General features: G+C 44.9%; 1 protein-coding gene and 1 long non-coding RNA gene across 2 annotated transcripts in view; one reads left to right on the top strand and one right to left on the bottom strand.

Moving 5' to 3' along the window:
- Positions 1–10029, bottom strand: part of LOC116900715 (nuclear factor 1 B-type) — a 10300-nt gene extending 271 nt beyond the window's left edge. Inside the window, exons 1-2 of the mRNA XM_032902423.1 lie at positions 8880–10029; positions 1–2938 (exon numbers count right to left, since the gene is read on the bottom strand). The exon at positions 1–2938 is cut by the window's left edge and continues 271 nt beyond it. Of these exons, the coding sequence (XP_032758314.1) occupies positions 2372–2938; positions 8880–8909 (597 nt within the window). The 5' untranslated portion in view covers positions 8910–10029 and the 3' untranslated portion in view covers positions 1–2371. The remainder of the gene's footprint in view (positions 2939–8879) is intronic.
- A 1968-nt stretch (positions 10030–11997) lies between these two features.
- LOC116900725 lies at positions 11998–50263 on the top strand. Its single transcript, XR_004387945.1, has 2 exons — positions 11998–12373; positions 49165–50263. It is a non-coding gene; the product is annotated as an uncharacterized LOC116900725 (long non-coding RNA).
- The last annotated feature ends 21826 nt before the right edge of the window (positions 50264–72089 follow it).

The raw sequence follows: 72089 nt of genomic DNA, 5'->3' as shown, positions 1-72089 counted from the left end.
ATCCTGAGCTAAACAAAGAGGGTCTGATGCCAATCCCGGTGCCAGTGGCAACCAGTGTTGGCATTCGCTCTGCTCTTCCTCCTGTTTTCTCTCCCAGTCCCTTAGAACGGAGAGGAAGGATAGGGGGAAGTCATTTTGTTGCTCATTCTGTTATAAGTATTTTTTTTCCCGTGTTAATTCTTCCTTCATGTTTTCCTCTCTGCTTTATCTAATTTCTAAAGTGCAGTACGTATGATTTCATGTACTCAGAGGAGAAATGAAAAGTTACGGCGTGAGGTGAGGCCCCGGGGCGTTGGCAGACTTATCTTTGAGAGCCTTCTTTCTCTGACCAGTTATGGTGCAAAGGGACAGTCAACTCACAGTTCATATATAAGAAAGATACAAATCTCGAAAAAGAGAAAACAGAAAAGCGCTGGGCTGTGACTCCTGTAACGAGTCACCAGATGTTAAGAGGGGATGATGTGAAGGCAGGTGGCAGAGGGGACAGGTGACTGGATGTACAGAGAAAATACCAAAAGGGTTTGCATACTGCATCAATGTCTTATCTGAAAACACAGTTTCTAAGACTTGGCTCAAAACTTCATGATTATCATGCCCACTAGTGTCACGCAAAAAAAAAAAAAGAATATATTTATGGTTTTGTCTTTCTTTTCTTTTTTTCAATCTATCTTCCTAAATCCAAAGGATAACCTCTATTGTCAGTTCAACAAAACGAAGAACTCTGGTTGCCTGCCCGGGGTTAAATCGACAAGTATGTCCACTTAGTGACCAACCACCAAGCGTTAAAGGGGAGCACGGCTCAGATCTTCCCTACTGACTAAAGAGTTGTGTGACCCACTTTGCAAAACTTTTCCTTCTAACCAGAGACTTCCGCAACACTTACAACACGTAGTCAATCCACACACGCATGTAGCCCACCTTAAAATGCCACCTCTTAGGCAGCTGCCAATCAAATTGCCATGTGTTAATAAGCTTTTATTTTAGGACATCAGGGATGAAAATATGTATTTCCCCACTCGTCATTACTTGAACTTTAGTTCTAAACCCAGGGAGATAACAAATGTGGTGTTCTGTTTGTTAAGAGACACATTTCCAAATGGCGAGGTCCAACATGGTTATTTAAAAATCAAAGAAATTGGAAATGACACGTAAGCATCTCTCAAGAACTAATTTGAGGGAAAATCAAGGCACAGGGCACACAGTAAGTTCTACAGCAAGGTCTGAGTCATAAGATTAGTTTTCTTATCTCACTTTTCTGGATCAGAGTAACGCACCTCACTTTATTAAACCCCCACATGTATATAATGAGCATCGGACTGCCTGACACCTGGCTATCTGCACGTCACCCTCCCTCCCACCAGGCCAACTGCAGAAATGACCCACCATCTGTGGTAGCCCAAAGTCAAGCCCACTTTCAGTATGGTGCTCTCCTGTGTGGACTGTATCCTGACACGCTGATTTGAAGACAAAGTCAAAAGTCTCACCTTCTTAAGAAAAACAGCAACAACAAAGAAACAGCTCATTAACTCGAAACTCCCTTGCACCCCCCCCCACTGCCTCTTTTGCACTGTCCAGGCGACATTTGCAGCACTCTTTATCGAGGACTGTAAACATGGTCCAGCATGCGGTTTCTGCATTCTTTTGAGATTTATTTTAAACCAGTGTAACCAGTTCGCTTTCTGGTTTGCTCTGGGATGCTCTGTAAAGAAAGCTGTGACTCCTTCATTGGGAAGCTTTTATGAATTTGCATTCGAGTAGACTGATAACAGAAAGTGTTCCCTGGTCACTCTGGGAAAGTATTACAACTGGTTTAAACAAGAGCTGTGTCACTTTAAATCTATAGTGAACACTGCACGATCAAAAGGACGTGTTGATAGAAATACGAAAACTACATAAATCCAGGCCTCTGTCAGATATGTATTTTGATAATGACCAGCTTAGATATTCTGTAATAGTAAATGCTAATTTGATTTTTGGTGCAGCCACCACTGGACTCCTGAACAAAGTTCATCTACCTCGTTAGGTAAGAGACTCGTACAAAGATTATCAAACAGCACTTCGGCTGCCATCAGTCAGGTTGTCTTGTCAGGGGGTCGTGGAGAGCAGCCTAGTAGAGAAAGTGGAGTGCAATAAACCTTATGGCTTAGACTGCTCCTGCGTCTGTTTGGCCTTTTGACCTTTCTTCGAACGCAGAAGCCTATCCAGGTAAGAAAGGCCCATGTCCAATTTCATGGCTCCCACATGACCGTGGACATGGAGTACAACTGGGCACACCAAGGTTCCCAGAAGGGGCAGAGGACATCTGGAGGCCTCCAGGACACTCGAGTCCAAGCCAGAGACCTCCCGTGTCTGTGAGGTGTGTGTGCAGTGTTTACCGTGCTAGAAGAAAGAACAATCTGCTCCTACCTTGCTCCTGCACGTAGTATGCCAGAAACAGGTCAAGCTCCTTAACGGATACTGTGATATGGTGCGGCTGCACACAAAGTGCTGGGTTTGTGCAGTGTGGGGACTTCATAAGTCGCTCTCCATCGGTACTCTCCAAAGGGATGCCTTTGAACAGGATCACCATGACTAGATCCAGACGCCAGACTTTGTCTGCCTGTCGCAGGCAGTCGATCCTCCTAATCTTACCCTTCTGGTCTGGATTGGATAAGACACAGCACGGGTGCTTCTTGCCAGTCACGGTAAGCACAAAGTCCTCGCGGTACTCCTGGCGGATATCTTTGCGCAGCTTGGCCAGGAGCCTGGATGCCCACTTCTGTTTGATTTCGGGCTTTTCACTGAGCAGCTCATCTTTGACTGCTCTTTCTTCATCCTTCGACATCCGCTTCTCGTGCTTTTTAAAGTACTTGCGTTTTCGAGCCTGCAGGTTGAACCACGTATAGGCGATGGCACGGACGTGCGGAAGAAGCGCCTCAATAAAAGGGTGGAATTCATCCTGCGGAAGAGGGGGAGGAAGCAGTGGACAGTCAGTTTAATTTCCAATGCTCAGCAAAACCAAAACAAAACAACGACAACAAAACAACAACAAAAAATCTCCAAACTCAGCACGAAAACTTATTTTAAAGGAAAGAACATTATTTTCTAATTTAGAACAAACAAAAGAGCAGATCAAGAAGAAAATAAAGTATACCCCCTCTCCACCAAAATTCATAAACTGGTTCTCTCTCCTATAGAGAAAATAGAAGGTTTTATTTTGTATTTCAGCTCTGGTCCTATCCCCCTGGTTCCCACCTCCATGGCACGCATCCACATCCTTTAAAGTAAGGCGCATGGCACCAAATTTAATATTTGAGTATTTGATTGACCAAGGAGCACTATGCAGTACCATTTTACAAGGAACACAGTGGGTTGTTTGTTTGTTTGTTGCTCTTTGTTTTTTAAGCCGGAGCAGAGCTTCTAAGCAGGCAGGAGCGGTGGCACGGTCCACTCCTCTTGTCTGTGGCACAGAAGCACAAAGCATGGAGATGCTCACTGCAATGCTCACAGTTCCCGCTCTGGAGCATGCTCTCAGCAAGAGGCTGCTGGGGGCACAAAGAGCATGCGCCATTAAACTTGATCCATTTTCTTATCAAACGTCCAACATTCCAACACTGAAACAGCACCATTCCAAGAGTGGTAACTAGAGAAACCAGTATACAGTGAGGGAAAGTGGGCAAAGGACACGGCTTGTCTATCAGTGTTCTGAACAAGGTTTCCATACTTTGAACAGTGCATTCTCTCCCTGCACCACCAACATTAGCTTCCAGCAGCACAAACACACATACACATTCTCTCTCTCTCTCTCTCTCTTTCTCTCTCTCTCTCTCTCTCTCTCTCTCTCTCTCTCTCTCTCTCTCTCTCTCTCATTTCAAATAGTTTTCAAAGTTAAAAACAAAAGGACATAAATGTCCTTGTGGCGGCTTTCCTATAGACTATGAAGCCCCACAGAGTCAGTTAATTTGTTACCCGATCGCATGAGTGTGGCAATTATTCAAACCCCTTAAAAAAAATCAATCTGAGGTGAACAATGAAAAAATGGCAACTTGGCACCAACTTTCCATCCTTTGTTTCTCCGCATGCTGTGGCACGGTGACACCAGGAGTGTACCCTGGTCGGTTACTGCTTTTGTGGAATCCCTACAAGTCGTGTGCTACACAGAGGGTACTTGGGGCAGGACTATTGGTTCACACATTGTTTTTAACTTGGGAGACCGCAAGTGCTCCGGTCTTATAGTTCCTAACTACATGGCTGGGAATAAAGTGGTTTACCTTGAGGCCCGGTATTTTTTTCTGCCTGTTTTATCTGAGCCTTTTAAAGGGATGGGGCTGTCAGGCCTTGCGTGCAGACCACCTCTACCTGCAAATATTTCAGGCTACTTCCAAATGGAGTCAGTGTTCCACTCCTTCCTGACCTAGGTAAAGCTGGTCATATAAGCTTAGGCCTATTGCTGTTCAGAGAAAAAGACAGCATCCCACGCATGCACTGTAATAAACCAAGCACAGAGGGGCAAAGGAGAACTCTATCACGACCATTTTTCCTCGTCATGTTGACTGTTCTGACATCCTAACCACAAAATAAGTTTCCCTAATAGGTTATATCCCTAGCCAGAATTTTCTTGCTTGGGTTAGTTACTCTGAAGTATGTGGAGTAAAGAACCTAGAAGAGTGACTAATTTTATAAGATAAAGGTGTTTAAAGTAAACTAATGACATTCCAACAAAGAAGCAGCCCCAGAATTCGGATCTCCACAAAAGCCTTTGTAAGATAAAACTCAAGCTTTGCGTGCAGAGGACCACAACATATTTAGCAGTTTGCGGCTCAGACCCAGAACAGGTGTATGTCTCCCCTAATCAATAACATGGTTATCAAGTACTCTGACATATTGCCGACTAAGAATGATTCAAATTTTTATACTACAGAATGTAGCTGATCGCATCGCAGCATGAGGCATAGCCAAATGCCATGGAGGAAATTAAACCGATCAGTACTTTCTTTCCAGCAGAGATTTGAACAATTCGGTTACTATGTGGGCACATTAAAGGAGGCCATGGAAAGAGTTAAACCACAATCTGTTCTTTGTGTGGGAAAGCAGCCCTGCTCACAGCAACCACAGCCCATGAGAAGACATCCCATCCCCACACACTTTCCGATGCCATGCTTTTAGCTCCCACTGTAACTGTAAAAACTTTGTTCATCCCCTCCCCTCAAAATATATGCAAAAGGGAAGGCTGCCCGCTCAAGGAACTGTGGACTGAAATGTACTTTATGAACTCACTTCCTATGACCTGACTTTTACTGTGATTTACTGATATGATTTAAAAACATGCATCCTCACTTCTGTAAGTGAGAAATGGGTGAGAGTGCTTTGTCCTGCTCCTTTTACCCTTACCACACTTCGTAAAATGCACCATTATTTAATGGCTATTAAGCAATCCAGGAACATTGAAGTGTTTTGAGACTTAAATACTATGTTCAGTGACATTTCATTTTCTTATATGCTCATCAAACATAACTTCTGATTAAATGGTTTTCAGATTTAGTATTTGACAATAAGCATCATCCATCATATAACAAATTTTAAATTTTAAACAATTGCGTCACACCACGAGGATGCCGATTTGTAAGCTGATTTGGAAACTCGTCACCAGCTTGGGAAAAAAAAAGCAAAAAAGATACTGTCTTACTGTTGTCTTGAGTTTGCTGTTATTGATGGCAAATATTGTTTTAAAATATAACTTCATTTATTGATTAAAAAGAAGTGACAAACTTTCTCAGCCCATCAGTTTGCCCTAGTATCTTTTGGAGCCTCCTTACTATGCAGACTCAACTTTACGTAGAGCATTTACTTGAGAAGAAGATGTACCATCCCAACATGATAAGAAGTAGATATAAGCAATATGCCATGCCGTGTATATTTTTGCATTCCATGTCTAAATGTCACTGCCTATGTGTGACTGTCTTCTAAAGCTGCATCACCACACAGTCTTAATAATTTTAAGGGGCATGAATTCAGAATGTGGCTGTCCTCATATGGAAAAAAGCAAACAGGATTAAGGCATTCAAACATCCTAACTGATAGATCATCACGATCATACTAAGAAATTATCAAAATTGTTTTTCCAAAATCAAAGCACGGGGGTGATTTAGCATGTAAAGTCTCTACACTAAAATATATAGACAAGTTGATTCAGAATTTTCCTTAAAACACATGGATGTCCAGTGAGATACTTTTTCTTATAAAATTTTCCTGTATTGAAGTAAATTGATAAAATAAATAGGCGAGTTAAAGTTCCAGATATAAACATAAAAATATCTTGCTTAACTGGACTTATTTATTCTGCTTCACGGGAACAATAGTTTCCAGGAAAGGGTTGAAAAACTGGTCCAACGTAGCAATGGGAGAGTAAGTACTGTGTGCTCTTGCAGCCTCATCACTACATAACAATAAACGCTGAAAAAACGCTGAAGGAAGTTGAATGACAATGAAAGAAAAGCATCATCATGCAAACTGAGGGTTGCACCAAATGCTTATGTGCGGAGGAAAATGAAATATTAAAACAGAGAGACGTTCCTTAATTTTTCTCTTTACTCATACTGACCTACGAGTGCTGATTTATGATGATGCCACACCAACCCATTTTGCTAAATATCAAGATTAGTGGCAGCATCATTTAAATTAGGATTTAAAACAACCTAAATGTATCTATGTAAAACCTGGGGTACTTCTTAAAGTTTCTAACCAATTAACATTGTAGTTTACTTTGTATCCGTAGACTTCAAAATAGGTTGTGAGGCAGCAAGCATGTGCCTGTAACATGAGACTAAAGTACCCATCTGATACAAAAGTAACACTTTAGTATACTCTCACTTCAGCTACCTACAAAGTGGTGAAGGGATTGTTAATTGAGAGTTCTAAAACTGTAACTCCTTCTCTGGTAGGCCTTAAGCCCCAGAAACGGCACTAATACACCAACCCAGATTTATACTGCTGAAATAACAAAGAATACGTAGTCATCATCCTGAATTACAGTTGGTAAGGATGTGTCCTGGAATAGCAACGTGATAGTTGGACGATTGTGTAGTCTAGGCCCCTAACACTCCATGTGTCAGGATTCTGCAACAGTAGTTCTAACATCCACAAATTAAGATGGAGCTGGTGACTTTTTAAATGCTTATTTTGGAGATTTTTTTTTAAATGCAATGCATTTGCTAGTAGTTCCCCCAAAAGCAAGCGTTGGAAATACAAACATGGAGTCACACACGGATCATCCAGTCCTTCCCAGGTAAGAACAAGCTAGGCCATCTTTGTGAAGGAAAAGCTTACTTCAGTCTGCTTCCTTTGATCACAATGTAGAAAGAATAGAAATGTTCCTGGTTTACCAGAAAGAGATGGGAAAAAGAGAAAAGCCTGCGGATGGATAAATAAAAGAAACTTTTACCACTACAGGCCGATTGTTATACCTGAGTTAATCCTTCGTGGGTTACTATCATTCATCGCTTTTAAAATGCAGATAACTCAGACAACCCATGTTTCCAGTTTTGTTAAATTAAAGTGCACGTTTACTTGCTTAAAATAGCCATATCTAAGTTAATCGTACTCAGATGCCAAACAAAATATAAACAATAAAAAATGTGTCAGCCAAAAAGCTACAGGGCTGTGTCCAATCACTGAATGCCCCTTATCACTGTTTTCATCTTCATTCACGATTTATGAATGCCGCAGTCCTTTTGAATCACAATGGTTTCTAATTGTCATACAATTGAAATCTTAATTATTTGTTCATTATAAAAAATGCATCGTCATAATGTAGATTTTTTTAAACTTTAAGACAACCAAAACTAGACGACAATTCTGTTTCGTTTTTATGACAATGTCAATGAAATTTTTCAATGACCAATCTAGACTCATACTCTTGAAAGTTGGAAGTAAGCTGTCCCATAACTTTCAAGGTTGAATTAACTGCTGTAAATTAACAGTTCGGGACTAAGCTAGTTAAGCTATCATCAGTTGGTGAGTTCATCCGGCACCCATGAAAGGAGGAAAATGCGGCCAGGTAAGTCGCTCCCTCAATCTGACCACTTTTTCATTTTACCAACTGATTGAAGGGATAGAAGCTGGTTTAGGTTTTTGGTATAAAAAGAGTGTTTTACCTCCTAACATTGTTCCTTAGGGCAAATTTCCAAGTTGTTTTTTTTTTTTAAAAAGACCTCACTTTTCCGATACTTCTTTATGCCTTGCGAGCTATGTTCAAATATCATCAAATGAACAAGTCCCACTTTTAAAACAAACGTGTCCTAAAAGTCCTAAAAATGCACCACAAACAACCCAACTCTTGTCAGCATAAAGATCTCCTCTAAAGTGAGGTCTCTACAAAGTATGGGTCACTGTAGAACAGGGCTTTAGGTCCCCAAATATGCAAAGTAATAGGTCCTCTGGACCACCACCTAGACTGGTCATGTCACCCGCCCACTGCGGGCAGCGGAGTCCAAAGGCGCTCAAGCCAAGCTCTCAGCCCCTTGCCCAAGAGTCCCTCTACAGCTGCTCCCAAGCCGGAGTCCGCCCCACGCGCACCGGCCAGGGAGTAAGGGTGCTGCCACAGCCACCGCCGTCGCCTCAGGCTCCTGCGGGGCTCACGGCCACAGGTCTCGGCCCGGCCCACCCTAGCAACCTCACCCGCCCGTTGCCGGATCTCCCCGCTTGGGCGCTGGGATGGGCGTATAAGGTAGCCGTGGTCCCATGCCGCCCGCACAGCCCACCGCAACTCCGCACTACTTCTCGGGGAAGACCAGGGTGTGCCAAGGTTAGGCAAAGCCTTAGAGGGTCTGCAGCACAAGAGCAAGATACAACAAAGGCGTCTGGGGCCAGAGAAAGCTCGAGAAAGCGACCAAGATAAGTACCTGAGTGAGACAGATGGGAGAATACATCATGACTTCGCCTTAAAACGCACTTTCCCGGAGATGCCCAAGAAAATCTTCGAGAAGCAAGGATTTCATCTATTCATTTTACAGTCATCTGAGCCCAGCGATGCGATCAATCAGGACGGGGCTCTGCGCCGGATCACCGCAACTTCGCAACAAACCCAGTCCTCCTTAAATAGCCAAAGATTCAAGTTCACTCGGCGAGCTAGATTTCCCGGGGTGAAATCCAATCTACACTTTTAACCCTCTTGCGGTCCGCGCGCGCCGGCCGAGCTCTCCGAGGCCGCCGCCGGTGCAGGCTGCTGGTCGCCCGGTTTAGGGGATTTGTTTTCTGTTTTGCAGTTGTTGTTGTTGTTGTTGTTGTTGTTGTTGTTGTTGTTGGGGGCTTGGGGTGCGCGAGAGTTCGGCGTGTGTTGGATTGGGGTGGTGGTGGGTGGTGAAATGCTTTTTTTAAAAAAAGGCGGGGAGGGGGGCGCAGGAGGCCGGGCGGTGGGGAAAGCGAGGAGAATGTGTCACCGCGCTGGGAAAGTTCAAGGTTACCGCCGCCAATACTGCAGCAGGATCCGGGAGTGGCGATCGCAGGCGAAACTTTGCCGCGAGCCGACCATGTGTGTGCGCGAGGGGGAGCGCAAGCGAGTGCGCGCGGGTGGCGGGGCGCGCGCCGGAGAGGGCCGGGTGGGGGTGGGGAGGGGGGAGCAGGGAGAGGCCGGGGTGAGGGAGGGGGCGCAGGCGCGGAGCTCCGGGGCGGAAAAGCCTTTGCTGCGCTCCTGCCCCGCCGCACCGCCGCCCGCCCGCCTCGCCCCGCGTCTGACCCGCCGAGCGTGGACTCCGCTGCCGGTGCCGATGCCCACAGCCCACGGAAGGGATCGGAAGGACCTCCTGAAAAAATCCCAAACGATCGATCCCGCTTGGCTGCAAACTCCTCTTTTCTGTTCTGGGCGCTTTCCCCCTCCCTCTCTCGCTTTCTTTCCTTGAAAAACTTGCAAGTTGAAAGATTCACCGGTTCCACCCTCTGGACCCCGCTCGAGCTCTCTCCAAATCAGACTTAAGGATTGTTTTATTATTTAATTACACAATCACCGCTTTACTCCTCCTCCTCCAGCAAACGCGCGTTCCTTTTGCACCAGCCTCTCCACACCCCCCGCCCCCCACCTTCCTCCTCCTCCCGCGCGCCTCCCCCAGCCCTCGCGTCTCTCCCCCTCATTTGTTAAAGGTATCAGACCGGTGCCACAGTACTGGGACTTTTTTTTTTTTTTTTCAAAAATAGCTCTTCTCTCTGCCACTCTTCTTGCACCCCCCGAAAACCCGCCCAGGGAGAGGTTATTTCACTGCTCGCTGCAGACGCTCAAGCCTCAAGAACATCCTAAGTGGAGAAGCCCTGAACCGGCCTGGGCCCAAGAAAGAAACGAATGGAAAATTCCCTCACACCCAGGCCGCCCGGAGCTGGGGCTAGGGCGCCGACTCTAGCACCCCAGGCGGCTGGAGGGAGTGAGAGGGCGGAGGCTGGGGCCACAGTGAACTTGGCCTCCTGGAGTTGGAGCGAACCGGCGCGAAGCCGGGGGCGCGGCGGGCAGCCCAGCCCGGAGCCCTCACTGGCGAGCGGAGAGGGGCGCCGGGATCCCTGGGGTCCCCCGAGCCTCGCCGCCGCGGCTCGCCCTCCCCCGGCGCCCGGTGCACGTGGCCGCGCTCGGAGCGGGAAGGCCCCGCCAGCACCACCGCTCGCCCCTCCTCTCCTCCTCCTGCCGCGCTGGCCGCGTCCCAATCCCCACCCCCAGGGCCCGGGGCGCCGGCGGAAAGCGGCTCCCTTCCCGCGGGGGTGCAAGGCAGGGCGGGGCCGCGGCGCGCCGAGGCTGCAGGGCAGGGAGCGCGCAGGGTGCGTGTGCGGCTGCAGTTCTCCCCGGCCGCTCCGCCGGCGCCCGCCCCGCCCCCGCCGAGTGAATGAACTTGATTCCCGGGACCAGGGAGGCGGCCGGCCCGCACCCCTATTCGCGCGGGCACTCTCTCCCACACACACCGCCCCCCAAATTCCGGGTTTCCGCTAGGGGTGGGTGGGGAAATGGAGGAATCAAAGGCTGCCCAGACAATGGAGAAAGAAAAGTGAGCGCCCGGGGCTCCGTGTCGCCCTAGCTTGGGGCCGCCGAGCGTTTCCAGGCCCCCCGCGGCCTCCCGCTCCCACCCTGCGCCCCGGACTTTCCCCCCTCAACTTTCTCCAGTCCTCGCACTCCTGACCACCGTGCCCTCCCCCAGCGGACCTGAAAGAACCAGTGACTTTTTCCTTCCCCAAGTGGAAGTTACCCACATCAAGCATTTCACAACGACACATCAAGAAAAGTAGGCAGGTTCAAGTCAACCATGAAATGGTCACTTTTTAACCCCGTCCTGTCCTCATTAGGGAAATGCTCAAACACAGTCCGTTTTCAAAAAAAGCGCTCTTAATGAGGCGAGCTTGCCAAGTCTACCAGCTGCAGCCCCTGTAAACCAAGAGCCCGGTGAAGAAAGGCGCAGGGGGTGTGGAGGCGGGGAGGGCGGCGGGTCTAGGAGGACAGGTAAAGTCGGGGAAACTGTGAGAACCAGGGCGAGTTAACCCTTTAGGGCACGCGCCACGGGGAGCGGTCCCCTACCCCTGCTAGGCAAATCCTCTAGTTAGCGTTCTGACAACGTTAATTTCCTTTGTACCGGTCATTTCTTCTTCTTGAAAAGCTGGGATAAAGTTGACAGTCTTTATAGATGAAAGGAGGTGACAGTCGGGGTTAATCCAAATAAATACTCACTTCTCTCATAATTTTTAGGCAACCTCATCTTAACTTTTAAAAGAAAGAAGGGAAGGGAAGGAGAAAAAAAAAACAAACCGAACAATCCCAAAGCATCACTTTGTACTGAGCTGCATCCCTTTTCTCACCCTCACCAGAATCTGCGGGAGGGGGGCGGGGACGCTCCACTGATAATACCAGCTTTAACTACTGGAGTTTCCCTTTGAACAAATATTCAATTTAACTGGAGTTAATTTACCATAAAAGACATTCCCCTTGGCACGAATGCACTCATGTCCTTGAACACACCTCTTTGAATGCCTGGACTCTTATAGAAGCCATTATTTCGGGGTCTCTTTAAAAATCCAGCGCCCATCTCTGTGCTTCCCTCCCTTTCCTCCCTCCCTCCCTCCTCACTACGCCACCCCCAGCGAAATCCTGGCACCCAGAGAGCACTCGTTTTCAACCAGAGCCCAGAAACAGCCGTTGTCCCCTGGCAAAAGAGGCCCAGTGCTGAGCCCTGGGCAAGTGTCTCCAGACATCCCTACCTTTCTCTCCCTTTATTAAGTCTTCTTTCCCAACAGAACCCATTTCCTTTGCCACTAAAACTAGGTTGCATCCAAAAGTTTCTCACAAGCTTAAAAAAGAAAAATTGACACCATTATGCAGAAGAATTCACAAAAGCTGCAGAGCGCCAGGGCAGAGAAGCAGCGTCAGACACAGGTAAGAACCCAGAGAGCCCAAGATTCCTGGCCTCCCAGGCCCATCCCTGAGAGGCCCGGCTCTCTCAGGTGTCCCGTGTCTGTATTTGTACAGTGCTGAGGATGGCTGTGGTACATGCTGATAGCCATAGGGGATGCTTTGTAGTTTGGGGTTTTGATTTGTTTCCAAGGGGGGGAAAAAGAAACGAAACGGAAGAAGCAATAACAGTGTGGTGAGGAAAACCAAAAAGGAGTAAAGACTGAACAATAGATAGCTGGGGAAAAAGGGCTTGGGGTGCTGGGTGTGGAAGGCTTTGACTTACAGACCTCAGAGTCAGAGTCAAGAAGGCTGACACTCCATGGGCCTCAAGCTCTGCTGCCTGCCCAAAGTTCTGGTCACTGTAGGCCTTCCCAGGAAGAACCCTAAGGGAATCCTCCTGGGAAATCTGACCTCCTGGGATCTCTGCTTTCTCTGGCTTCCCTCAGCACTTGTCAGCCACCTTTGCTTTGAGAAACACCCTTCTTTTTAAATACAAGAAGGATAGAAAGTATCTATGTTTTTTTAAAAGTAGGTTTCAAGTTGCTCTGCAGAAAAGTTTCTGATGCTGTCAAAATGGACCCAAAAGACTTTGGTCCTTTCTCTCCTAAACCCTCTGTTTTTCCTTTCTTGCATGGGGGGCCATAAAAGGCCACCTACCTTAATCTCAAAACCTGCTTGTGAAGTGCTCTCAACTACAGGGAGCTCTGTTGCCATATTCCCAGTGATCCCTTTGCACTATTCTCTGCTGCCACATTAGGGGAAATTGCCTTTTCTGAAAGTTTATTGAATTCTAAAAGAAAAGTCAGGGCTTCTAGTGGGTTTTCAAACATCTAACTGTATACTAAAAAATTCACATTGCCACCCAGTCTGGGTCTTTCTCTGATCTCTAGAGAGGAGTTTGAGATCTCAAGTATCTCCTGATACTGGTTTGTTTTGTTTTGTTTTGTTTCTTTAATCTTTTTAAAGAAGAAACTGCAGAGACAGATTGCAAAGCCTGGGCAAATTCAAATAAGGTTTCTCCCAGCTTAACAAAGCTGTCATTCCCAGTGTGCACCACTACTTTTATTTTTTATCTCTTGCCCATGATTTACAAGGAGGTTCAACAGTCCCATCCCTGCATGGCCAGTATCAATGTTTAAAAACTAAATACAAAAGAGACAAGTGACCTTCTGACCCCAGGAAGCAAGCTTGCAGAACTGCAGGTGTCCACTGTGTCATACCCAGGGACCTTTCTTTCTTCCAAGTATAGCCTGGAAAACCTAGATTTATATCCACCAGTCACAACACCAAAACCCTCCCCCCCAAAAAATGCATATATAAACAGGCAGCAAGTGCTAAGACAGCCTGTGCATGATAGGAACTGCAGAATCATGCCCAGCTCTATGAGCCCTTAAACTACTACTGTCAAATTAGGGGAGCAATTTCTCCCCACTGGAGAATTCACAACTAGTTGGTTTCCCCACCTACTGCCAGTCCTTTGCTTTTCAACTGAAATGAATAAATAACCTTGGACTTTTCTTCCCTCCTCTGGGAGCTGTTTGGTCTCCCCCGAGGACAAAACTAAATGAGAAAAAATGACGCTGTTAATAATGCCGCTGCTGAGATGCCTGTACTTAACTATTAAAAAGAAATCCCACTAAGCATGTCTGCAGCCAGGACACAGTTGCAGGCTACCACTGTGAATGTGAACGAGGACCAGCCCAAAGGCCTCCATGAAGGTTCACTGGTCACGATTTCTCTACAGAGATGAATTCAATACAACAAGAGATTCCCAAGTTTGAAATCATTTGGTCCCGGGCTACAGCGTTAGCAACTGGACTGAAACTTAAGTCTGATTTATTTTGAAGTTTCAAAATTTTCTGTCACAGTTTCCTGGCTCTGTGCACAGCACTACAGAGGTTACATACACAGTGGTGCCTTCTCTGCTGATGCTGCAGTCTTGACCTTTTCAAAATAGATTATCTTTGAAGTAAAATCATACTTCCTTTTGTTTGGATGAGTAAACTGGCCGCTCGTCTACATATATGCTGTGACCTATAAAGACACAGACATTCAGAAGTTTTTACACTGTAGTATTAGAGGTGGCCACAGGCCATCTTAAACCTCTGTAGCCTTTTCTCTAGTTCTCCTTGAAAAGCTGCTGCTGTATTTCAAAATCAAAATAATGCCCAATAAGGGGATTTTACCACTTACATTTGCAAATGGAAATATAAGAAGTAAAAAGAGAACATAAACAACTGGGCCTAAACACAGTATATATTCAGAAAAAAAACAAAGACAAAACCTCTGAATGTATCTGAACCATTTAAGAACACAGCAAGCTAGCAAATTTCAAAGCAATGGATACTGTCAGGCTCTGTGATGCCATGCAAAGTTACAAAGTTACAGATGTGTGTGACATCACATCCACTCAAAATTATGCTGCTGCTCAGTCTGACCATATTAAAACTAAACGGATGTCTATGCTGTCCAAAGAATAGAAGGAATTTATTCTGCACATCAAACAATGAATCTGTCACCATTTATTGTATGAAACACTCAGCTAATCAATTTCCTGTTAAAACAGCTTTCAACAATACTCGGCTTTAAAATTCATCAGGGCCAGTAAAAACCTTTGCCCAGTGCACAAGAATGCAGCCCTGACCACGGACGATAATTACCATTCTAATACTTTTATTGCCCAAGCGGTTTGGTTTTTTTTTTTTTTTTTTCCTGTGCTCCCCATCACTACGCAGGAATCTCCAGTATATTGTATCTGTGAGTTGGAGTGTTTGACCTTTGACCACATATGATTTAATAGGGACTTTTCAGCGCTGGCACTCTCTCCATCCCTCATACCATTAAATAAAAACACTAAACCTCAAATGTAAAACTGGAAACCACAACGTTTTTTGCGTTTCACAACCCTTTGCAGTTTTTACTTAAGCTGCCCAAAGGTCGGCCTCTTAGTCTCACAACAGGCTTCCCAGTACCGTAAATGCACCGGGAAGTCACTCATTCTGATTTTGATTAAATCTCCAGCCCTCCTCACGTGCACACATGCACCCTGCTTATTTACACGTGCATTCTTTCTAACCGCAGAAGCATGCGTGTATGCTTTCTGGACTTATTCCACTTTAGGACTGATTTAAATGTCTGTTCGAATATGGGTTCAAAAGTTAACCCGACCCCCCCCCCCACTCCCGTTGGAAGTTGTAGTTACAAAAGGGTGCTGCTATAAGACCCGTTCAAAGAAAGTCAGTTAATCTTGTGTATTTTGGCGCCTTTTCCCTGCCAGCTACTGTACTTGAGGGGGTAAGGAAAACCTGGAGATCTTGTCTGTCCTGTCTCAAGTTCAATGGCAGTTCTTCCAACCAGGAGGGGAAGATGGCCATGTTCGCAGCCCTAATAATAATTCAGATCACGCCACCTCGGCATCTTGTGTCAAAGTCGAAACTGGCTTCCCCGCCCCCTTCAACCTGAAAGCTGCCAAGTCTTCACACACTCCGCATTCAACCACAACTTAATGGATGGGATATTGTGCATTAAAATGTGTCCCAGACTCACTGTCGAAGAGGACAAGGGAGAAGGCAGACCCACAGACAAGCACACACAGATTTAGGCAGAGGGGGATCTTAGGCTAGGGCAGAAACCAGTGGGGTGGGAAAAAGACGCATTAACGGGAGCAGGAAGAAATCCATCATAATCCTTTTTTTTTTTTTTAAGAGTTGAGGGTGTTGGAGGGAGAAGGGCTAACAATTCCTCGCTCAAACTGGGTGTGGACGAGTGAGCTAAACTTTAGAATGACACCAATTTTTAAAGCCCTTAACACACCAATGGAAGCTACGTAAAACTTTTTGCATTTGAAACCGCATTTTAAATAAGAATATGGAACAAAGTAGTGCCTTAGGGTGAAGTAATACGCTTTCATTAAAAAAAAATAAAAATAAAAACGAAATGGACTTTGTGGGCGGCTAAGTATTATTTATAATTTTCCCCCAACAGTAAAGGGAGAAGAGGAGAAAGTGGAGTCAGATGGATGGGCTGGGGTGGGGGTGGGGGTGGTTTGCCGGATTCCACACTGTTTGGATTTAGTATAATTCGCTGATTCCCGCCATAAGTGTGCTAAAGTTGCCAACGCTTACAAAATACGTATTTACGTTAGTTCGGAAAATTCAACACCATTGTTCAATCTTTAAAACAAAAATACGGCCTCGAGAAAGGAGTAAAAGAATCGCTGTACACACAGGGACAGGAAATAAATTGTGTGCGTGGGGTTAGGCAGGAGGTTGCAAAGGACGAGCATGAAATGCAAACAAGACCGATCATTTTAAAGCCACATACCATCGCACTGCACGAAATAAAACAGATCTGGAGTCTGTACAGAACCCTGGGCCGCTGACTTTGCGTGTCTCAGGTAGGAATTTGTGGTTGTTTTTCTTTTTGTGTTAAGGGTGTTTTGTTTTGTTTTGGGGTGTGTAGGGGTTTTTTTGTTGTTGTTGTTTTCTTTTTAAAGAAATCCCGACGTAGTCTGATACTGTTTAAAATTATTTCTGCACGGCCACACTTCCTGGCCCAAGAAGAAAAGCAGGTTGAGGTAAAGTCTGGAAGCTGGCGAACGCAGCTCCCGTTGCTCGCCTGGGCGGAAGACTCTTGGCCAACTCCCACGCCGTGTAGTGTGAGTGTGTGTGTCCGTGTGAGTATGTATGTGTGTGAGTGTATGTGTGTGTGTGTGTGTGTGTGTGTATATGTGTGTGCGCGCGTACGTGCGTGCGTGCGTGCGTGCTCCAGGGCGCACGGTCTCGCGCGGGCCTCGCCGTGCTGGGATTGGCCTGGCCGCGCCGCCCGGGCCTCCCGCCCCGCAGCCCTGCCCCGCCCCGCCGGCCGGGACGCGGGAAGCGGCGCTTCGCTTCCGCCCGGCGGCGGGAAGGCGCGCTGGGGGGGAGGAGCCACGGGAGGGCGGGGCCTGTACCGCGGTGGGCGTGGCGCCACTGGGTAGTGGAGCCGGGACAGTACCCGGCCTAGCGCCACTGGCTGTGTGGTTCCTTGCGGTTCCCCGCCACGTGGCCAGATCTGCTACTGCCCGGGCCTCGCTGGTTTCGGTGCAGAGACCGAGAGGCCCCTCGCTCCACGGCCTTTGCTTTCGAACTTGTGTGTGCTTAGGCGGTGCGAGACATTGTTAGAGATGGGCAGTAGTAGGTGGGAGAGAAAGCAGAGAACTCTAACCCCGCCCCCAACCCCTGTATCTAGAGGACGTCGGATAGTGTTGAAGTTCACAGATAAACCTGTTTTAATTCATAGTTTTGAAAGTTAAATATATGGAGCGAGGAATGCCTGGATTTAAAATAATCCAATTATTTTCATCTTAAGTATGAATCTGTACTTGCATGGTCAACACTTAAGCAAAGTCGGTATAAAACCGTGCTTGAAAATGTAAGACTTACAAGGTAAAAATATAACATTTGCCCTAAATGCACTTAGTTACTAACCCACGTGTGTTTGGAGATTTTATTACAGGGATCATAATTATGTAATTGCTCAACTGGCAACAATAGCTTCAAATAGCCTCTAAAAACCCTGTTCAATTATATGATTACTAGTGAGACTAAAAACACTCCCAATGAATTGTTCTTTATCTCTAAATGTGAACATGTCGGTGTTAGGATCCCAATTGTGTTTACATCAAAGTTCTGATGAACTTAAACACTGTTAAGGTTTGCAGTCCCTACAATAGACAACTGTAAATTAAGAAGACATTTGGCCTCATTACAAAAAGAGTCCCCTGCCCATAAACATATACGCATATATGGATGGAGTTTGTTCCTGCATGATACCCATACCAATTTTCAGTGCTAAGATTATTGATCCAAAAAAAAGTGTTACCCAATTAAATTTTAGAAAATGCACCATTAAGAATGGTCTGTTAGCTGCAAGCTTAACAGTTCCCAATGTCCACTCCTCAAACACCAACACAGTTGTGTATATGTTTTTTATAGCCACATCGTTTTTAGGAAGAGAGATGAACAACTAGCAAAGAGGACAGGAGGCGTGTTCGTCATCACCAACACACTCAGCTCAAACTTCGGAGGGAAATTTTTCCTTTCAAGGTGTTGGTCCATGATTATAACCACCTAGCAGCCTGGCAATAAACTTGCTCTACACAGGCAGTCAACTTAAGTGAGCTACAAACAAATCGCTGTGCATTCTAGGATTGACTGATGGTAGTTTTATGGTCAGGGGTCTGGTCCGTGGAACACAGACTGGTGCATGAAGCATTGCAGACCAAGTATACAATGAGAAAAATCCAGAGCTAAATGCAAAATTGTAGGAAGCAGGGACGAGACTGTTTTAGACAGGCGGTTTTACCACCACTCTTCCATGTGTATCACAGGAGGTATCTGAGGATCTATCTCGTGCAAAGAAGACACAGTCCAATTTTGTTTAGGAAATATCTTAAGGGACAAAAGGAGGAAACAAATGAAGGGGGAGAGATGCTCCCCACTCTCATTATGACACAGTAGGATCCAGTGCTGGTGTCACTTGTCAGTAGATGTCTTCCTAAGCGTATTCTTTGGTGATAAAATGCCCCCTTGCATGTCATCTTCAGACTTTTGTAGATTATCTTTTTCTGTCAGCATGTCATCCTTTCTCTCCACATTTGACGGTTATAAGAATACTTGTCCCTGTGCCGATCACTCTTCTGCCTGTCAAACATGCACACAGCGTCACGAGTGGATGCTCCAAGTTTGTAAAATAAGGAGATAAATTTTCAAGTGTGTCGTTCAGAAATCTGTCTGACGGATTTGTATTCACCTCAATACAATTGTCGATCCGTCAAATGGCAAGTGATCAGGATCTTTTGATCTCCATCGCTGACTCTCTGGGTTTTATATTTGGCAACATAAATACCAGAAGTGCAAATTAGGAATGTTTTAGTGTAGCTGTTTCTCTTAATAATTTTGACTGAAAAACCTTTCCAAGAATATAATTAGGATTTAATATCTTCTTATATTCATTTTTTAGAAATTATAACTACTGTTTATTTATTTATTTTTTAAAATGACTGTCCAAAGGCCAATGCTTCTTGATCATTTTGGACATAGGGACCATCTCACTAAAATTGCAGACAATTTTTTTCCATAGAACTTACTGGCAAGAACTCCTAGCAAATACTCACTTTAGATTTTTCTGGTTCTTCCTATAGCCAAATAACTGGAAATGCAGTTTCTGTATGTTTTCTTCAAACTAAGAAGTTTTTAATGTGCTAGCAACATCTGTGTGTTTATCCCTGAAAATAATTGCTAATTATTTCCCAAAGCCATGCATTATTTCAGAGCTTTATGTCATAATTGAAGTAATTCCTCTGCCCCATCTAAACCAGTAATTTTCAGTCATTGCTCCGGAGGTGTTTATTTTGTCTTCTCTATTTCCCAAAAATATAGGAAGCATATTTTCATTATATTAGTGAAGGGAACATACTAGTGTATTATATTATTACATTTAGTCTTTTGTTTCACCAGAAATTATTTGAGTTTAATGCATGTAATAAAGTTAGTGGGATATGTAATACTTACATAGAACAACAGCATTTTACAAGTAAGTGGATAACTATTTGGAGTTTATGTAAAAATCTTAAAAATATACAATGTATTTGTTATTGCCTATAGGCAATAGTTTGAATTGCTTCTTTGTTATTTAAAATTATCTAGAGAGACTTAGACCTGGACATTTACAAAGTACCAGACTTGAGCATCTTGTTGGAGATGGTAGGCAGGAGCTGTCTGTTCAGGTCTTACCAAGGAAAAGAGAATGCCTATGGCGAGTACTGCCTTGTGAAAGGAAATCACCAGCCAAGCCTACGTCGAAGTCTCTGTTTACGTTTTATTTTTCATTGTTTATGGCGACCTTTAGCTATAACCTGTTATGCCTCTTCTAAAGACACTGGTTTTAAAACGGTGTCTTTCACATAAGAAATAGTTCCTCACCATTTACAATAATAACCACAAAGATCTTGGGAGATTTCCATAGAGGCTCTTGAAGTGAGGTTGAAACTCCACAATACCCAGGGCACACGGAGTCATTTTGTAGCCCACGGAGAGTGTGGGTACAAAAATAAATATCTACATGCAATATTCTTTCTTCCACTAACTGCATGCTGCACCTGTGCACACATAGATCTGATGACATCTGCTAGCACAATAAATCTCAAGTGGTTTGTGGTGTCATCAAAAACCTGCGATGGCGGTATGGCTCACAGCCTCACTTACCAACCCCAGGCTATGTCCTTGTTAAATTTCACAGGCTAAACAGAGACCAACTAGGAGTCATTGCTCACACTTCAAGAGCAGGTTAAGGAGGTTTAAGGGGGGGGGCCTATAAATTATGACTCAATATTCGAAAATCTGCTTTCAGATTCAACAGTGGTAAATCAATGTCTTCTGGCTTCAAAAAAATGTATGGCAATTGTTAGAAATTGTCTAAAGTATCAATCATTTCTTAGCCTATGTGTGTTTTTAAGATTTCCTTATAAAGACAAAGCATGTACAATTAAATCTTCATTTCTTGCCTATACATTCGTATGACTAGAACGTTAACCATCGAAATGCCCATAAGAAGAGGGAATATATTTGAATCAATTTCACTGTAATGATGATCAAATTGAATTAAAGAAAAACCAAATGCTTTATCAAAAATTTTTTTTCAGAATATTTTATGCCATATGTATGAGAGACAACTAAATTACTAAGGTATTTTTGGTTGGATTTTTTTTTTCATTAAAAAACAAAAAAACCCCAGAATTGTCTAGCAATCCAAATACTAGTACAGAGAAAGGCAAAATACCAGGAACTGCTAGACATCCTGTCATCTTTCAGTGTTAACCTGGCAAAGAACTCTCCTGTTTTTTGCACAGTGGGCCACTTAGAGTTAAGTCAGCATCAAGTTCCTCATATCTAAATTTTGTAGTCACTTATCCCCAATGTCACAGATTCCCAGTGTCAATTCTAGAGCATGTTGGTGTCTTTCAAATTGCCCATTGCTTAACAATATCAGTAATCACACTTATGTCTTGATCCCATAGCTCAGAAAGTATAGATAGAGACCAGGAGTAAGCATTGAAGGAATATAAGTCTTTCTTCAGGCCATGACCTTCTGGCTAGCAGGAGCCCAGTCCTTGCTAAGCACTGGTGTAAGTGGAGGGCATGCTTTGGAATGCCTCTGCATTTGTGATACAAAGGGTTTTGTGTGAATATTCTCCTCCAAATTTGTTTAGAAAAGAGTCAAGTCCACACGGGGTCTTCTGAAAACCTTCACTTTGACTTGTAAAAGAATAACGCGTGGTTTTCTGCTCACTTTGCAGTTGGTGTGGGTTTGTAGAGTGAAAACAGTCTTAATAGAAACCAAAGACAATTTTAATTAGGGACAATAAGTCAGCTGCTCTTCCTACCCCCACTCCCTCCTCTGGCCCAGTGAAACAAAACCAAATCTCCTTCTAATATATTCAGAAGCCAAACCAATAAAATTGGGAAGTTTTTGATACCACTAGGCTACATGTTGTTAAAAATGGTTTATGTTGTTATTTGTTTATTCTTTTATGGACAAGGGGAGAGAAGGAACAGAGAGGAACAGTGTGGAGTGGTAAACTTGAGCACACAGGCTAATCAAATGTGTGACTAGTGGTGGCTGTTTCCTCCAACTAAGGGTTTCATGAGGATCCACAAGCAATACAGAGTCGGGGAGAAACCCAAGCTATAAAAACTTTGTCCTTTTCACCTTCAGTCTTTCTAATCCCATCCTGAATTGCCCTTTTTATTTCTTTTACCATTAATGTTAAAAAAAAAATAGTATTTTTAAAACAAGAATGGAGGCACTTTGCATAAATAACAAGATAGAAAAAGGCATCCAATTATGATCCTGTAACTTAAAATCAGGGCATATTACCAACAGGTTCTTTAGTGTATAATATTTGCTACCTGCAAACCTAAGGTGAACAGAATTTTGTAATTTTTCCATTCAGCCTTCCGTTTGCATTGTTGATACTATTGTATACTCGCCCCCCCCCACACACACACAGACACACAGAAGCTAGCAAGTCCTTTTGAGACTTCTAGATAAGAGAATAAGAAACAGAAACCACCAACTCCCCCAAAAGGGGACTGTGGGGGGGGGTTGTTGTTAGAAATTGTTAAAGTTTAAAATGAAGCCTGGAGAGTTTACATAAAAATCTAAACAGACTAGTACCCTTGAAAAGGGGATGGTGGATATCGCTCTGGGCCAGTACTGCCCAGAACCTAAAGGTTGCCGCTGAATGTCTTCTTCCCCTTAGTTCCCATTGCTCTTGGTTCCATTACAGTGTCTCGCTCTCCCAGCTCATGGGTGTTAAGCTGGCTAGTAACAGTGCCAGCATCACAGAGTAGAGCCTCTCACCCCGAGTAACTGCTCATTTTCAGTATGTAGTCCATGGGTCATGGGCACGTTGAGTCCTAAGTACTAATGTGCAGCCCCACTGGGTGACTGTGGCCACAAGCTACTTCACAGACAAAATGCCCAAAGGTGTCACCACCTCTCCAGCTCCTGGTCATAATTAATTGTAAATGTTCATAGACACATGAGCCCAAGAATGGTGGCCCGCACACAGTAGGTCCTTTCCTGTCTCTTATTAACAACTGAAGAACAGTAATTGAATGAGGACAGTCAGTTAATGGGGATGACACTACATCCTCTCTAAGTGATTCAGGAAGCACCTAATGGGAAAATTAGATACGTCGTAACAATTCTGTCATAAAGAGACTAAAAGGACAACATTCTTATAGACAATCCCTATCCAAGAAAATATAAAAAGCCCATCCCTCCACAGAGAGGTTTTCTGAACTCTAAACCAGGACACATGGTACAACCAAGAATTTGTTAAAATGGACTTAAGATTTGAGGAACTTTACAGTTTTTATGTTTTCAAATCTGTCAGCGATAGTTTAGTAAATGGATAAAAATCAACTTTGGTGACAATCACCGCCACCTTGTAGCCACAATTAAAGCGTCCCCTAGAGTCCACATTTGCTTGTAGGGTTTGAGTAGGAGGCCCACTTTCTGCGTGCTGGTCCCCAGTGTTCTCCAGTAGACCGGAGGATACACATCAACACCAGGCACCAACTGTAAATAATTGAGAAGCCCATGTATTATGTATGCCCTGGGGCTACGGTTACCTTCTTGGCCCGTTCATGGCAGTTCCATGTCCCATCAAGTTCTTGGCAGAACAGTCTTAGTGACCCTTACTGTTGCAGTCCAAACTCTGTACCACAGCCAGATCAGACCCTCTGCACCCTTTCCCTGTGGCCCGAATAGGCAGGCTCATTAGGGAGCATTTTAAGTAACACCTACAAACTGATCTTTTCCTCCTCCATGGTCCCTTGAGGCCAACAGCAGCACCTTCATTAAGCAAGGGCTCCCTAGGGTGATAGTTTTCTCAATCTTGAGTTGAAAGGAGAATTATGGCAAGTGATAGTAATTACCGTCTTCTCACCCCACCTCTCCTCTGCGCTGGATTTATGTTGATTATGTCAGCTCTTTCAAAGGTGAGGAGCCTGAGGCTTGGAGAAGTTAGCTAGCCCATTGCTGGTCATTCGATCAGCCAGCTCTGATGAAATGAAAGAGTCCCCATGGCAGGGGAAGCCTGCAAGATGGTCACCACTGCGGGCCGGTGGCTGGGATCTGTGTGGGAGCTTTTGGAAGCTGTGCACATACCTTGGAGAGAACTTATCACTCTTCTTTTGAAATTATCTTTAGGACTCCAGGCACATTCTTTCAAACATTATCAATGGGATAGATCTTCCTTCTGTGAATGTGGATTCTGGTTTTGGATATAGAGAAGATTTGTTCGTTACCCTATGGTGTTTAAGGAACTTATCCAGCTGGGTAAACCTGTTTGGCTCTAAAACAAACATGATAGAATGTAACAAGATTGTTGTTTCATTCTCTTGTATGTTTTGAGGTGAGAGAATAAGGCTTATCGACTTAGACTCAGAAGCCCTGGCATTTGGGGGTTCAGATCCTGTCTTAGCTACCAAAGCTGTGTGATTCTGAGCAAGGTTTGTCGTGGTTCTTCACCATATTCTCTGATCCTCAAACAGAACCCAACAAAAGAATGTTTTCCTTAGTGCTTGGGGATTGAGTTTTGTTTCGTTTTTCAATTGTCAAAATTCTTAAGATCCTTTTAGAAGAATTGTTTTTATATTTTATTACTGAAATAAATATTCCCTGAACTCACCTGTCCCCACCTTTCCAACGTGAGAGAGTTGATAAGATCTATGAGAATGACCAGACTATAGACTGAAAGATAGGGGCCTGTGAGCCCAGTGGTCCTAGCAAAGAGCTTTCACCTGCAATAATAGGAAGAGGGGTCCCACTAGTGCCCTGACCACACAGGCCTGGGTTTGAAGGAGGCTGTGCTGTGGTCAGAAGTCAGTCAGCTGGCAGACTGTTTCATATCACTCCCAGGGCATCTTTGGAAAGGTAAGATGGTTAACGGCATCTTGAGTAAGTGCCCTTTGTAAACCGGTTTAGTGTGTCCGCCCCACATCAGGGTTTGTGCTCAAGGACAGAATGGTACACTGCAAACAAGAACAGTATCCAAAAGCTGAGGCTAGTGACGACATAAAATGGTGGGGCCCCATGGTAAGAACTGTGACAATCTCAGAAGTACTGACACAATGCTGGTCACCGATTGCAAAGGATGTTTCTAGGAGGCAAAGGAGTACCTGCTGTGTCTGGAAGGCATTCTATGGGCAAAAAAACAAACGCACAAACAAAAAACCACAATACCCTTGCCTAGTGGGAAGAGGCCTGGGACAGGGACAGTAGGGGGCAGAGAATACAGACATAGCCAATAGAAATATGGAATATGTGTGCCCTTGTTTTGGAAGCATTGACTACCCAGGCTGCTTAGTTGGGTCAGGAACATGACCTGAAAATTCTGGAAACCTGGCAAACAGGTGTTTAGCAAAAGAAGGGACATGGGGCTGTGCAGTTCTTCCAAAACAGTGTAGATCAAAGATCGTATAAGGAAGAGAGTTCGAGCAGTGACCTGGAAGTACTCTTTAGGCCGAACTGCTTTCCAAGAGTACTATTCCCTCTCACCTTAGAACTCAGAACCCTCTGCATCTAATTCTCCTAGAAATCCAGGTCCCAGTGTTGACTTTCATTGTGCCTATGAGAAAACTGTGATAAAGAAAGTAGATTCCTCAGCCAACAGCTTGTGTCTGTGGCAAGAAATGAACCAACACTGTATAGTCCTAGAATTTTGGCTCTTACCACAATGAAACCTTTCTTCACCACCATGTAACCTGTCCCCTTCCACCTACCAACCATTCATCACAGCAGGTTGCTAAGCTTTGAAATCTCCTTTTCTTTAGGACCTGTAAGTCTCTGACTGGGGAAAGAGTTGTGAGCAGCCTTGTATAACCTGGCCAAATAGATGGCTAGCAGATCAGGACTACACACACACACACACACACACACACACACACACACACGCTCACTCACTCAGAGAGAGAGAGAGACAGAGACAGGGAGGCACAGAGAGAGACAGGCTTAGTCAAATCTTTGGACTTCTAACGAGTAAGACCTGGGTGACTGCCCTTGTCTCCCAGTCTGTACTTCAATATCAGGATGGTGGGGCTGGGAAGATAGTTCTGCCCATGAAATGCTTGCCTCGTGCATTTGATCTCCAGAACCCACATAAGGTTTAAAAAGCTAGGTGCTGTGCCTGCTGCTTATAATTCCAGCTTTGGAGAGGTGCAATTAGACAGATGCCTATTGGCCACTCTAGCCAAGTTGGTGAGTTCCAGGCCAATAAGAGACACCTTCTAAAAGGGGGGGTAGGTGGGGAGATAGTAATGACGAATGATGCCCAGAGTGTCCTCTGGGACACACACATGTTCACGAGCATATATGTACACACATGAGCATGCATGCGCTCGGACACACACACACACACACACACAGACACACACACACACACACACACACAGGAGGTGGGGGTTGGGGGAGGACTAGGACTAGGACTAGAGCAGGCCTGCAATCCCAGCAATTCCAATCCAGGAGGCTGAGACAGGAGAATCACAAACTCTTGCCTGAATTGCAGAATAAGATTAAAGCCACCACAAACAATGTAGATTCAATTTCTAAGAGTTCAAGGTGGACTAAAAATTTAATTAAGCACTAGAGTACTTGCCTAGCATGTAGTGAGCACTAGGTTCAATTGCCTACGCCATCATAAAGGAAGGAAGGGATGGTTGAAGGAAGTGAATATGTCAGTGACTAAATACTAGGCTGTTATGCAGTCGTGCAAGAGAACATTGTATAGCAAGGAAGGAGTCCTGTTCTGTTTAATGTGCACAGTGTGAGCTGTGAGAGCATTGCTGGGGGGCGGGTTATCCAGTTCTCATTCTCATTATCCATGCTAAGGAAGAAAACACCAAGTAAGTGGGACACTTCTGTGATCCCAGCACCAAGGAGGCGGGGTTAGCAGGACAGAGTTAGAAGCTAGCCTAGGTTACATAAGCAGACCCCATCAGGAATCAGAGAAAAGTAGAAAAGGAAAAATGGAAGATTTCTGGTGATCCGGAAACCATTCCTGCTCTCTAGCGATTGCTACATTCAACTTTCTTCTTATTTCTAATAATGCAAACATATACCTGTAACAAAGACCTTCCCCTAATACATATCCCCCCTGACTTCAAAGTTACATGTAAGGGAAAGCATGCACTGGTTCCTTTTCTGTCTGAATTACTGCATTGGACATTTTATGTGAGACTCTCCTGCTGTTGCTGATAACGGATCCCACTCCCCACCTCGCAACATTGTATGTGAAATCCTATTGTATATGTATACACAATTCCTGCTACACTTGACAGCCTCTGGATCATTTCCAGTATGGGGCCAGTATCAATAACAATGATGCGAACCTTGTCCTTCCTGTTTTCTAGTGTATGAGCATATATGTCTGCTTAGGGCATAAATCTGTGTGCAGAATTCCTGGGTTTGCAGTTTGCCAGTAAACTTTGTTAGACACAATGCTGGATATTTACAAAATGCCTGGACTCACGCTCCTAGCAGCAGCCTATGAGTTTGAATTTTTTTTTCCATATTCACCAACATGTTTAAAAAAAAAAACAAGACAGAACCCCCCCCCCAAAAAAAAGGACCAAACAAACTGGTATAATGTAAGACAGCAGTGTATTGTGAAATTTCAGTTTTCAAATGACTAAAGAGATTCCGTTCGTATTTCATCTGCTTTTTGTCCATTTGGATGACCTCTTGATAAATATCTACTTAAATAGTCTGCCCTGGTCAGTTGGTTCTGCTGTTTCTTTCTTACTGACTAGTAGCTATCCTCTGTGTGTTGTAGACACGAGCCCTTTGCTAGCTGAATCTCTGGTAGGTTTATTTCCCTTCCCTCACAGAGCTGTGGGGCTTCACCCTTTCAACGTCTCCGTTTGCGCTTTCTTAGAAAAAGCGTATTGTAACAGTGCACGGAGCACACAATAAGCTACACGTACTTGGTTAAGTTTCCACTCGGTTACCATCCTTCCCATGGAGTCTGTCCCTGCAATGCCTAGGAGTGCTCTGTCTTTGTGCAGATGACAAAGCAGATCCCATTAGGGATGGCTGTCAGCCACCATGTGGGTGCTGGGAATTAAACTCAGGTCCTCTAGAAGATCAGCCAGTGCTCTTAACCCCTGAGCCTTCTCTAGCTCCTGGTTTTTTGTTTGTTTGTTTTTGTTTTTGTTTTTTCAGTCGTAACAGTTTGGTGTTTTAGATAAATGAGTCACACAGCATGTACTCTTGAGTTTTTTGTTTATTGTTTGTGTTCCTTGCCCCTTGTTTCCTGTGCCTTTCATTGATCACAGTAATGCCGATACTTATCAACATTATTGTGTACATCAGTAATATTTTTTCGCTGACTTTGTGCTGTATAATAGAAAACAGATAATCTGGCAAATGGTCACCAAATTGTGTCCACCTTTTGAATATCATAAAATGGCAACCTGGGTCTCCATCCCAGCTTATGTTCTCAGTTCTTTTGGGAATATCCGGGCACAGGGCTGGTCTCTTTTTGTCTGAAATGTCATGGTGTTTTCTCATATTGAGTGGCTGTGCTATTCTTTGGCCAGCTGTGAATGAAGTTCCCATTTCTCTACATACTCCTCAACACTTATGCTCAAATCCCTCCCTCCTTCTCTTCCACTTCTCTCTCTCTATTGGCTAGCGATTAGAGAACGTATGCAGTGTGCATTGTCTTCTTGGCTAACGTGTGGGCATGGTGTTGTGTGCATCTTTGTATCGCCACAGCATCCTGGCTGAGGCATCTGTCTGCCTATGTTCTTTCTGTGTGTGTTCTTATTGTTGAATTTTACTGCCTTACACTGCGCCTGCAAAGCCTTTGCCACATATCTGATTTTCAATGTTTTCTGAGTCTGTGACTTTTGTTTTCAGTCTTTTAAGATTGCCTTTTGTAGAGCAGATTTTTAAAAATTTTGATGAAGTCAAAATTATGGATTGTGCTTTTGGTTTCTATCTAAGGCAATTTGCCTAATCTAACAACACCAAGAATCTTCTCCATAAATTTTCGTTTAGAATTTTCATAATCTAATATTTTTACATTGAAGTCTAGATTTCATTTTGAGTGAAATGTTGTATCAAGTGCAAGATATGACTTGAAACGTGTAAGTATTCATATGGCTTCCCAGTTGTTCCAGCCCCATCGTTGAAAAGAGGTATTTCCCTACTCGCAGTCTTTATATATTCATCCAAGTCCAGATGCCTGTGTGCACAGGGCCCCAGCTTTTGTATTCATCTGAACCACTGACAAGGGATAACCCTGGAGAGTTGCTTCTTCCTATCTACTTATGTGGGCTCCAGGAGGTAGAACTCAACTCGTCAGCCTGGGGGCCAGTGCCCTTACTCCTGAGCCATCTTGCCCTAAATTTACTCCATATAATTCTGTCCCTCGGTGAACTGTTCTGATGGGCTTTGTTGTTTGTTTTTGACGAATTTTCTACAGGAAATCTGGAATTCACTTGGGCAGAAGCTCTATAGCTCAGATCCAGAAAGAACACTTGTACATTTTAGCTCCTTTGGCTGGAGGACTGCATAGTCTTTGTTACTCAGTGGTTTTTGAATACCTGATGCCCAAAGGCAATAAGAATGTAAGCAGTGTCAGCCTATTACTATTGTTGTAACTGACAGCTGCTGAAACTCTGACCTTTCTAGGAAAAGATGTTAGTGGATTTGTGGAGGTCAGGAAAGCGCTGTGAAGGGCCCGTGTTTTAGGCAGAACCAACCTTCATGAGCATGTGCAGTGTCCTTGTATAGAGCCCTGTTTGGGTCTATGATGGATCTGTGTCAGGTCTATATTGGCTGCAGAAAGCCTTGCTTAAAGGGTCTCATGTTGCATGGCTGTGTAGTTGTGCTCGGACTGTCTGTGAGGTGAATGTGTTAGGGGCTCTCATGTTGGTTGACTCTTCTGCTCGGATCATAGTGAAACTTTTAAGGGATGTTAGCCTTTGGTTTTTAAGGAGCCCTGAGTCTTTCGGTTAAAATATCTTACAAACACTATGTGTGTAAAGCTTACATAGTGCAAGTCTTACAGGCCATGACTTCTAAGGCAAGCCTTCTACTCTGCCAGCCCTGTACAGGGGAAGCCAGGGACAGTGTGGCTATGCCTCAATACAATTTTATATCTGGACATGGAAAGCTGAATTTTATATAGTGTTAGTATATCACATAATATTGTTAACCTTTTATTTTTGTTTTATTCTCAAATGTTTAACACTAAATAAAATCTACAAAGCTTTAAAAGCTCTCAAACCATCTAACCGGTCGGTTCGGTTAAAACTGTAGATGCAAATTCACTTTCCCTGCCCCAGGGATACCATGTGCAGCAGGTAACGTGCAAGAAGTTTATAGCAGAATTGTTCATAAGTGTTCCATAGGAGAAAATCAAAATTCCCTCAATGGTACAATGGATAAATATGGTAGAGTTTACTTACACACAACATATGGTTGGAAGAAGCGAGCCATGAAAGAAAACACGCAGCATGATTTTATTCATCTACACTCAGAAAAAGAGGCAGGGACATTTTGAAACCACACACAAAGACGAAAAGCCAGGAGGTGACCATAAGAGGATCCCTTGAGCTGGCCTCCAGGAGAGGGAGGTGACAGGGAGAGCCTTCCTGCCAAGGCAATGTTGATTCTTAATGACTTTGGTCTTTTCTCTGACTCGGTTCTTTGAATTTTGCAATTTATGTTCGTATAGAGAAATGTTCATTCCTTATACGTTCCTAGTTTCTAAACCTGTGTCGGCAGATGAGGCCTCATTGGAGTGTGGAGGCCCATGCCGAGGCCCACATCTCTGATGTCCTAAGATTCCTCTGATGCAACTGGCGAGACCTTTGGCATTCATCGGGCCTGGACTTCAAATTTCTCAAGAGCAGTCTTGGCTTTTCCACATTGAACTGTTTTTCCTTTCACTTCACTTTTGTCTCCGACACTGGTACTGTCTGCCAAATTCCCTCAAGGTCAGATCCACATTATTTTAGGTCCCATTGTGTTGAAGCCTTTCTTGTTTGGAAAGTCTATTTTTCTTAATTTCAAAATGTAATTATAAATAATTCAATCATTTGGACTGGGTGAAGGATGTCTATTTTGGCCACTTTCCCTTTGTCCTCTGCTCTCCAGGGCCCGTTCTCTCCTTTACACTTTTACCTTCTGGCTCTCTGTGCATGGTTCTGTGTTGCCATTATTCTAGGTAGGGGTGAGCGGAGAGAAACGGGACCAGATTTGTGATTGAAAGGGACGTGGATGGAAGGATGAGACAACTGGCATTTGGATTTCTACCCAGCCTATGACCTCTCTGTGCTCACAGCCAGTGGCCTACACTTTCTGGCTCTCCTGGGTTCATTGCGAGATGTGGGAGTTATTGCTGGAAACGGTCACTGAAGATTGGGTACACAAGGATGCTACGTAACATCCAAGCTCAGAACGTTTGTCCCTCTGTATCTGTGGAAAGCACAAGCAAACACAAGTTTGCTCTTCTCTTTCCCTTTCTTCCTCCCATCCTCCTTCTTCCTTCATTCCTTCCTCCCCTCTTTCCTTTTGCTTTCACTCTTTCTGAGCTTCTGCAAAAATTTCTCTCTGTTCTCAGGGGTCACCTCAATTCTGAGCAATTGCCTAAAGGGAGAGAAAGACTGTAAGCAGGATGGGAAAAGCCATTGGTAGGAGGACTTTGTCCATGAGACAAGTCACTCTCACCTCCTCATGAGTCTGAGTCTGTTCAGATCTAGAAATCCAAGATGACAAACCTGTAGAGACCCAAGCTTCTTGGAAATTTAGGACGAAGACTCACTTCCGTACAGACCACTTTGAATTCTGTCTATAACCATTGGGTGCCTGCCTGTCTGTCTGACTAATTGTCTTGGGTGGGGGCCTTGTTTGTGAAGCCAGGGCGTCCCACAGTCCCAGCAGCTAGCCTCAAACTCACTATGTGACCAAGCCTCGTCTTGAACTCCTGATCTCCTACCTCCATCTCGCTGATGCTGAGATTACAGGCTTATGTCCCCGCATCCGGATTACAATGTTGGATGCCGTTCCTGCTATTGTCCTTGTGGTTACTGCTGTTTGTCAGGACCAGGCCAGCATGTGCAACAGAAGTTCTAAGACTATTAACTGCCTCATTTGCCAAATTCACACCAAGTTACGGATGGTAGAGATGGTTGTTCTTCTGGCGTCTCCCAGTGTCCCCTGTCATCCCCCCCTATAAACATTTCACTCTGCTTATTCCAGAATAAACATCATTATAATTGCTTCTTGTTCACATCTCTGATATCCCCATGGCTCTTGCCGCTCTCCCTGGTAGTTGCAACACCTCTGAATTTACTACCATCTGCAAATATCATTAGCTATTGTTTATTCCCTCTCCCACACTATTAATGAAGATGTTAATTAAGACCAGAACGAGCACTGACCCCAGCAGCAATCCACTAGACACTTATCCAACTGGATAAACTTCTGTTAGTCATTACCCACTGCTCATAGACATTACCACCCCATCCATTCCCTTCATCTGCTCATTTGCAAGAGACTGGGAGAGAGAATTAAGGGAGCCCAGAATTATTTAAAAATCATCAGTCTGATACTCAGGGTCTGGGAAAGGGATTCGGTAGAGCCGGCGAAGAGTAGATGTCAGGACTGTGTGTTCATGAATAAGTGAGCCAGCCTCCAGGAGTATTTGGCGATCACCTAGCTAAGCTTCTTGGCTTCTTGGCGTCCAAGAATTTAGCAAATTGAGCTAAGGCTGGGGCACAGCAGGACAGATTTCAGAGTTCTCACAGCAGCCATTTCTTTTTACACTGGAAAAAAAAAAATCTGAGACCCAAAATGTCAAGTGATTTGTCCAAAGTCACAACCCAAGTTAGGGATGGCGCCTGAATTGGAACTCTGGGCCCAGCTTTCAGACCTATACCCAACATACTTCACAGAGACTGTGTTCTTACATTTGCAGGATAGCATTTGCCTCTAAGTCTCATACATGAACAGCTGCATTTTTCTGTCTCTAGAACTCATCATGTACTTCATAAAGGAGAGAGCATTGTATAATATACTGGTTTCCTGGCCTATAAATCAACATGTCTCTCCAGTAGAGAGGAATGAATATATATGTATATATATATATATATATATATATATATATAGAGAGAGAGAGAGAGAGAGAGAGAGACAGAGACACAGAGACACAGAGACACAGAGACACAGAGACACAGAGACACAGAGACAGAGAGTGACAGAAAGACAGAGAGAGACAGAGATAGATAGATAGATAGATAGATAGATAGATAGATAGATAGATAACTACACCTCATTCCTAGAAATTCTGATTTAATTGCATTGAGGGGAAGCCCAGGCACTGTTTTTGTTTTATTTGTAAAATGTATTATTATTTTACATGGATTAGTATTTTGCCTGCACGTATGTATGTGTACTGTGTATAAGCAGTGTTCTTGGAGACCAGAAGAGGGTGTCATAGTCCCTGGAGCTAGAGTTATAGATAGTTGCAAGTTTATTCATTGCTTGGGGAGGGTCTTGTGCACTAACCCACTGGACTCACTGAAGTAGCAAATGCCTTCTTGCCACCATCTAGCACAAAACCATAAAGTAGATGAAGAACATTGGTCAACACGAAAATAAAACAGAATCTCAGGTTTCTTCTTAACCAGGGGCCCAAAAGGATACAATGCCCAGTTTTGGAAGGCTTCAGAAGCGCTTAGCATCCTGATGTCACACTCTGTGGTCTTTTCCACCTCAGGCAAATAGCTCTTGAGGACTAAGTGACCACTAGCATTCACATCTGTCAGAACTGGGGAGCTAAAAGGCCCGTGCGTGACTGATCGTACAGGTTGTTGACAGCTCCCGGATGCTTGTTGCAGGGCAGCAGAAGTCTGCATGCGGGAAATATTCCCAGGAAGAATGGACAAGTGTACTTGTAGTTTACAGAAAGGTCGTACAAGAAAGCCCAAATTGGAAAAGACACAAGCAAGTTCTCCCAGCTACACCCCAAGTCGTGGAGACTCTGAGGACAGAGAATCAAGAGCATGAGGTAGGGCGCTTTGGGAAAGGAGCCCAGGGATCTTCCACTTTGCCTGCCTCTCTATCATCCTGTGCCTCTTTATGGCTGCTGAGGTGGTGATAAAACAGGAAACCCACACAGGAAGCCAGGAAGTGTGGACATGGAGGATCAGCAGAGCACACAATACGACCATGGAAAAAGGAAGTTGGAGGTGGGAACTTTTTCGGTGTGGTTCTTCTTCCAGCCTGGAAATCAGAGGCTCCCACAGTGGCCCCCAGGCTTGAGGAGGACTCCCTGCCACAGTCAGCCAGAAGGCCTGTGCTAGTGAGTGCTTCCAGACGCACTGATGTGGAGCCCAGAGCAGCTCCAGAATCACTGCTGGCTAGGAAGTGACTTCCCCGAGGGGGAGGAATCTGTCATTCTGACACAAGGTCAAAATACCAAGAAAACAGTATTCCCAATAGGGACTGTTCTGGCCAGCACGAGAGAGTTCATTAGAACAGTCTCCTCTGTGCTGTTCTCTCCTTAGGCTTTCTGGCCAAAGGGCTCTGTTTAGCAAGCTTCTAAGAGCAGACCTCTGGAGATAGTAAAAACATGCAGGGAGAGTGCTGGAGGAGGGTCTCCCGCCTTGAGAGGAGAGGAGAGAATACAGCCTAATGATCATAAGGAAGAACACATGGCCTCCAGTGGCACCGGGCACAGACAGAGTAGACTGCTGTATGGTCCACAGGGTTTAGACACTGAGTCAGACAGCAGTGAGGTCTCCCTTCAGACATGAAAAATCTCACAGTTTGGGAGACTTCCCCTTTGCTTAGACAGCCTGGGGAGGAAGCCAACAAAGGGAGAAAAGAGAGAGGAAGGAGTGGAAGGAAGGAGGAAAGGAAGACTTGTCCATGAGGCCATGCCAGGCTTGCCTGTGGTGTATTCATGTGTTAAAAACCTCTCGTCTTTAGACAATCACCCTGGAGGAGGCACATCAGCCTTCCTACACTTGCCTAACCAAAAAGCTGCCAGTGACACATCTCCTTTCTCTTCTGACGATAAAAAAAAAAATCAAATAAATACACATACATTTACATAAACATATCTGCACACATGTGTACACATTTTTAAATAGTCATTTTAGTGTCAGGACTTTACCCAGGCTCAGTCACTGAGCTTAGGCCCCAGCCCTGCGTATTCTTTATACCATCAGTGTTTCTTCTCACTGTCCTCATCACCAAGCAACCAAACAGCAAGAGTACGCTCTGCTGCTGCTTCTGTTTTTAATACTGGGCTAAGGCTCAATGATTTCTCTCCCTTTAGGAGTGTCCCATCTTGTCTGCGTGTTACTGAAAAGAGAAGGAAAGGAGTGGGGTGAGGCCAGGGGAAATAATTTGTCCTGGTTCCGTGCCCTGACCTCACAGTGCATGTGTGGTATAGGGTAGAGAGATCACTTTCCTGGCCATGTTCTTCCTGAATGTGGAAGCCCCAAGCTCTGCCTTACACATCTTCCAACAGTCAATCCTCCCCCGCCCCCTCCCAACACATACACTCTCTCCATAAGACCAGCATTCTCTAGGACATGGTCTTCTCTCTTCTCTAGTCCCTGAGGAGGCATTCTTTTCACAGTCTCTGTTCTAAAGTACACTCTAGACTGAAGACCAAGCTGCCACATTGCCAGGGAAACCTCTACTGCCCATCAGGGGCTGCAGGTGGCAGGCCTGTGACTAAATCAATAGCAACCCTTCCTGTGGGTGTGGGTGCCTGGATTCACCCCTACTGCCCCTTGAAGAAGGGTTTCGGGCCAGAGCCAGGCCTTCCTGAGCAGACGCAGATGCCTCAGGAGGGATGCTGGCACAAAAGGGGTTACTGAAAGAAAGCCTGAGAGGGGCCAAGGCTGTTGGCTGGGAGCGGGTTCCACACCACAGCCTCTGCCTACTGTCCTCGCCTCTGTCCACTCTTTCCTTTCTCCATGCTTTCTATTCACACCACAGAGAAAAGCAATCCCCGGGCAAAGTTGTTTACAGTATTTTATGAAAGTTTGAAGGGGAGAGGGGGAAAGGAAAAGAAAGGGGCTGGATTTGGGGGCAAAGGGGAGGGGGCCTGCTGCAGAGGAGAAGGGCAGAGAGAGGGGGTGAGAGAAAGAGAAGGCAGGCATGCATGAGAGTCCCAAGCAGTGCCAAGCACCAAAGAAAGGGCTGCTCGGGGATGGGGAGGGAGCATGCCAGAGCCTCACAGAAAAGGAGCAAAGAGCTGAACAGGAGGAAGGGTGAAACTGAAGTGCAGATGGACTTGGGGTCCTCCTGGCAGAGACCGCTGCAAGGATAACACAAAAGGGACGCCTGGGGAAGGCTCCGGTTCTGGGGAGTTGGATACTTAAGGGGGAGCTGCTGAGAAGGTCTAGGAAATAGATTGGTAAATAATGCCAGGGGTGTTGTTAATGAGAGAGAGAGAGAGAGAGAGAGAGAGAGAGAGAGAGAGAGAGAGAGAGAGAGGAGAGTGCACCAGACCCCAAGAGAGACACAGAGAGTCACACAGAGAAAGAGAGAAAGGGATTTGGGAGGGGGTGGTGGGGTGGGAGTGGGGTGAGAGAGAATGGGTCTCCAGTCGAATGGGGAGACTTGGCAGGTGGACAGGAGCAGCCGGCCAGGCCTAACTGCACTTGCTGTGTCTAGTCTATTGTTGTCTCAGAGGGGGGAGGGGGGTTGTTTGTTTGTTTTGTTGTTTGGCCTCTTTGTCTCTTTTGTTCCAAGCAGTTAGTTTGCTTCTTTCCCAGACACTGGGCTGATGGAAAACCTTTATGGATTTTTCTTAAAGGGACAGGATCAGCAGGAGCATCCATATCACTCAATTCTCAGTTCCAACCAGTTCCTATCCACATAACTGTTTTCCTTCCTTCCTTCCTTCCTTCCTTCCTTCCTTCCTTCCTTCCTTCCTTCCTTCTTCTTTTTTTCTTTTTGATTCCATGTTTAATAGAGAGTCAGTGTTTGTGCTGCTTTATGCCTGATTAACAAGAATAAACTGGTCAATTTCTTGGTACCAACTAAGCCTCTCCCCTCCACGGTTGCCAGGACATCAGGGGAAGAAGGGGGAGGCGAAAATAGGAGAGCCCTTTACACAAGCATAAAATGAAAATGACAACCATCCCTTACTCCCTTTCCCTCTTAATCTAGGCCCAAGAATTAGAGGTACAAACGGGAGGTCCTCACTGAGTAGAAGGGGACTTTGAAGGGAGAGGTTGGTGGGCACCCTCTCAGCCCAGCTTCCTCTTCCCAGGCCCCCAGATATCAAGGGGTTCTGAAAGCCTGCCTTGAGTCTCACTCTGGCCTGGCCTCTCTAACCATCAACACACCGGGCAGAGGTGCCCCACTGAAGGGCAGACGAATGGAGGGCTACCTGTAAGAGAGATGTAAGGGGAAGAGACATCCCTCAGGTCTGACTGTCCACTAGGAAGAACTCCAGTCTCCTGCCCTGCTTGGCAACTGTTTGAACATATTTGAGTGTAGAGGAAGAGAGGTTCTCCAAAAGATGCCCTATATCTGCTCCCCTCTTCTCTCAGTCCTCCTCTCTGGTTCCCCCTTGAGGAGCCCAGCCAGCTTTTTAAAAGAAAATTCTAATGGATCTTTCTCTCCTTTATCTGCCTTAATCTCCTTTATCTCCCTAAGAGTTCTGGCTTGTTCCCCTCATCCCATCTTGAGAGAGTTGGGGACTTAAAAGACAAGGTCTATGGACCCTTCAAAGTTAGGATAGCACAGGTACCTTAATTTTTCTCTCCTGATGCCCTCCCAGGAAAGGCTTATTTCAGAGCTAGAGAAGATGTTCCCCATTTTTGTTTTGAAAGTCCAGAAACCCCCTTCACCATGTAACTTACAATGGAGCTTTCTCTAAATGAGTTTTGACTGCAAAGGTGACCAGCAGTCCTGGCTTAGGCTTAGTGACAGGGCTCTCACCTGCTGAAGGAGAGGGTGTAGGGTAGGTTCCTGGCAGTCTGGGTTTGAATCAGGTTTGTGCAAAGTGCACAGTTAGGAGCCCAGCTGGAGACCCCTAGCTAAAGGTACACATGTTGGAAGGAGAGCCTGCAAAATGGAGGTGGGAACAGGATCCACTGGTGCTCCTGTGAGTCCATATAGCTTCAAATTCACTGTCACACAGTTGAACAAACTATGAACAAAACCCTGAACAAAAAGACAAAACACATTCTGATATCCCAGACACTGGTTCACCCTGTAACCCACTTGTCCCCAGAACAAAATTCTGGTCAGGCATCTTCTGTGACTGAGGATAGGAGCCTGCCACTCAGGAGAATCAAGGCTAAGTGGGAGCCATGATCAATTTCACTCCCAATAAAGTGGTGTAAATTTAGAAAAGCCAGCCCAGCATCCTCGGACCCAGAAGTAGGCAGCCATGCAGACCAACCATGCAGATGTGAGTGGATTTCATTCCATTCCCGTTCCCCACAGGTGTCGCAGAAGCACAGCGCAAGAGATCTAGTTTCTCTGGTACTTTCCCATGGGCTTCTTGGCTTGGAAGTTGACGCCTCAGACCCCTCAAATATCAAACTTCACCAATCCTAGACAAAATAGCCTATTAAGCCACCAGTCAAGTGAGTTGAGGTCTTGTCTGTGTTTATTTAGGTTCAGTGAGCTGGGCTGGGTAACCCCAAGAGAGTGAACTTGGTCATCTCCAGCTCTCCTGTGTGCCAAGAGCTCAGGACAGTGATAGAAATGGTGTCCTCTACCTACTCGTGCCTTCTAAATAGCCATCTGTGCCTCATGCACAGCTCCGGTGGGTGGTGGTGGTGGTGGTGGTGGTGGTGGTGGTGGTGTGTGTGTGTGTGTGTGTGTGTGTGTGTGTGTGTGAGAGAGAGAGAGAGAGAGAGAGAGAGAGAGAGAGAGAGAGAATGGGGTACCCCAGGAAGACAGAGTGATGCCAGGGAACAGGGAGTCAGGGATTCCCCAGGCCTCCATGGAGAGACAACCTACCCTGCTCAAAGGATCCATCTTCCTAATTCCTGACTGATAAACTGGAAAACTGTGCTCCAGACTCAGGCAGGGTGGAACCTTAAATAAAATTAAAGCAAGGCAAAATCAATTTGAAACCCAAACTACAAGTCCAGGGGTCCTGCTGTAAGTGAGACAGAGGTAGAGAGGGCAGAACGGCAGAGGGTGGGGGGTGGGGTGGAGGTCTCACAGAGGGGCTTGAGAAGAAAAGAACTTCATGGACAGAAAAGAACTTCTTAGACAGCCAGGGCCAGTGAGTCTATGCCTTTGGGGACCCCTGCTCTTCCACCGCCTGCAAGGTTTGCACTTGGGAAAGGTGAAGATGGCTGGTGGGTGAGAAGAGAATGGGTGTGTGTGGTGGGGGAGGAAGTGTGGCTACTTTTCTCTCCCTGCCAGAGCTAGCTGAGGCAAGCTTTAAGGGGTCAACGCACCAGAAAACAGCAAGTTTAGGTAGCTTGACCAGTGACAGAGGCTTTAAATTAGCCATAGTCGAGGGAGAGATTTTTTTTGAACACTGGAAACAGGGCCAGATCTTGATACCCTTAAAAATCAAAGAGTCCGAGGTCACATCTGCCTGTAGCTTCTGAAGTGGGGGCTGGTGACAGTCGGGAGCCTGCGTTGGTTCCTAAAGAGAGACATGGGTGGGGCAAGACCGGGATTCCTGGCTTAGATGGCAATAAGCACAACTAAGCAAAAGCTCAGAGAAGGAGCTGGGAAAGTCCTTCTCCCAAGGCAGCCTTAGATCGTCCCTTCTGAGGGGTCCAGTCCCGATCTCCCCCACCCCACGAGGGAGGCATGCCACTCGAGAATCTTTGAGCCACTGTTAGTGATTTTCTGACTCTGCTTTGGGTCATTGCGCGCACCACACGCACCGTGGCCCCAGGGGAAGGATTCGGCTAGCACTCCCTTGTGGGAAGAGGGCTATGCTGGCCCCAGATTGTGCAAGCCGGCCACCAACTTCTCCCTGAGCTTCCGGAAGGAATTGTGAACCATGCGGGTTCCATGATCTCCCTGGCACATCGCTTTGCTTTCCCTCGCTGCTCAGCGCACGCACCACCAGAACGCAGAATGCAATTACGTTCCAAGCGAGCGCAGCGCACCCTCCTTGCCCAAGGCTAGGGCGTTTTGAGGAAGGATCTTCCCAAAGGAACCCATCTTTCTAAAGCCGAGTAGGGTTCTTTAGTAATTCTCTCGGGGGTGGGAGATAAATCAAATCGCCTGTGGGCTTGCAGCTGGAAGCCAGTTATTGAGGCTCCCTGAGCCTCGTTCCTAACGGATCAGCTCTCGTTGTTTGGGGATAAGGTGAAAAGTAAAGAGAAAACATTATCTTAAGTGACTCGCACATCGCTTTTTTAGTTTAAGGAATAAACGTCTATGTCTTGGGCCAATTTCACGACTGCCCACGCAAGGCCCAGACTTTGATATTTAAACCAGGCCAGGTGAAACTACCTGTTGGGGCACACTGCAGCCTATAAGTCTGATCCTACTTTCCTTATGCAGTTTGTGGGAGAGGTGGAACTGTTCAGGGGGTGTTCAGAGAAGGGACACCGGCGGAAGGGCGGCGAGCCTCAGTAGCAGCAGAGTCTGGAGATGCCTGGGGAACTGCACCAGCTCCACGGCCCCGGGCTGCAGAAACTAAAGACAGTCCCATGCAGCCGAATCTCGGCACGATTCTCTGTGATTCACTACGAAGCAATGTAGTGGATTCTTGAGACTAGAGCATATCGTTGGACTCTCAGAAACAAAGAGCCGGGGGCAGCTTGCTGTGCTCCCGCCCCCCACCGTACACTCCAACTCATGTTTCTCCCTGCGCGCAGAAATTCACTCAACTTCTCCAAGGAGCGGGCAACGGATGCTTTCCTGCCGCAGCCTGGCCACTTTGCTGGAAGAAAGTCTCTGCCTCAAGGAGCAGACACAGTCATAATCCAGCCTCCGCAGAAGAGCGGCCAGCTTACCGGGACCTGCTGAGCCTGTGGCGAGGATTTTTAGAAGCTGGGGACAGGAAGGCTTATGTGTCCCAGACCTGTGGGAAAGACCATTGGGAAGTTTCATTTGGAAAGTGCTGGGCGCAGCCCGGCTCTGGCGCACAATTTCCAGGCTTCCAGGCAGCCAAACTGCAGCGAAGCTGCCGGAGGCATGGGGGCTCCGGCTTATCCTTCGAGAGTTTCTCATGCGGGTTCCTGGGGTTTTTTGTTTTTTTGATTTTTGTTTTTTGTTTTTGCTTTGTTTGTTTGTTTATTGGCAGCAAACCCCACTGGGTTTGGGGAGCACCAATATTTGGAAGAGCCCTACCAAGCGTCTCCTCAGAGGATCAGAGATGAAGCAACTTGAGGAACGCACCCATTTAGTTTTCTAAGGCCATGCATTTTTTTTTTATCCCTCACGGTCACCGTCACCATTTATTTGGCTGCAAACGAAATGGGAATAGATTTTAGGAAACTCGGGGGGAAGAAAGTGGATAAGCCTTAAATTGTTGAGAGCATTCCTTTTTACAGTGAAGACCACAGGGCTACGTGGAACGGAGAGAAATTATTAGTGAGACTTCTCTGCACAGGAAGGTGGAGGAGATTGAGTCGGGGAACTAAAAATGTCTCCGATCTCCGTGCGCGCTGCAGGTTCCCACCCGCAGTTAATCAACCTGGCAATATTCTCTTGATCTGCCCGCAAGTAGCTCGTCTCCAGTCCTTCATGACACTTTCCTTCTCTGTTTACATCTTTTCTATGCGGGGGTCATCAGCGTTTGGGGCTGCCCCGACCTCTCTGGTGCCTGCATTTGCAAAAACTCTTTACAAACTTTCCCATCGCACACTTGCGGGTGGGCTCTCTCCAAGCGGGTCTCTGGACTGCCGGGAGACCCTCTTCAGCCGAGAAGCCTGGAATAATTTTCAGCGCCGCGCTCCGAAGCCCCTCCTTTATTTCAGTTCAATGGGGGGCGGGCTGGGGGCTCACAGACCCAAGGATAATAAACAATGCTGCTTACTAAAGATACAAAGTGGGTGCAGAAGCACGGAGATGGTTTAACAAGTGGTTAGACTTTCAGGGACGCCTTTGAAAGAAGCTCGTAAAGTAAAACCATTGGCGGCTCTCTTTTTAAAAAAAAAAGTACAGAAATACATGGAACACGCGTTGTCAGAATGTGCTGTTTGGAGCGGTGTTTATTTATTGTCTTTTGCCTCTGGAGATCAGCAGGCGCAGTTGCTACCTGCCTACTCCTTGGTGCAAATCGCCTCCCTATCTTAAGGTCTCATTAAAAGGGTCTTCTGGGTGTCTGTATACTGTGCTACCCTTATTCTAGATGCCCCGGAGTTGCAGGTACCACAGGCAGTGGGGACTTTAGGGGAAGATGCAATTTTAACTGGCATTGCCCAAATAATTCAAAGACAGGGAACTCTCTCTCCTTCCTATATACACAGAGAGAGAGAGAGAGAGAGAGAGAGAGAGAGAGAGAGAGAGAGAGAGAGAGAGAGAGGAGATTGGTTGTGTTTTTGGGTGCTGACTGCCACTGGGGATTAAGGCTTCCTTTTTGGGTGTGGGTGAAACTGATTTCTACTCTGCCCAATGGCCTTGGGAAAGGGCTTCCCATCTGCTCTGAACACCCCCCCCTCCTTACAATGTCAGAAAATCTGCCCACAAATATTGGCACCAAGCTGCCGTGACAGGCGGTGCTGCTTTAAATAGGAAAGAGACAGACCCGGGCAGGCAAAAAGAAAACCAGCAACCTTCAAGGGCCAGGTTACCTGCCTCCATACCCAACCCCCCAAAGCCCAAAAGCAGAGAAAGGAGACACTTAGAAACTCTCCTTTTTAAAGCGGAGTGGGGAATGTATCAGCTGGATCCCAGACCTCTGTTCCGTTTTAGAAACCATGTGTAGTGTACATGCAGATGGGTCCCTGAAGGCCAGTTGTTAAAGGGAAGCAAGGTAAGAGTCTGGCTTATCCTTGACTTCTATGCCTCACCGATAGCCTCTGTGCTTGTTCAGATACAAGGAACCATTAGAAGACGTTTGAGAGGCATTTGGCTGTGCTCCTTTTGTTTTGTTCAAAGCTGAAGGGGGCAGGAGTGGGGCTTGATTAGGGAAGGTCTGGGTTCAGTCCTGGACCCTAAGACAGAACTCATCCTAGGGAACTGAGGTGCTGGCTGCCACCTTTCCCTGGATGGCCCAACCTTCAGTTATGCCTCTTCTGTTCCACTGAGGGCATTCCTCTTTTCTGGAGATGGTTGTATTGACAGCTGTACCCCATGAAACGTCTGAAGCCCTTTCCCACCTCCCCTCAAAGATGATGACCTCATCCAGGGCTCACAGGCATCTGTTCCTAACTCTCTGTACTTGACCTGCAGATTGCTCAGCAGTCTCTGATGGACCCTCGGCCTGCACGGCCCTTTCTCCTAAGAAGCATCCTGTGTGCTAAGCCCAAGCTTGAGAGACATCCTCCCACAGAGTGTGACTAAGCTGTAGAGGGCATCTCAGGAGGGTTTGGGTGATGAGCAGATAGATTGTCGTGGCTTTCCCACTGCTTTCCAAGTCAACTGGGCTCTGTATTGTCATTTTGAAGAAATTGAGGCCCAGGGAAAGTTTTGACCGAAGGATGCAGGAAGAGCTGAGAGCAGAGGCTGGAGCGGCCTCCGGACATCTTGAGTTTGGAGTCCATTTGCTCAGTTTGAGGGAGGTGCAAAAGCTGACAATGAGCTACTGTTCCGTGAGTGTCAACCGTGTGGCAGAGCATGTGCCACCCAGACGTGTATGTAAGTCATCTTCTTAGCAGCTCTGACGAGTCTCATTAGCCCCCAACAAAATGTAAATGATACAATAGGAAGACAGCATAAATCAAAATTCCTCAAGTAATGTAAAAGAAGATGAACTGAAAGTGAAAGCCTTCCACTTCACTCTTTCTCCCAAAATACCATTTATAGCTTTCATTTTCATGGCTGAGTATGTACCTGACAAATGTTAGCATCGTTTTATGAGTGGGAAAAGGAAGGCTCTCAAGCTAACAAAATGTGGCTACCTGCATCCCATCCCATTGCTCTCTGTGAGCTAATAAAACGAAGGTGAAACGTGTGAGTGAAACATTGATATAAAAAAATTACAAGATGAGAGAGTCGATATCAGCTTTTTTCCTTTCCTTCTTTTCTATTTCTCCTTTTCAGGAGCCTACATTGCTGCATATTTTCAGAAGCTGAGACCGTATTAATAATTATCTGTAGTGATTGTATTCTTCCTTGGCCTTGGTGTAATTGTATAAACTGTTCTCCTCCAAGCCTCATGACCAAGACCCTGAGGCTGCCTCCACCCTGTGGTAGGCCAGAGCTGGGGAATACCTACCTGTTAAGCTGTGGATTTCCCTGACGATCCTTAGACTTGTGGGAGATTTCAATGAGAGACAAGGAAACAGACTATGTAAATTTAAATTCTCTCTCTATAAATATAATTGCTACTTTTCAAAGATGTCTCTAGGACCCTCTATGCAGTTAGAACAATGGAGAATTAGGGATTTTTTTTTTCTTGAAAGGAAGGGGAGGTGTCTCTCTTAGAACTGGCTATTTTGCCCAGACTGGTCCAGATTCAGAGATCTGCGTGTCTCCACCTCCTGAGTGCTGAAGTTAAAGGTTGAGCCACCTCACCCAGCAAATCTGGGGACTTTGCAAAAGGCTATGCTTTTGGGGATTGATGGCTACAAGGTGAAAGGGGATGCTCATTGATCAGTGGGAACAGGAGTGCTGGGCCTTTCACATGGGAAGACTTTAGCATGTGCGAAGTAGATTTCTTCCTCCTGAAGACTGGTTGATTAGGACACAGAGAGATACAGGTACACTGTATGGAGGAGGGTGACCGAGAGTAGCAGAGGTGTGCCCTGAAAGATGCTTCGGTCTGCTCCTTTGGTAAGTATTTACTACCAAAAGCTAGCCATAGACTTTTGGGAGCACACACCTGTACGAGGCTAACAGCTTCCAAAGTGCAATTATATAATTTATTACATTTCTTTTGTGAATAGGAAGGGTGGCTTTGTGCCTTTTCTCACGTGATGCTCATTTTGTCTTGATTCAAAAAGAAGAAAACAACAACGATTTCGTTTTGCAACTTTCTTTAGGGGACTGATGAGGAGAAATGAAAGTCCACTGGCAGGGTCTCCTTGGCTTAGCAGGGGCACAGCCATGGGAAGGGGCCGCTAACCCTTCCTGCTAATGCCTGCAGCATGCACACAAGACTGTCTGGCCTCTAGGAAGAAAGGAGAAGAGATGACGGGGCCTGGGGAGTAAGCCCGTTCCAAGAAGAAACTGTGAGTAGAGAAAAATCAAGTTTCTTAAGCTCAGCAAGGCTTCAGAGCTTGTCTAGAGGCTCTGAAGGACACCAGGACAAAGGCTACTGCGCCCCCTGGTGTTGGACTCAGATCAGATTCCAGAGAGCTGTGTGGAGACCAGCAGCCAGGAGCTTCCTAAAGGAACCACAGAAAAGTTTCTTCCGTTTGCTAAGCACATTGAGTAGAATTCGCCCTTACTTTCTCAATTCTGTAGTCTAAGTATATACCCTCTGCTCTAGAGAGAGCTGTGTGTGCCGCCGGCTACTTTGTTTTATTTGGTTTTCTTTGCATAAAATTTAGTCTAGCGGGACAAAGACCGCTTAAAAGCGACCCTGTTTTGGGGGGAGTGCAGCAGTCTGCAAACAACTCTGCATTGTGGGTGATGTTCTGGTTTGAGGGGAGTCGTTTGAAACTTCACAACCTCTTGTTCCTCCTCTTAAAAGCAGATCGTTTTGAATAGGATGTTTTAAGGGCTCCCTTAAGCTCCAGTGTTGAATAAGTGGTACACGGAGCCATCTTTTCTCAGAGCCTTGCAAAAGGGATTTGTTAATTTCTTTGCAGGTGCAGGCCCATTTCAGCATCCAAAGTTTCCTGATTCTGAGCGAAGATTTTTAAAAGCGCAAAATGTATCTCTTTTCAGCACAGAAGCCCCTCACCCTCCAGTCTCAAGTAAAAACCCAGCTAGGAAGCTGGAGAGTGAGCACAGCTCAGTCGCTGCTATTTCTTTTAAAAATAAAGTACTAAGTGTTGTGCTGGAAATTCTGCTCAGTGTCGCGTGTGGTAGGTGTGAATACATGCTTTAATTGTTCCAGGCACTAGACCAAAAACTTCCCCAGAATTAGCAGGGTTTTCAGCTATAATCTGGCTAACATTTTTCTGCAAATAGGTATGAAGACCAGACTGAGTTGCCATCGAAATTTACAGCCATTCCTCATCTAGTCAGGTGATCAGCCCCAGGGAAGAATTATGGCGCCGCTGAGAGTTTTCCACTCCTCAAACCTGTATGTCTTGTCTCTAACGTGAGCAGTCGGTTATGCCTCAGGCAGCTTCTTCCCTCTGCACTGCTGCTCCACTGTTATCTCTGTGCAATGGGCACAGTTTCTTACTAGCATCACTACTAGGGATCTCATGAGTGCCCCCAGAAAAAATATTTGAGCAGCTACTTTAGTGGTGTAGCTGTGGCAAACGTATGCAGCCGTTGTCCCAAATGACAGTGTTTGGAGGAGCTGGTCTCCCTCTGAGAGAGGTGAGCCTGGAAGGGCAGCACACAGATGAGATGGCCTGTGGTAACTGACTCCCGCCTCACAAAGGGGAAGACCCTGAGTAAGAAGGGTTTACCAGATGGCTAATGCAGTGGTTGGGAGCACCATGACCCCCATTAAAGGAAACAACTATGTTATGGGCTAAAGTGCATGCTTCCAAAATTCATATGTTACAGTTCTAATCCCTCGGACCTCAGAACGTGGTTGCATTAGGAGATAGGTTCATTGTTTAAAAAACAATATCCATTTATTACTTGTTTTTTTGTTGTGTTTATGTACTAGAGTTGGCTTCCACTTTTTGGGTTCCAGGGATCGTATTTGGAGGATCCATCTTGGCAGCAAGCACCTTTACCTGCTGAGTCATCAGCCCCAGGAGACAGGTTCTTTAGAAACACAATTATGTCTCAGTGACGTAAGCCTTAATTAATCTAAGGTGACCAACGTGGACCGGATAAGATGTTGACAGAGACATGTACAGAGCTAGACCATATAAAAACACAAGGACAAGGGACCAGATATGAACCAAGGAAAGATCCTCAGAAGAAACCAACCCTGCTGATAACCCTGGTCTCAGACTTGAGACTCAGACTGTGAGGTGATAGATTGCCTTTGTTTGAACCACTAGATTTTGTGGCATTTGATTATGGCGGTTCCTTCACACTAATGCAAGCTACTTTTTGGCAGGAGCCAATTATGTGCAGCTGTGGAGATACAGATCCCATGTCAACAGATTTTCCAGTGTGAGAGTCTTTTATTTTTGAATTTTGGGGGGAGGGCTGGCTTTACGGGTATGCGACATGAGCAATCCCACAAGATCCGTTACTTAGAAGTGAGTGGTCCATGTTTGTCTTGATGTCCTGCTCTCTCCATCTTCAAATTCTTAATTCCCAACAGGGGTCTTGCCTTTTCATATGTGACTAGGCCTCTGGACGTTATGGAACTAGTCTAGTGACAAATGATATGAAATGTAAGTGATGTGTGTATTAAGATTATGGGAGCCCAAATCAAACATGGCTGGGGGCTGCAGTGACCTTGGGATACTGCACTGAATTTTTTGTTCTAACTACATTAAGATTTTCCATCCCTGATAATCACTGGGAAAGAGTTTATAGAACCCAGAAGTTTGTCAGAGATGGAAGGAAAGCCACAGATATGATTCTCTTAGATGAGTTAATGTGGCCCAGGCTGGGTTTTTTTTTTTTGTTGTTGTTGTTTGTTCATTTGTTTGCTGTTGTTTTTAGAGTTCAGCCTTAAGAACCTCACAAGTATCGTTTTAGTATTTTTTAATTGATTTTTAATCTCTGAGTGTAGGGTGTGCACACCATGCCTGTGTGCACGCATGTGTGTATGTACTGGCCAGAGGCATCTCCTTCAATCTCTCTTCATCTTACTTTTTGAGACACTGTGTCTCATACTTGGTCATCAACCGCTCATCAACCGCTCATCAATGGTCTGCAATGGCTGCCCAGGGAAGTCTGCAGATCCTTCTGTCTCCACCCTTACCCCTAGCACTAAGATCACAAACACATCGGCACAGGAGACCTTTATATAGGTACTGGGGATCCGAATTAGGCTCCTGTGCTTTCCTGGCAAGTACTTTACCAACATTCCTCACAGAGCCTCAGGAGACTCGGGTATGAGTGGAACATAATGGTTTAAAAGTGATATGTTTGTGTGTCAAGCTGACAAAGGGTTATGGTGAGCTCTCATTGTCAACTTGACATAAACTGTAATCACACAGGAATACACTTTCAAGAAGGGATTGTGTACACTGGGTTGGTACAAGTCTGTAGAGGATTATCTTAATTAAGCTTATTGGTGTGGGAAGACCAAGCCCACTGTGGGTCCAGCCATTGCCACAGTACCATGTGAGGGGAGAGAGCCAGCTGAGCGTAGGCAAGCCAGTGAGCAAGTGTGCATTCATGATTGTGGCTGTGGTGTAACCAGCTGTCTCGGGTTCCTGTCTTGACTTCCCTACAGTGACAGACTATAACCCTGAATTATAGGCTGAATAAATCCTTTCCCCCATGTGGTGTTTTTTGTCAGGGTGTTTTATCACAGTATCAGAAAAACAACTGAGATACAACGACAACAACAACAACAACAACAGCCCCCTCTGCTCCCTTTCTACCAGGTTCCTTACCAGGTTCCCAGTTGGGATGAGTTTGGAGGATTAAGCTGGAGCATAAAACAACACTAGGCCACCTGTGCATGGAAATGTGCGGCCTGAGTCACGTACTGTAGATGAACTGATATCTTTCCACTTCCTGGAGCAGGTCATAGCAGGAGGTTAGAGTTTGGAAGAAAGGGTTTAGATCCCATTGAAAGAAATGCAGTTATCAGTGAGACCGGGTCACGGGGCTGTCGTGGCGGATCTGCTTTTCTGCATATGCATTGATTTATAAAGCACACTGACAATGGTGTAGTGGAATGTTTGGTCTGGAGGTCTGCCTTGCTAGTATTTCTGCCCGGCACTAACTGAAGAGTGTAAATTTCAAGAGGACTTATTTCTTATGCATGTTTTATGCCTATTCCCTCCAGAGGATAAATGAAAGCTTGTTTGAGACATCCTGCATTTCTTGGAAGAAGGTAACTATACATTAATATAGAGCCCTCTTTTTCTTTGCAGGCCCAGGACACACAGAACGGATGTTTCCAAGTCACTCCAGGGACAGCATGAGGCTCTCGCTGGCCTGTGTCTCAGAGCTGCTTTCTCCACCTCTTCCTTGTGAATTTCCTAGACTCTCTACCTCTGGTTCATGTTCGCTCTCTGGATAGTTTGTGTGCAATGAGCCCTTAAAGGAATATTGCAATGAGCTATAAGAGTTGTGAGCCTGCGGTAGGCAAGGCCTGCACTGGGACAGCAAAGGAAATTTCATCGCATCTGCTCCTAAGTCACAGGTTATCCAGAGCCCACTTTACCCTGAGAGACAGCCTCTCCCCCACCCCTAGGAAACAGTAGAGCTTAGGAAAATGAATGATTCCACATTCAAGAGGCTTCAAATTGTATACTTGGCATTTCTGATTTCAGTTCTGAAATTCTGTCCCTTAGTCGTGGGGAAAATAAGAAATGGAGTTACACCTTGTCATTTAAAAAACCGTTGAATTAAGAGAAATGGAAAATCATGCCCACATAAAACATGTATGGAAGTGTTCATGTTTTGATCATGGCTGGGGATATAGCTCAGTCCTGGAGTGCTTGCATAGCAATGTGCGTAATCCAAGGTTCAAGCCCCAGCACCAAAAAAGAGAAGTGGGAGGAGTGGAGGCATTCACAGCAGCGTTTTCAGTATAGGCGCAAAGGGGAAGGAGTTCAAACACCTACTGAGAATGGATAAGCGGAGTGCCTTGTCTATACTCGGGATGCTAGTCATCAGTAGAAAAGTTTGAAATGATAGATACGATGGATGATCCCTTAAACATCTCCCTAAGTAACAAAGTCAGCCTAGGAAGGCGTATGTTCCATATTTCTGGGATATATGGGCTCACCGATGCAGAGAAAAGTACAGCCTGGTATCCTGGATTGGAGAGACAGACTGGACTTTGGGAGACAACAGAATGGAACAGAATTTACTTGAGTGGCGATGTTCTTGAATGAACGGAAGTCATGCTTGCCCACTTGATGACTGCATTTACAAACCACTGAATTTTACTTTTAGTGGGTGAATTGCATGGTACCTTCATTTTAATCTCAATAAAGCTGCGAGTATTTTTAAGAGATTTCTAAAGACCTGGACTGCCTTTCTTTCCTGGGCCCTAATTGCCTTCTGATAAGTGTGTTAAAAGCAGATCTTACAAGTAGAAATGAGAATGAAAAACAAACAAACAAACAAACGAGCAAACCAGTGGGTTTCCAGGACAGGTTCTGACCTGAATATCAGTGAATACCCACAATGCACATCCACACCTATGTCTCCTCTAAACTTAAAGGATTTTTATTGCTACAAAATCATTAAGATATATTTAAATGGGACCTGGGGAGATAGCCCATTGTGGTTAAGAGCAGGTACTGCTCTAGCAATGGGCCTTTGGAAGTTAGGGGTTTTATTGTTGTGACTTAACACCATGACCAAAGACAGGTTGGGGAAGAAACGCTTTGCTTGGCTTACACTTCCACACTGTAGAGCTTCACTAAAGGAGATTAGAACAGGATCTCAAGCAGGGCAGGAACCTAGAGGCAGGAGCTGGTACAGAGGGCACAGAGGAGAGTTCTTTACTGGCTTATAGAACCCAGGACCAGCCCAGTATTGGTACCACTCACAACACCAATCACTAAATGAGAAAATGCCCTACAGTTTAAATGTATGAAGGCATTTTCTCAATTGCGGTTCTCTCCTTTCAGATAACTCTAGCTTGCATCAAGTTGAAATAAAAATCACCAACACAATTGACCCTTTGTCAACTTGACACTTTGTCAAGCATATCACTGTTGACACATAACCTTTCCTTCCTTGTGCTTCCCCAAGATTACACGTTAATATCATCAACATTATAATATAAGTATTCCAAAATTTTAAAGTTCCACAGTCTTTAAAAAAAAATCAATTTCTTTGAAATATCCAGTCTCTAAAAATCCAAACTCTTGTAAAATTCAGTCTTCTGATTGTGGGCTCCCATGAAATCAAAAGTAAATTAAATAGTTTCTCACTTTAAGAGGAAAGAACCAGGGCACAGTTACCATCCGAATAAAGCAAAACAAACTCCAACAGTATAAATAACTTAATGACCAGTGTCTGGGATTCACTCACAGTCTTCTGGGCTCTTCCCAAGGGTTTGTATCGCTTCTCCAGCTCTGCCTTCAGCAGCACACACAGCCTGTCTTCTAGGCTCCTGCTGGCTGCACTCCTCCCTGCCGCTGCTGTTCTTGGTGGTCATCCCGTGGTACTGGCAATCTTCGCTTCAACTGGGCTGCACTTTCAGCAATGGCTTCTCACTGAGCTCTCTTCATAGTGCCAAACCTCAACTTTTCTCCATATCCCTTTCAATTGTGGGGTTTCAATTGCTACTGAGGCCGCACCGTCTCCAATGGCCTATCCTGGCCTCTCACGGTGCCAAATCTCAGCTGTTTCTCATGACCCCTTCATGCCTTCGAAACCAGTACCACCTGGACAACTCTTAGGCTGCTAAGTTCAGCTATCAGCATGAGGTACAAATCGGGCCACCTCTGGAACACAACTTCTTTGTGTAGATGCTGAGGAAATACTGCCCAGATCTCTTTCACCTCAGTGATGCTGGTCTCTTCCTAATCACCTTAATCGAGGTCAATTTCTTAACTCCAGTTGACCAGCTTCTATTGTCCCAGTAGAGCAATGGTTTTACTTCATTGGCTCTGGTCTTTTGTTAGCCACAGCCAATTCTTCAACTAATCAGAACCACAGCTTCTTAACTCAAAGTCTCAGTAGAGTCTTTGTGTCCTTCTGAAACTTCACAAGCCAGGCCCCCATTGTCCATACTGTTCTCAAGATTCTTATCTTCCAAGCGCCTGCACGACTGCTCATTGAGTACTCAACATTCAGTAGTTTCTCTAGCCCAAAGTTCTAAAGTCCTTCAACAACACTCCCCAACACAATATGCTTAGTTTTGTCACAGCAATATCCCACTATCCTAGTGCCAACTTGTCTTAGTTAGGGTTTCTATTGCTATAATGAAACACCATGACCAAAATCAAGTTGGGAATGAACGGGTTTGTTTGGCTTATATTTCCACATCACAGTCCATCACGGAGGGAAGTCATAGGAGCTTAAGCAGGGCTGGAACCTGGAGACAGGAACTGAGGCAGAGGCCATGGAGGAGTGCTGCTTACTGGCTTATTCCTTATGACTTACACCATCTACTTTCTTACACGCAAGGCAGTTGCTCTACCGCTGAGCTACATCGTCAAGGGCACCATCTACTTTCTTATAGAACCCAGGGATGCACCACTCACAGTGGGCTGGGCTCCCCACCAGTCACTAAATAAGAAATCTACAGCCTGTTCTTATGGAAGCATTTTCTCTATTGAAGTTCCCTCCTTCCAGATCACTCTAGCTTGTGTCAAGTTAACATAAAAAAGCCAGCACAGGGTCTGAGTTCAGTTCCCAGCACCCATGTTGAATGGCTCACCATCACCTGTAACCCCAGCTCCAGGATAGCCGTACACTTTCATGGTCTTCTTGGGCCCCTGCACTTCTATGTGTGCACACCCATACACAGACATACACATATGCACATAATTAGAAATAAGAAAATCTTTACAGATATAAGATATGCATATGTTTAAATGAGCCTAAAATTGATTTATTGGGGTTCTGTCCCCCCTTTTAGGTACTAACACTGCAACTTGCCCTGAAAGAACTGATAACTCCATTTTCAGTTTACATGCTGCCGTTACTCCTGACAGGCTGTCTGTCCTAGACACGGTGACTCATGCTTCATCCCTTGGCATATCCTGTCCAAATGGAATGCTGACTGACGCCAACTTGCACTGACCCACGTGAACCAGTTGAGTTCATACAGAAAGAGAGCTCCTGAGCTGTTTGTTACATTCAATTGCTGTAACGATCTAAAGCAAATAAAGTGAAATCAAAAGAAGCAGTGCTCATGCCGCCTCTCCTCCCCATTGCTTCAGTTCTTTATATCACCACCTGGGGTCTTGAGGCTACTAGCATCTCTCGGTCCTATAAAAAAAGACCATATAGTGACACGCTGTTGACATCTCAAATCCGTGATCAGTGACTTCCCCTCAGTAGCCTGGAGTTCATCATGGCGGCAGTACTGATGGAATGAGGCCAGTGCTACTGAACAGGTCTCCCCTTTCCCAAAGCAGGCATTGTTAAGCATCAGCTAGCTATAGTGGACATGTCTGCATCCTCTTTCCCAGAACTTGTGACTATAGCCTCATTGTTGTGACTATAGTCTTTGTTGCTGTAATTACATTAATGATTTTGATGAGATAGCCTGTGCTATCAGACAAGGAGAAAGCAAGGTGAAGCATGGGTGCAGAGGAAGTGAGGGGCAGTGTGACCACACAGACTGAAGTTAGAACGAGGTTGCCACCAACCAAAAACTTTCCCCGAGACAGAGACAGAACCTTCCCTCTAGCATCCAGAGGCAATGTGGCACCACAGCCCCACGCTATCCAGAGGAGTAAAGAATACATTTGTGCTCTTTAAGGTTGCTTGGAGTTGGTAATGATGGAATGCAGGGGAATGCTGTTGCAGTCTTGCCCTGTGCATGAGCACTGGCTCAGTGCAGCAGGATAGGAAGTCAGCCTCTGCTGGGAAGCAAACTCTCCCACCAGGGTTTGCTGAGAGTGTCCACCGACCACCATAGTGCTCAAGGCAAGAACAGCGAAGGGGAAGGAAGCTGTGGCCCAGTGGAATGCTCCTGCCTCTGTGAGTAAGAACATATATTAAATGAGTGAGTTAATTTCCTTTTATATCAATTTCCTAGATCACAATGCATCATTTTTTTTAGAGTGCCTTTAAAATGTTTGCTTGCACAGAACATTGGGAATGTATACACTGTTATCTTTTAATGGATGTGAACATTTTTTAAATTAATTTTTTCGGTGGAGTCCATGACTTCTGGACAGTCCTAATTTCATGTAATTTACTGATTTTTTTCCCTAAGAAGTTGTTTAATATGCATTTAAATACCCAGAATTCTTTGTGAGATAACATTTAAATGCCTTTACAAATCATACAAAAGCATTTGGATGCTGAAGTGCAACTTAGAGGCAGAATGTATACTTAGCTTGTGAAAAGCCTGGCTTTTATCCCTGCAGCACGTGTGTGCACGCACATGCACGCGCGCGCACACACACACACACATGCACATACATATACATGTAAAGAATAAATAAAAGAAAGAATGGATTTGGATTTTCAGAGAAAATGTTGCATTATTATTTAGACTTTCTTACTGAGTAAAATATTATTTACCTAAAAGAAAATAGACTATTCTTAAGACCAAACGGCCTTCCACAGATGAAGGGTTCCTCTAAGGCCATAAAACATGCATTGATACAACAGTATTTATTCAAGTCTGCTCTCCAGCCACCAAGATGTTTCAGGAGATTAGGATTATTTATTACAAAGCTAAAGAAAAATGGGAGAAAATAAAAACTTAGTTTTAAAACCTCCCGCCCCCCATCCCACTCCCTGTGTTTGTACAGAGTCACATTATGTAGCCCTGGATCTTGCTGGACTAGGCTAACTTTGACCTTTCAGAGATCTACCAGCCTCTACCTCCCAAGTGCTGGAATTATATAAGCCCCATTGTAGCCTAGAAAATTGCAAACACATCAGTTCTATCAATGTCAAAGGTAGACAGACTCAAATAAGGTTTATAGAAAAAAGACAAGATTACAATTTTCCTTTTGCTAACAACAACAACAAAAAAAACACTTTTAAGTATTACTCATTCTCAGTAACACTGGTTAAGAGCAGCCCTGAAATCTGCCTTTTCTCTAAAAGCTATAAGAGAACTCACCACCAAAGTTGAGATATAAGGAACTGGAAGAAATCAGTGATTTGTTTCTTGATGGTAACTTTACAGCAAAGATATGTGTTTCTTTACACTGAATTGTTTTCTTCATGTGGAAATGGCTGATAGAAATCTAGGAATGGATATAATTAGGTACCGTGTGGCTCCTACTCTCAAACACTCTTTTCTTTTGTTTGAAGTCAAGCAATTCAACATTTGCTCAGGAACTGGAGCTGAGGACCGGAGTTAAGCCCAAGAGACATTGTCAAAGCTGCCTGGACAAAGGCTCAAAATGACTGCACTGGGGAACCATCCTGCCTTGGACCCAAACCGAGATTGATGACCTAATATATCTTTCTCAGCACTGCCGGCCATAGTTTTATGAGCATCAAGAACTGGGTGTCTGCCATTGTCAACAAACAGAGCTTCTCCGGGGCTTTTCTATGCACAGACACCAAGAACCCCAAAGGCAGGCCCCAGTCTCTTTGGGTCTACCACTCGGCCTCGAGCTTTTGCCACGTGTGGAATAAATCTCTGCTCTAAGGAAGGTCCCTCAGGAAAAGGAGGTGTGGCTTTTGCTCTCCCATGTTGTCTTGGGTGCAGGAATCTGTGATGATGGTTCCCTGAGACACCCAGAGTGACGATAGAGAAGCTTAGGTTAATGGCTCTTCCTTCTCAGGGCTTCTCCCAATGCCTGGCTGTGGATTTGGGATTTCGAGTCCTCTTTATTGAGTTCTCTGAATTGTATAAGCTATAAAACTCCCCAAATGGAGACCTATTAGAGAAAGTACACCAAAGTCCCTCCGGATGAGAGCATAAAGATTAAGCACCAGGCTAGAGAGATGGCTCAGTGGTTAAGAGTGTTTGCTGCTCTTCCAGAGGACTTGAGTTCAGTTCCCAGTACCTGTGTAGGAAGGTTCACAGTTGCTTGTCCCTGAAGCTCCAGGGGATCTAACTTCCTCTTCTGGCCTCTCTGACACCTCCACACATGTGCTATACACACACGGGAACACACTCATACACTTAAACATGATTAAATATCACTACTTCTATCTTTTATGGGCATCCTTCACCCCTGGAATGGCACCATCTGCCTTGGACTCCTTTTGTCTCTGGTTGTAAGTTGTACTCTCTTAACTACAACATCAAGTCACAAACTAGCCAGAGTGCAAGTTTATCCACATCGGCTCCTCCCTAGAAGAGGATTTCCTTCTGGGGTAATAGTTGCTACAATGGCTCATAAACTCTGAACACTAGAAGAACTTTCACGCATGGTCTTCTCAGCTCTGAGCTCTCACTGTTTCAGTGTCAGCTTGGTTTGCTTGCCAGGAGAGTCAGTAGATTTGGACCAGGCTTCCAGACTGTGCAATGAGGGCTCTCAGAGGAGGAAGCTGTAGGAATGTTAGTGGCTGTTATTCTGATAACTGAAGCAATGCTGTATATCTATGAACACATATATGCATGCACACACAAAAAAATAACTTGAAACAAAAAATATACAGCATGGAAAATGAAAATATAAAATCCCATGTAGCTAAGAAAAGCAGATATTTTTCTAAGACACCCATTAACATTTTATAAAACAAAAACAAAACAAAAACTCTAACCTCCACTGTGTTTCATGTCAGTCTGTAGAAAAGATCTTTTTAACCATTTAATAGTCTCACTGGATTGTACTGTATAGCCAAACTGTATTAACCACCTCTCTATAGTGCACACGGGTTCTTTCCACTCTCCTATAACACGTATTCTTGCAAGCATCACGTTCCACTTGAGCACTTTGAACAGTTGTCAGCATGTTTCTCTATGAGGAGTTCCCAGTAGGTGAATCATTATCAGATCAACAGTTTGAACATTTCATTTTAATAGCTGTCATCAGACTACCCACCAATAATTTTATATCTATTTATCCCCCTTGTGGAGGTAAGCATGAGAATGGTGTTTTCTTCTGCTCTTGGAGTGGCTCTCAAGTCCTGTAATTGTGTGTGTGTGTGTGTGTGTGTGTGTGTGTGTGTGTGTGTGTGTGTGTGTGTGTGTGTGTGATGCAACAGGAGTAAAGAGGTTCAGCCTATGTTTGTTTGTTTCTCCCTTTGTCAGGAGCTAACAAATGACATCAGAAGTGTCCTCTTACCTTGATTAACTCTGCTCTAGGGGATCCAGAAACTAGACAGACAACTGCTTAATTTAAGAGGTTAAAAAAAAATCACAGCCTCTTACTTGTCTCCAGATGGAGTTATTAGAGGCAGCTTATCAGAGAGAAAATAGAAAAGTGTGTCAAAGATAGAAAACTCTGTAACTGAATGGTTGCAGGAGTGCAAACTGATCCTGATGGTTGGCCTGTGGTTTTTGTGAAATCAACATGTTTGACCTAATAGCGTATGTTTGCATGTGAACAACTCTTGAATTCTATCCTTATGTCTATTTCTTCAAAGTAGGTTTTGTTTTGTTTTTTAAAATCTACTCTTTACGGGTGCATGAAAAGAGAAGTGGAGGCCATCTATTGAATGGCATCTAATGACCCTTAATGAATGACAGGGTTTGCCAGCTTGCGATGTAAGGTTGTTTTAAGGGCTACTGCGTTTACACCTCTGGTAGCTGGGCTGTGCAGACACCATCAGAGGATAGAGAGGTCATCTAGTCAGAAGATTGGAATGCTGCCCTGTGGAGCTTCCGGTGAGAGAGAGAGAGAGAGAGAGAGAGAGAGAGAGAGAGAGAGAGAGAGAGAGAGAGAGAGAGAGAGAGAGCGTTAGGGGTTTGGGGGTCTTGTAGTCCCAATTTCACAAGAGCAGCCTCACATCGACCTGCCTGGTGATACAAAACTGTCTCTACTGTCTCATCTGGAGAAGACTGGCTTCTCACTTTCCACAGTTGTGAGGTAGATATGAAATGACGATGCCCATTTCACAACAGTGTAGCCTACTAACTAGCACTATTGTACACTGCTTAGCCTAACCTTGCACATGTCAAGGGCTCAGTAAATGTTTGGTATTTTATTAAGAAGTTTTGCTTTGAAAAAGAGATTCTGCTGCTAAAATAAAGTTTTGAAACCACCAATTTGTTTCTTGTCATCTCTAAAATGAGGCAATTAATTCTGAGTTTCATTTTGTTTATTTCCCGTTTCTCAGGGCAAAGGCTCTTTTCTTTCTCCAACCCTGCCTTAATTTTGTGGACAGTGCTAGAGGCTATGAGAGTAAACTACCCTCCCACATACCAGCAGGCTCTGATCTCCCACTCACAGTGGCCAGAACGTGGCTACTTCACGAACTAACTAAAGTACTAACTTCAGTCCCACAGCTTTGTAGACGCAGGGTAGAACAAATGTTTCCTCTGCCCTCTGGGACAAGATTCTCCCTGAGACTTGAAGAAGACTCTTGCTAGGCCTTAGAAATCTTACTTAGGGCCCATCTTTTCCATAATTCTATGAAAACCCGAAAAGACTTCACAAATACACATTTCGACTTTCTGAGACAGGTTGAGTTTTCTAGTCTTGGCCAGACATCTTTAAAAGGGAGAATTCGTTCTACAGACACACATTCTTATCAGTCCTTTGCTTAGGAAAGCTTGTCTTTGTGTCAGGGAAGTTTTCAAGTCTCCCTAATGAATCACAGACACAAGGCGGGAGGGAGCGATCGCCTAGCGTTTTCCTTTCTGACTGGTCTAATAGGAGACCAAAAGCTATTGAGTGGGGTAAAACCTCCCAGACTGCATCCTTTCTACCCAGGAACTCTTTCCGTGCCAGTCGTGGCAGCAGCCTGAGAGCCAGACATGGTTTTAAGGAGGGGCTTCTCTGCGTCAGGGACACTCAGAGTCTGTGGTCGACTTAGGAACAAGTAGACATAAAAACTGCAGAATTAAGGGATGAAAACATCATTTAACGAAACCCCGCCCTCCAGACGCTCTTGATCAAAGTCTGTGCTTGCACTAAGACAATCGATCTACAGTTGCATACATAAAATTTTGGCAACACTCTGTCCTCGGTGCTTTCAACGGAGGCTTTAGCCCCCGAGTCTGGGCATCGTCCCAGAACTCAGATCCAGTTGCATTACGCATACCAGAAGACACACCACCGCAGATGAGGCCCGTGCAACCACTTTCTTTTAACCTCGCGTCTGTGAGAAATTACTTTCCAAAAACATAAGTGAAACCCGATGTCTTCTCTGGGTGGTTATTTTTGCGCCTATGAAGTCAATAAAACTCTCCAGATTTATTAGACAGCCCTGTTGCGGAAGACAAGACCACTTCCTGTTCCCTAGCGGAAATGTAGGCCTTTCCTTCCTCCAAGTTTCTTACCACACATTTTTAATTTTATCTATTTCTTTTATTTTTTTTCCCCCAGAAAACTTTTTGGAACTTTCAAAAATAAGTGACTTGGCCTGTAGTACATTTCCAGTCTCTGGCATCCAAGAGCGATACAGAAAATGCATCGTTGGTTGCCTGGGCTTCTCTTCTTTGCCTCCTTCTTATGGGGGTGGTGGATGTGTGCTGGAATCAGCAAGGGGCTTTGCTGTCTCTCCTATCACAGCCAACGTAGCACCTACCGACAAGTTATCCTCCTGCGGGAGTTCACTCTCCATGGACCAGTGGCCATGACAATGACGGTTGCCTTCAATTCTCTTCAAGGCAACAGTTTTTACCGAGCCTGTTTGCCTTGTCACAGCATTTCGAGGGAGAGAGGCAAGGTCAGTATCTTAGGGGAGGCACAAATGCGAATGAGTAAAATCATTCGGTGGGACCAGATTCCGTAGCAAACAGTCTAGTGGGGACACAGATTCAGACAGGAAAGGCCGTGGAAGGCTTCTGATATGTGAGTTTAAAGAGGAGTAGGCACTCTCCAACTGAACTGGGGAGGGCATGGTAGGAAGAGGGGCAGTGAGTGCTGGCTCGAAAGACCAGGGCGGTGAAATTGCCTGGCACAGTCTTGGGTCTCAGAAGCTGAACAGAGGATGAATTGCCAGAAGATTGTGAACAACCTGTGTTCACATGTGAAGGTTGGGACTGTTTGGGACAACGGGAACTGCCATTGGAGTGACTGTGGCATCACAATCAAGGAGAGAGGATGTAAGCAGCTAGGATTGAGGACAGCCCAGCAAGGAGGGAGGGGAGAGGAAGGCGTTAAAGGATGGTTAGGGAGCAGTCATGGGCAAGCAGTGGAGGGGTAAATACTCCTGTCCCAGAATGTCTTAAAGGGTTACATTTTGAGAGGAAATTGCCTCTCTCATCTTCTTAACTCTCAGTTGATGAGTCAATAATTCGTTTCTCTGTTCCTCTCAGACTGAATAGGAAGATATTCCTTGGTTAAATCGTGGGCCACCAGCTGACGCTGTGCATTGGGGAATGGCAGGCAAGGCTGCCACTGTGTTGACATCTGCAACAGCTCTTCTTTCCTGGTGCAGCCATGGTCGTTCGTATGTGGAGAGCTTTGCCCCAGAACTACCCTGACAAACCTGAGTTCTAACCATTGTCTATTGTACTCTCGGATCTCTACTTATTGGCACCGTGTTTGGGTGGTAACTTCTTCCGCTCAGCTGAGGCTGTGAAAGAAAAGGCCTTGCTTGTACCATCCATCTGTGTTTGGCAGAGCAGAGGATTAAAACATGTCCTCGGATGAACATATGCTTTTCCCCTAAGAACTTAGGGCAAGGTCCCCAAACTGTTCCCTCAACTGTACAAAGGGAGAGCAGTAACAGCCACCTCGGAGGTTTGGTATGGCGAACAGATAAGGGTAAAATGAGCCAACGAGAGTTAAATGAAACAAAATCTCAAAGAACTTCATACATGTAAAGGTATAACAGTGTCTGAATACTCTGTGTTCTGTCCTGACTTAAGCAGTTTCTGATGATTACATCATCATCACCTCCTTTGCGGCCTCTTTGCACCAGAACAGACTCTCGCACTCTGCTCCCTTCATGTAGCCCTGGCTATCCCACTCCCACCCGACCCGAGGACAATTGAGTGCGTTTGCACGCACTTCCAACACTTCTTATTGCAATAGCTTATATAGGAAGGGTCTGTAGGATGTTAAATTCATTAATGGAGCTCCAATCCCAGCACACATAGATACTTAGCCTTTCTCTACTTAAGAGAAAAGAGCCCATTCATTTTTTTCTAATTGAAGTGAACAATATCAGGGGTAAGAAGAAGCCAACTCACATAGAAAGGTAGGATGTTTGCCAATGCCGATCTACAGTACAGTGTGAGTTAATACATCATACCTGGCTTAGGCACAGCCCTGCCTAACAACAAGGTAAGAAATAGCCATGACAGGGGCTTAAGGCCAAACAGAGCAAGAAGTCTACCAATAGCCCAATCGCTCCTAACAGCACCGCTTCCTTAGAGTTGGAGAGTGTCTTTCGATGCAGGGAGTCACCTTCACTGCAGGGCATTTAAAACCCCATTATCTCTTGGGATTCCTTGTTTAGGAAGAAGTTCCCAACGCTCGGATGACCACCTTTTCCTGATAGTTGTGTAATGACCTAGTTATCTGTTGAACTTTCTTATTGTTTCTTCCATGTCAGCTCTGGAAGTGATGCTTCATTTTTCTGTTGTAGGCAAAAAGTTACTGTAAAGAATTAGGATTATAATTATGGGAGAGATCTTTCATTCTGTACAACATTAGCACCTGGATATAGATACCCAGGAACCATGTAAAAAGCTGGATGCACTCACATGTGTCTGTAGTCCCAGAGTTTTGGGAAGGGGCACAGAGACAAACAGATCCCTGCAACTATTGGCCAGTAGCCATGTCAGATCATTAACAGCAACTGAAGGAAACAGGATGTGGCCTACACACACACACACACACACACACACACACACACACACACACACACAGAGAGAGAGAGAGAGAGAGAGAGAGAGAGAGAGAGAGAGAGAGAGAGAGAGAGAGAGGCAGGCAAAAGTCATGCACATAACATAGAATAAATAAATATTAAAAATGGAGAGAGTAATTGAGGGAAAGAGGACACCAGCCTTTGGCCTACCCGTACAGGTGTATACATGTATACACCTACAGAACAGCAATATAAAAAAATTCCCGCCCCCGTTTCTTTGATGTCTGCACAGTCTTCCTCAGGGGTTTTCCATAGTATGGTAGGATCTATTTTTAAAGGAAGCCATATTTCACTGGGTGGAAAATTGGGCTCTGGGTTCTAACTCTGGCCCTTCACAGCCATCTGAATGACCTTTTGGCAAATGACTGTGCCTTGACTATTATTCTCTGTCGTGGGAATGGAAATGTTTGCAAACTTGGAATACCTGGGGCACACTTGTTCCTCCCAACAGCATTTAAATGAGGCAGCAGATAACTGTGTTGGGAAACTTCATGTAAGAAGTCAGAAGACCCAGCCTATATAAATCCCACATCCTCACTCTACCCACAGCAGCGGCCTCCTTTAGTAAGGCATATACCCTCCTGTCCAGTGTACCTAGAACTTTCTATTGTCCTTTTGTCTGCTTGCTTCAGACACAAAACATAAGTAGCTGTTTATCAACATGCCGGCACTGGGAAAAATTAAAGCCATTTAATCAATAAGATATGGAGAGCATCCTCTGTGAGAGGGTACATAGGAAGTGCTCTGGGCTGCCCCAGGTGGTCATGAGGGGTCCTGGAGCTGCTGGAGGAGAGCGGGAGGGGGTGGGGGTGGGGGTGGGGGGTATCACTGGACAGGCTCAGAGTGACGTCTGTACACCATGATGCATGCAGCATGTGGACCACCTGCCCCGAGAGAGCCAGGCTTACCAGGGCTGCTGACTCCTCAGAGTCCAGAGTCTCTGATCCCCAGGGATCTTTGTGAAAGTAATAAAATGGAAGAAAACTAGGACAAAATGGCAGAGCAGTCCTTCTTGCCACGGCCGCTTGGCTCATTGTCCAGCTGTCCTCTGCATTTCTGAGTGTGATTTCCTGGTACTGACCGATCTATAAGCTCCGTTCCAGCCTAAGGATAAAGTGCCACTAATTTTAGCCACTTTATAAATAGAGTGAGCATTCTTCAAACAATGTTGAAGAGAAGGCAGCATGCAAGAATCCATACCAGATCTAAAACACTCATAGAAACAACACATCATAAATAAATTATCCACTTTCTTATTAGACTTGTCAATTTTAAAGAGCACTCTGATGTTCTTCCTCCTTTTTTTCTTTCATTTTTTTAATTTAACCATGGCTATTTTTCAAATGGAATTAATGACCAAAAGCTAGTCTCATTCTCTAATTACAGTAAGAGACACACACAAGAGTTGGTCCAGACACTGACCCATCTTGGCTCAGCCAAGCTCTGGGCAGTTTTACTGTGCGCAGGCTTAGTACCTGAGGCCAAGGAACATCTGTTGTAACATGCGGTTCAGTGGGTGCCCTGCTTAATTATAAGATGGCATTGCAATGTCCCTTTGAGCTGGCTGGCTGTGACTCCTCATGCCGCTCTATCAAGGAAAGTGTGATTTTTGATGTTCTATGAACTGAAGGAAATCTCTAACTCAAGGGTGGAAACACTTTGAGAGTGAAAAGTTGAAACTTTACCCTCGGGACAAGGTTGAGGACAGACAAAGCCACGGCACACTTCTGACAGGCATTGAGGAGCTGCAGTATGGCAGGACTTTATCTGGGCAGTGGGGGCTGATTCAGAAATGACTCACATTTCTAGAACTGTGGGCTTTGGGCCCCCTCCTCTTTTGGGGATCTGTCTGGAAGGACAAATACAATCAGAAGCACAGGGACTTCTAATTCACCTTAAGTTAGAAGACCAGCTTCTATAAGGAGGGTCTATTCCTGAGTCTTTCCCGGGCAAACTGCAGGGGCACAAGTCTCTAGCCGCAGTGAGCCCTCACCTTCCCAAACCCTCTGATGAGCAGTGAGGCTCCTGTTGGCAAAGTTCGCGTAGGACTATTTTGCCCCATAGCCTTTTGTAATCACTTCCAGACCATTGGTGTATTTTGGATTTACATCATGTTACAAAAAAAGAAATCTCAAGATTTTCTTCCTCTAAATTGTCTCCCATTGCTTAGACTCGTTGCCAGTTTTTTGTTTGTTTGGTTGCTGTTTGGTTAAGGGGAAGTTGATGAAATTTAAATATACCATTGCCTGCTCTGAAATGGCAACTCTTTTGTTCTTTCAGAGTTTCTCAGACGATGAAAGGGGGTTGTGTATATGTGGTGTGTGTGTGTGTGTGTATGTGTGTGTGTGTATGTGTGTGTGTGTGTGTATGTGTGTGTGTGCGGGCAGGATGTGTGGTGCACACATATGGTTGTGTAGTGCAGGAGTGCTGTGTATATATTTTTATGTGTGTGGATGTTTGTGTGTATATGGGGATGTATGGATGTATATGTGTGGTATGTGCGGCGTGTGTGTGGTGGCATGGGTATATTTGTGTGTGTGTGTGTGTGTGTGTGTGTGTGTGTGTGTGTGTGTGTGTGTGTGTATGTGAAATGTGTTGTAAAAGAAGGCAAGGGGTAGCCCAATGTTTGTATTTTGTGGTTCTGGTAGGACAGAGGTTCACAGTCTCAGGGCCTCTCACCTAAGGTTTAGAGGGGATTGGAGAAGATTCGCCCAACATTCATTTTAATCATGTCCCACACAAGAAGCAGCAACAGAAGAGTTAAGCCCTAGAGCAAGGAAATACCTCTAAATCAGAAAACAAAGAAATACTTGCATATTCGGGACAATGACATTGGGTCAGCCTATGGATTTCAAGCAATCAGTCAATATTATGTTCCCCACTGGGCATGCGTTCGATGGAATATTGCTCCTTTTATATCTCTGTGTCCTGGGGTTGTACACTCAAAGAGCCCTGTTCAACATTGCATGTCAGGATTTTGAAGGAAAAATTATAGTAAAATATGTTTAAAACAGTGGGGCCTTGTGTGAGTGAACACAACATTTCCCAAAGCTTTGACAATCTTTTCATTAAAAACATGGTTTTTTATTTTGTTCCCTTTCTTCCCTTTCTATTTTTCTATCCCCCTCATTATTTGAGCCTTTGCTCCTTTGCAAAGGGATGAAAGGAGGGGTTTCGCACAATATCCACAGCACAGCAGCATGCGCTTACAGCGTGGGAACTCACAACGGAGCTGCTTCAGTGGGACACCCCACGTGCGACATAGGCAAGCAGGGTAGTTCATCTGTGTCTTAACTTCAGTTCCAGCAACTACGGTGCCAGTCACAATGTCTGAGTTCGTGTCCCCAAAAGTCATCTTGTGAGCAAATGATTATTAATTGAGGTTCCTAAGAATTCAAAGACGGCTCATTCAGAAAAAGTAGGAACTTTGCTAGACTACAAGAAACTGAAGACTCGAGACATGGGTTATCTTAAAAGACGAAGGGTCTCTTCAAACCAGAGCTAATTAAAAGTAAAAGAAGACAAACCAGACCCAGTGCAAGGCACAGAGTAGGGGATGTGAAGAGTAGCCGTCTTATGCCACGGATCCTTTAAGATTTATTTTTAAATGTGGGTGTGTGTATATGGGTGCACCCATGCATGAGCGCATGCATGTGCATCTGTGTGTAAGTGTGTGTGCATGTGTGTGTGCATCTCTGTGTACGAGTGTGTGCATATGAGTGTGCATCTGTGTGTGTGTGTGTGGGGGGGGGGGGTGGTATTCTTTGAGGACAGAAAAGAGCACCAAATTCCCTAGAGCTGGAGTTACAAGCCACTGTGGACACCTGACATAGGTGCTAGGCACTGAACTGGGATCCTCTGCAAGAGCGGCACACATTTCTGATGCATCTGATCCATCCCTCCCGGCTTGCCACGATATCTCCTCTCAAAGGAAAGAGGTTAGACATCTCGTCTACCTGTCGATGACAGGATTTAATCAGTTACAGTGGCCTAAGGATACATGAGCAATTTCTTTCTTTGTTTCTTTTTCTATTTTGTTCTGTTCTTTCGTTTTCTTTTTGCTTTTGGGACAGACTTGTAAAAAGCAGCCCGGGATGGCCTTCAACTCACTCTGTACCCCAACTAGCCATCAACCCTGCATCTCCCTGCCTAGCCTTTACAGTGGTGGGATTATCGGCATGAGCCACCACTCCTACCATACAAGATGACTTCATATCTAGAAGAGTTCCTGCCTTTGCCTCTTCTAAGTCCTTAGGGACCCATCCGTTCAACTCCCTGTTCCTTTATTCTTATACCATAGTGTCCTCTAGCCATCATGCATTGTCTTGATTTATAAATGACAGAAGGCCCTTGCAAAAGGGCGCCTCACCTGGCTTGGTAGTCTCCCTTTAAGGAGCTTCAGCACAAACCTGTGTCAGACCATTTTAAGTACTTTTGTCACGCGTCTGTGCCTAACTGCAAGAGAAATTTCGGGGAGAGATGTAGTCTTTTAAAGCGGGGAAAGCCTATTTCAAAAGAGCTTGGGGGTTGTGTTAATAGTGATAGAGGAAAGACAAGCTTTGCACAGGAAGCTAGACATCTGTATGGCGTCTTCACTGATAGTGCACCAAGCTTTCCGGCTGCTTCTCTCAGACCATGTACCACGGAAAGGCGCTGCCAGAATGGCCCGATTCTGAAGGCAGTGTCTCAACGCATAAGGCAGAAATGAACAGACTTATTGCACTCACTGGTGCTTTGTCAGGGGAGTACTTCAAGCAGAGAAAGTTTTGTGTAGGTAACTGGAGTGCAGAAATGTCCACGTGCCTCAGGCCTCTGAATGATGCAAATACATCTTCTTGCTTTAAAAAAAATGACATTTGGAAATGGTTGCATATTTTATATTGTTATTGGAGGGTAAACATATTTTAATGCCAGTTTTTAGAGATGCAGGCTCACATATAGAGAAAAAGGTAGACATGGCAGGGTAGCTGGCTCAGGAGGCCATCTGGAAGGAATGAGCATCTTGACCTCAAGGTCCCCACTTCTTGAGGGTTTTGGGTTTTTTTTGTTTTTGTTTTTCCTCTTCCTTCACTTTTTTCTTGTGTTCCTAAAATCCCACCAATTAAAGATTCTCCTCCAAAGCGCCACTGTTTCTTCAGAGATGAAGTATTATTGCTAAAAACATCACCAGCTCTCCTACTTATTCTCGTCGGGATGCTCCTTCCCGACTACAGTGAAGCTCCACAGAACGCAAGGGGTTTGGTTATTGTGGTTTTTGTTTTTCTAGTTTTTCTTCTCACTCAAGAAGTAAAACATTCCAGCCTGAGGAAGAGACATACTGTGTCTCCCATTCATTTGTGATTTTGAGATTCTTTCCTTCCTTGGAGCAATAGTGAGAATTTGTGAATTTTATGTGTATTAACATATGCATATATACTGTAGAAATAGGTAAGAACCTATTTAACCTTAACTAACATATTCTCATGCTCCATTCTGTGTTACATCACAAAAAAAAGCGGGGTTGGTGGTTGGGGAGCTGCCAAGGTCTCAGCTTGACCCAAAGACCCACATATTGGATGAAATGTTAGAACTAAAGTCACTCTCTGACCCTCGTAATCGTATGCAAATATATACAAGTAATAAAAAATTAAAGTTAAGGTTTCATTGGAAGTTTCTTTTTTAGCGTTATGCAGAAATGCTATATTAAAAACAAAATAAAGCCTGTCGTTAAAATTGGAGTTTTCGACAGTGTGAGGCATGTTATATTTTTGGAGTATGAGACATTTTGTCTCAATGTTTTATTATGAATGCAATAATGTTTCTACGTGTCTTCTCATGCTTTTTCTTTGGTTCTTTTTTCTATCTGTTTTTATTTTAATCTCACTTCATCATCATCATCGTCATCATCACTAGTAGATTCTTGTTTGTTTTCCGATGAGAGAGAGGATTTGGATTTGCTCGAGTGGGAAGATGGGGAGGATGTGGGAGGGGTTGCATGAGGGGGGAAAAAAAACCGTAACCAGAGTATATTGTGTGAAAAAGATCTATTTCCAACGGAAAAAAAAAAAACAAGCATGAAAATAAAATAGAGGCCTGGGCCTGCGTGGGAAAACCTCAAGCGAAAGGCAACACAAGGGTCGATTGGGAGAGTAAAACCCCATGTGGCAGCATTTCAACAGAAAAGACCGTTCTAGGTTCCTAATAACTAGATCGACAACTAAATTTCTCTGAAACAGTCTCCATTGATGCCACTTGTCCTGGCATAGTATTTAATAGTTTCCACTTCCATCTTCAAAGCGTTCCCAGCTTGGAAGGCAAGTCTGTAATCGCTTAGCAATAACCAACGGTTAGGATCAGCTGGGCTGTCTCAAACGCCATCTCCACCACCCGACAGTGGGGCTCGTCTCCTCGAGACTGTGGGACTTAACTCTTCTTATGAGCCGCACAATTTGCTTTTATCGTCAGGTTTTTTGGCTTTTCGAAAGGATTAATGCCTCGTGGTTATAGAATAAGCCCAGTAATCCACATGAAGGGCTTATTTTAGCTATATAAATTGTTTATTATTATTTTTATGCCCCCACAACAACTTCACGTTGCATTGTGTCGGACGTCATTGTTTGAGACTCATCAGGTGAACAGACGCCGTGGTGGTGCAGACATTGAGAAGAAAAACTCAGGGATAAGCACTGACTGTTGCCATTGAGGACCTCATACCATCCAGATTCCTTCCAAGAGCTACGGAACAGGAAAATCAGACTGTAGCTCAAAGAAAAGCACTGTTTGGTACAGCTGGCTTGATTTGGTTTTTGACTCCCATGTTAAGACTTTTCAATTTATGTTTTAATTAATTCTTTGAGAATTCCAAGCAATGCATCTTGAACTCATCCACACTGCTCTGCCCCCTGAATGTTAAGATATCTAAGGTTAGGTAGGTAGAGGTGGTACCATAGGCAGATCTCACGAGGAGTTCCAGGACAGCCAGGGATACACAGAGAAACCCTCTCTTGAAAAACAAAAACAAAAACAAAAACCCAAAAAGTTATTTGAAATTCCCATGGCATTAGAGGATGTATAAGCAGAGGGAAGAGGCATTAAGATAAAGAAAAGAAGGAGTCTGTAGTGTTCGGAGAGTAACCATCTGAAAGACAGGGCGAGGAGAGCAAGCACTCACCCGTCTTGTCAGTACAGCTACCGGGAACTGTAACTTCCCATACATTCATTGTGCTCGAAATCAGCCCTGAAATGCTCTCCCTAGCAGAAGCTGCCGACCAAACAATGAGGGACAATTGTTTGTTGAGACAACCTGGAAACTCCTGAAGCCTTCTAGGAGGATAAAGGACGTTTCACTCTCAGTGGGAGTCGGAGGAGGATGGAGCTATTGAAAGAGCAGGAACGGGTATTTTCTGTCACACTGACTTTCTTAAAATTGAATTAGGTTTCTGTGAAAAGCCGTTTTTGTAGAATAACAGCCTCTTTATGGTGTCACTAACTGAGACATAAAAGACCACTTGTGGCATGTTATGATTGCTGAACGCACATAAAAATCCCCTACTTGCTGGATATGTTAATGATGATAAGAGTAAGGCTTTGTGAATGACCTGACCCCTTTGCTCAGTTCTAGTCCTTCTACCTTGGGATTATGTCACTGGCTGGTTGGGTAAAAGGGGATCTGGATTTGTCTTCACACTGCCAATATCCTTCCACTTTCTTCCTCTGTTGTTAGAAATTGTTTTTTAGCTGTTAGAATTTTTTTTAAAGGATTTACTTTTTATTTTCCTATTAGGTGTATGGATAGGAGTCTGAAAGTGTGTGTGTGTGTGTGTGTGTGTGTGTGTGTGTGTGTGTGTGTGCGTGCGCACGCGTGCACGCAAGTACCCACAGATACCAGAAGAGGGCATCAGACACCCCTGCACCCTCAACCCCTGGAGTTACAGGTAGCTGTGATCGGTGTAGTGTGGGTACAAGGAGCCGAACTCAAGTCCTCTGTAATAGTAGCAAGTGCTCTAAACCTAAAAGCGTCTTTCTAGTCATAAACTTTGTTTTTTTAATTAAGAAGAAAGCAAGGTAGGTATAATTTGACCTGTTGGGAATAATATATAAGGAATACTTCATATCAGTCTATCCTGGAACTTGCAACAAAGACCATGTTGGTCTAGAACCCATAGAGATTGCCTGCCTTTGTCTCCAGAGTGCTGGAGTTGAAGACATGCACCGACATACTCAGCAGAAATGACTCTTAAAATAAAAGAAAAAATATATCTGTCCATCGCCATTAGTTCTTATCCAAATAATAAAAAAAAATCCAAGAGTCAACTCAGTAACTAGACCCATTTTGTGCTGCAAGCTAGAGGAAAACTTTAAATGGGACACAACATGCAGAAAATTCTTTACCAAGTCTATACAGTGTCCTGGTCTTCACTATGAGAAAGCAGCCAAACCTAGGGAAGGCACAGTCATTGAGAGAAAGAATAAGCCAACAAAGGGCTGAATCTGAGAGCTAAAACATAACTGTTAAAAGAAACTAGGGCCAATGGTGGCCTGCCTAGTAAGCTATAATGTAAACAGTACCTGTTTCAGAGCGGTTAGGATGAAAGGCCAATTAACAGCTCACGTTCTGCTGACTGAGTTTAGTTATTAGGAAAATAAGGAGGCAAGAGTAATCTTCCTGGAATCAGAACCACGGAGGCACAAGCAGGAATAGTTACCCAGAGCAAGCCATTCATGACAGCAAGCAGAGCCTGCCCCCAACTGACTTGCCTGACACCATTGTTGTGTCAAACATTTAGTCACTCTGGGGAGTATCAGTGACGGGGACACACGGTCAACCTCTATTATCTGTACATTTTGCATCTGTGGATTCATCTAACGTCGAGTCAAAAAGGTCACCTCTGTGCTCAACAGGCACTCAAGCTCACCCCCCTTAGTCCCTAAGCAATATAGTATAACACTAGTTACACGGAGTTGACATTATATTGATATTATAAGTATAAGTATAACTCTAAGGTAAGTATAGGAGAAGGGGGTGTGTGTGTGTGTGTGTGTGTGTGTGTGTGTGTGTGTGTGTGTGTCTGTGTGTGTGTGTGTGTGTGTGTGCGTGTGTGTGTGTGTGTGTGTGTGTGTATATGCAAATATCATGACATTTTACATCAGGCGTGTGAGTGGCTGAGGCGATGATGGGTAATTTTAACTGTCTACCTGAGTGCAGAGAAAGGTGTCTATGAGAGTAAAGCAGTTTTGGGTGTGTCTTTGTGAGAGGATCCAGAGAGAACTAGCAGAAGTGACAGGGCTGGAGGTTGGGGGAACCAAACTGAATGTGGTAGCACCTTACAATAAGCTGTATATTCGAATAATGTGGAAGAAAAAGGCGTGTAGACCAGCTCTTCTCACATTCTCTGCTGGTTGCCATTGAGCAGTCAGTCACGGTAGCCACAGTGATGTTTTGTTTCACTTTGGGGTCCAAACAGTGAAGCCCACCATGGACTGATGTCTTTGGAACTATATTCCCAAGAAATTTTTTTCCTCTTAAGCATTTTTATTTCTCTTAAGTGTTTCTCATAGCAGAGGGAAGGGAAGGTATGCACTTTGGGTCCCTAGTCATTTGCAGGGGCAAAGAAATGACTTCTTCCTCTGCGCTGGTCACACTGCTTTTGATATTTAAATCCCCATGACCACTTTGCAGAGGAAGTATCCTCCTCCATGTTTCTTAGAAGAGATATTTGAGTGACTATACAGAGCCACATGGCCACGACGAGGCAGGGGAAGGAATCTGTCACTGATTGGTTGTGCCTTTGGAACCACCCACAATGCAATTGGCCTACAAATCCAGTTTATGCTACCCTTTTCTAGGACCCTGACCTTTGTACATTAGTCAACTATTCTGTCTTAGTTTGTTCAGGCTATAACAACAGAACTATAACTAAACAGTAAACATTACTTTGCCTGGTTCTAGAAGCTGAGAAGTCCAAAGTCAAGCCAACAACACTCTTTTTCTTAGCAAGTGCTCTCTTTCTGGTTTACAGGTGGCCAAATTTTCATTGTATCTTCCTTATAAAGACATTGATTTCATTTGGAAGTTCTCCACCCTCCAGACTGAAACACCTCCCTAACACTCTCTCTACCTCTAACACCAACACTCAGGAGGTTAGGGTTTCAGAATATGATCTTGGAGGGGAAGGGCACAGATGCCTATCTTCCCTTACATATCTTCCCCCTGTTTCACTGTTTACTGTCTTGTTTTGCTTTTATACTCATAGACTCAGTGCATATACTTCAATTCCAG

Source organism: Rattus rattus, chromosome 1 (assembly GCF_011064425.1).
Source record: "Rattus rattus isolate New Zealand chromosome 1, Rrattus_CSIRO_v1, whole genome shotgun sequence".
Taxonomy (NCBI): Eukaryota; Metazoa; Chordata; class Mammalia; order Rodentia; family Muridae; genus Rattus; species Rattus rattus.
This window is presented reverse-complemented; position numbering and strand designations above follow the sequence as displayed.